The sequence below is a fragment of the Papio anubis genome, chromosome 18, assembly GCF_008728515.1.
Source record: "Papio anubis isolate 15944 chromosome 18, Panubis1.0, whole genome shotgun sequence".
Lineage (NCBI taxonomy): Eukaryota > Metazoa > Chordata > Mammalia > Primates > Cercopithecidae > Papio > Papio anubis.
Window position 1 is genome coordinate 52,358,146 of NC_044993.1, and position 71,508 is coordinate 52,429,653.

General features: G+C 46.6%; 1 protein-coding gene across 1 annotated transcript; it reads right to left on the reverse strand.

Annotated features, from left to right (window-relative positions):
* Positions 1–26,102: 26,102 nt before the first annotated feature.
* On the reverse strand, positions 26,103–57,631 carry SCNN1G (sodium channel epithelial 1 gamma subunit). The gene is made up of 12 exons (XM_031658398.1): positions 55,495–57,631; positions 52,046–52,346; positions 49,177–49,367; positions 47,787–47,890; positions 44,618–44,781; positions 33,349–33,447; positions 31,055–31,172; positions 30,439–30,517; positions 30,301–30,358; positions 30,031–30,092; positions 28,405–28,480; positions 26,103–27,955 (listed from the first exon to the last, which is right to left on the reverse strand). Exons 1-12 carry the CDS (start codon positions 55,809–55,811, stop codon positions 27,575–27,577), a joined length of 1,950 nt encoding a protein of 649 aa, XP_031514258.1. The 5' UTR covers positions 55,812–57,631; the 3' UTR covers positions 26,103–27,574.
* Positions 57,632–71,508: the final 13,877 nt, after the last annotated feature.

Below are 71,508 nucleotides of genomic sequence, written 5' to 3' on the forward strand. Positions count from 1 at the left end.
CTCCTTCCAGGAATCTATTGGACAGATATACCTACACAGGCATAGAAGGAGGTTCGCACAAGGATATTCTCTACAGCATTATTTGTTGTAGCAAAGGGTTGGAAAGAATTTAAATGTCTGTCAATAGTGGACTTGCCAAACAAGTTACGGTAAGGAAGGAGACCACTACTACTCCTGCTGCCCTCCTCCCCACACCTTGCCTAGTTCACAAGACAAAAGAGAAAAAGCAAAAAATTAAAAAGAAACAAAAGTAAGATAAATAGCCAGACAACCTTGGCACCACCACCCAGTCCTAGGAGTCAAAAAAAGTAATAATAATAACTTCAACCCCTGACCTAAACTACTTGTGTTATCTGTAAATTCCAGACACTGTGTGAAAAAAGCATTGTAAAATGTTTGTTCTGTTAGCTGATGCATGTAACCCCCAGTCACGTTTCCCACGCTTGCTTGATTTATCACGACCCTTTCACGTGGACCCCTTAAAGTTGTAAGCCTTTAAAAAGGCCAAGCATTTCTTTTTCAGAGAGCTTGGCTCTTAAGACGCGAGTCTGCCGACGCTCCCGGTCGAATAAAGAACCTCTTCCTTCTTTAATCCGGTGTCTGAGGAGTTTTGTCTGCGGCTAGTCCTGCTACATTTATTGGTTCCCTGACCGGGAAGCGAGGTAATTAACAGATGGTTGAGGGAGCCCCTTAGGCAGCTTTTGCCTGCCCTGTAGAGCATCCCTGCGGGGGACTCTGGCCAGCTTGAGCGATGCAGATCCTGAGAGCGCTCCTGGGTAGACATTTGACCCGGTGGAACGCCTCATCAGAGCAGTGCACAGCAGGCCCCTGTGGAGGATCAATACAGTGGCTGAACACTGGGAAGGAACTGGCACATCAGTCTGGACATCTGAAACTTGGTAAGACTGGTCTTTGGAACTTTCCCACTCCATTTGAGTGGAAGCGTGGCCTGATCACCCACGGCGTGCCTGTACCAGCATTTTGGTTTTTGTTTTTGACTTGACTTGAATTAATTGCTTGATACTTTGGTTTAGTTTTGTTTTTGACTTGAATTGCTTGATAAACAGGCGTGCCTTTATTGGCACTTTGGTTTTGGTTCTGATTTTGACTTGGCTTAAATTGCTTGATGAACAGGTGTGCCTTTAACAACGCTTTGGTTTTAGTTTTGATTTTGATTTAGTGTAAATTAGATGAGTGAGTGACCTTTTACCCTTTCCGTCTTATAGTGTGAATGTTGTTTTGTCTCGAGAGAAGAATAGGTCAGACACAAAGTAAGCCCACTCTGCTAGGAACTGTCAAAAAGAAAAATAAAAGAAAAAAGGAAAGTCATCAAATCATCAAAACTTACTCTATCAAAATGCATGTTACAGAACCTAATAAAGGTTTTGCAGGAGATTATAGAGTTAAGTTAACCTCTTGGAGGTTAAGATCTCTGTGTGATTTAGAACTACCCTCTTTTGGTGTTGGATGGCCCACCGAAGGAATTATAGACAAGGAACAATTGGCCGTGTATTTCAGGTGGTGACAGGGGTCGGAGGACAGCCAGTATACCTAGATCAAGTTCCCTCATATTGACTCATGGTTAAATATAATATAGACAAAATCAGCATAAATTTAGCCCTGTTTAACAGCTTATTGCAAGAAAAGCCAAAAGTAAAAGTAAGAGCAGCTTCGCCAGCAGACACAGAATTCAAAAAGGGAGTCCCAGAAACAGCAAGAGAAGCCAGTTTCGCAGGAGCTACCAGAGATAATAGAAATTCTTTCTCCATATGTCCCAGCCTTCCCCGCTTTACCGAGGCCAACAGCCCCCTCAGAAACTAGATTCAGGAGCTAACACGCCCCAGGTCTCACCTCAAAGGGGAGGATGGGAGTCTCGAGAGACCAAGGAAGGAAGTCAAGATAGTCAAGTGGGCCGTCTCAGACCTGGTCTTGCTCGAGCTATGCAAATGCCTCTCAGGGAGACGGGAGGACCTGTCTATTATAATGACCAGGTCCACATCCATGGGGGCAACAGACTTTCATCTATCAGCCCTTTTCAACCATTGATCTACTAAACTGGAAACACCCTGAACCCGCCACCTTGCTCTCGGCAGCTAGAGCCCTGTCGAGCATGACTGTGTAGAGGTGTTGGACTCAAGTTTACTCTAGCAGACCTGACCTCTGGGACCAGCCTTGGGCACCAGTAGACTAGGAGCTATACGTGGACAGGAGCAGCTTCATCAACCCACAAGGAAAGAGATGTGCAGAATATGCAGTGGTAACCCTGGACACTGTCGTTAAGCTGAGCTCATTGCTTTAATTCGGGCCTTAGAACTCAGTGAAGGTAAGACGGTAAACATTTACACTGACTGTCAGTACGCCTGTTTAACCCTCCAAGTGCATGGAGAATTAGATATAAAAAAGAGCCTGTTAAACTCTAAAAAATAAAGGGAAAAAAAGACCCAGAGAATGCAACTCAGCTTCAGCGTTTGCAGAGGTACTGAGAAGCACTTCTGCAGAGGCTAAGAGTTGGTAGAAAAAAACAAGTAATATTAAAAAAATTTCAGAAATGCTTCAAGGAGCTGACAAAAGCCTAAGTCAGTTTTATAAGAGACTCTATAAAGCATTCTGGCTTTACACCCCATTTAACCCTGAGGCTGCTGAAAATCAGTGTATAGTGAATACTTCATTTGTAAAGCAAGCCCAGAGTAACATCAAGCAGAAGCTGCAGGCGTGAATACCACCTAGTCTACAAAAGTGGCCACCAAGGTGTATGTTAACTGTAACCAAGGCACAAAACTGGGAAAGAGCAAAAGAAAAAGAAAGACTAAGAGTAAGTGTAAAAAAAGAAAAATTAGCAATGTGAGAGGACGTGGACGTGGATGTAAATGTGAAAGAAGTCAAGTTAGGCAAGGATTCAAGAGCTGGACAAGGCTAGAGAGAGATTAATGTGCGAGATGCAAAGAGAAAGGACACTAGAAGGATAAATGTTCAAAAGGCAATAAAGGAAATCGCCAAGGCCACAAGACAAAGAGGCCATCGGCCAAGGGCTGCCGCACCTTGGAGGAACCAAATACTGATCTAATCAGACTGACAGGAGCTGAAGGATGTAAAGACTAGGGCAGACTACGCACCTTCTCATTAGGCTCCCAGGAGCCCATGGTCACGTTAGAAGTTAAAAGCAGCAAGATTCTGCCGTATCTGGATTCCAATTTCTCACTGAAGGCTAAGCCACTAAATAGAGTTACAAAGCGGCAGGGCGCGGGGGGTGGGGAGAAAAACTCCTCCTCTAAGAAACTTAAACAGGAAAAAGAGCCATACCTTGTGAAAACTTGCTTATAGACCTTACAGAACTGCCCCGTGCTGGAGACTATCGGTACATGCTAGTGCTTGTTTGCTCATTTAAGATAAAATCAGGTTTTTGCCTATGGTCCTCCTCCGAGTCAGGTGCACCCCTACCAAACAAACTAGGTATTTGCCCTATAAGATTTTGTTCCGTCGGCCATCCCCAAATCATAAGTTAAATTAAAGATGACCTCCAGAAACTAAAGGAATTAACCTTAAAAAAGCAAATGCAGGCTTTAAAAATAGCCATGCAAAGTGTCCATAATTAAATAAATGAAAATGCCTATAAGCCTGACACCCCTTTAAATCTAGGACTCTGTTTAAAGTAAAATCTAATTTTTCTAGGACCCATATAGGATGGGCTCTATACTGTTAAAGTTGCAGGTGTTGTGTCTTGGATCCACCACAGTCAGCTAACACTGGCAGCTCAGGACAAGTGGACCAGCCAGCAGGACACAGATCATCCAACCTGGCTGATCCTGAGACGAGACCAAGCTGCTGCTGAGGACGAAGCCCTGCTCTGGTCACTCCGGAGGCTGACCAGTCTATGCACGGCTAAAGCTTGAGGAGACAACAAGCCCTGTTCTAGTCACACACCGGCAGCTGACTAGTCTACACACGGCCGAAGCTTAAGGACTTGTCAAGCAAGTAAATGTAGTTAAAAATCTTAAGACTAATAGTTTTCCTGTGATACTATTTTCCTATCGTTCTGTAGCTGTATTCAACCTTTTTCCCAGGTAAGGACCTCTTTTGCCCTTGCTGGATATGAATATGCTGTACATTGTTTTGTTGTTGTTACCTCCCATAACCATGTTAGAGGAAACACCTATGTAAGGTGTCCCCACTGTACACATACTACTTAGGAAACCCGGACCTGTCCAGCCCAGCAACAATTCCGAGTCCTGCAGTCATTCTTTAAACATACAAACCAGAAGTTACCAGAACCTCCTCCTTTAGCAAAAACAGAAAAAACCTATTTGCTCAGTTGGCTGAACACATTGCTGGTAGTCTGGATGTTTCTTCATGTTATGTTTATAAAAAGGCTAACATAAGAGACCAATGGCCTTGAGAAGCAAAAGAGTTAATGCCTCAGGATAACTTTAACTAACTTTTTCCCCAAACAGATGCACAAGTTCAAGCATCTGACTCTTAAAAACTTCTCTTATTAAAAAATACTGTGTTACTCGCTAGGAAAAAGGTTTTAAGACCAAGTAAAAAAAACTCACCTGCTTAGGACATGACAAAGTTGATACATGTGCCTGTACAGGTTTAACACAGGTTTGATCCTAGGTCTTCATTTAGAAAATAGTTTGCAGCTATAAAAAGTTAAAACCCTCATTATAAATGTGTTACTGGTAATAGAAAGTTGCTTGCTGCTCCCCTGTGTATTACACTTGTTCCTTCAAATGATAAAAGGTTTTGTAGCTACCGTGGTTCATCAGAAAACTTCGGCGCAAGTGTATTGCATAAAACACTATCGCTCTGTCTCACAAAGAGACTCAGAAAGTAAAAATAAAAGTGAGAACTCCCACTAATTAGTGAAAATTCTCAAAGGAGGGGATAAGGAAGGAGACCACTACTATTCCTGCTGCCCTCCTCCCCCCACCTTGCCTAGTTCACAAGACAAAAGGGAAAAAGCAAAAAGTTAGAAAGAAACAAAAGTAAGATAAAGAGCCAGACAACCTTGGCACCACCACCCGGCCCTAGGAGTCAAAAAAAGTAATAATAATAATGTGAACCCCTGACCTAAACTACTTGTGCTATCTGTAAATTCCAGACACTGTATGAAAAAAGCATTGTAAAACTTTTTGTTCTGTTGGCTGATGCATGTAACCCCCAGTCACGTTTCCCACGCTTGCTTGATTTATCACGATCCTTTCACGTGAACCCCTTAAAGTTGTAAGCCTTTAAAAAGGCCAAGCATTTCTTTTTCAGAGAGCTCAGTTCTTAAGATGCGAGTCTGCTGATGCTCCTGGCCGAATAAAAAACCTCTTCCTTCTTTAATCTAGTGTCTGAGGAGTTTTGTCTGTGGCTCGTCCTGCTACAATGGCACATCATTTCAGTGGCTGTCATATGGGGTTGTCAAAACAAATAAGCTCAATCAATAAGAACTGATATGGAACAATACCTAAGATTTTTGTTGTTGTTGCTGTTGTTGTTGTTGAGATAGAGTCTTACTCTGTCGCCCAGGCTGGAGTGCAGTGGTGCAATATCAGCTCATTGCAGCCTCAACCTCCCGGGTTCAAGCCATCCTCCCATTTCCACCTCCCTAGTAGCTGTGATTACAGGTGTGTGGCATCACGCCTGGCTAATATTTTTGTATTTGTAGAGATGAGGTCTTGCTATGTTTGCTGGTCTCAAATTCCTGAGCTCAAGTGATCCCTCTACCTCAGCCTTCCAAAGTGCTGAGATTATAGCCACTGCCAGGCCAATGCCTAAGACATTTGAAGTGAAAAAGTCAGTAACAGGATGGAACATGGTGTACTACCATTTATGTAAAAGTAGATAAGGGTCTTACCCATTTTTTGAAGCCAGACTGCCTTGGCTTAAATCGCAGCTCCACCGCTTTCTAGCTATGTAACCTGGGAAAAGTTGCCTGTGCCTCAGTTTCCTCAGCTGTCACCCTCATAGGGTTATCAAGGAAAGGAAGGAGTTTACTTCTCCCTCTTGTATTTTTGAACCATGGGACTATGTTAACCTATTCTTTTCTTTTTTTCTTTTTCTTTTTTTTTTTGAGACAAGGTCTCTGTCACCCAGGCTGGAGCGCGGTGGCATGAAGATAGCTCACTGCAGCTTCCATCTCCTGGTCTCAAGCAATCCTCCCACCTCCTGAGTAGCTGGGACTACAGGCACCTGTCGTCATGCCTGGCTAATTTTTAATTTCTTGTAGAGACGGGGTTTTGCTATGTCACCCAGGCTGGTCACAAACTCCTGGGCTCAAGCAAATCCTCCTGCCTTGGCCTCCCAAAGTGCTGGGATTACACGCGTGAGCCACAGCCCCCAGCCTACCTAATTTTTTTTAGTTGAGATGAGATTTTGCTACATTGCCCAGGCTGGTCACAAAATCCTGGCCTCAAGCAATCCTCCCACCTCGGCCTCCTAAAGTGCTGGGATTATAGGTATAATGCACTGCACCTGGCCTACCTCTTTTAATTAAAAATTCTAATCAAAGAAGATACACAAGTAGCAAATAAACATGTGGAAAAGACGCTCAACATCATCATTAGGGAAATGCACATTCAGGCCACAATGAGATACCACCTCATACTTATTCATGTGGCTGAAATGATAAAGGCTGACAATAGCAAGTGCTGGTGAAGATGTGGGCAGCTGGAATTTTCACGTGCTGCTGGTGGAAATGCAAAATGGTACAGCCACTCTGGAAAACAAGATGGCAGTTTCTTATTAAGTGAAACATGCACCCACTGTACCTTCACAGTGACCTGCAATTTCAGTCCTAGGAATTGACCCAAGTGGAATAAAAACCTATGTACGTGAATGTTCTTGACAGCTTCCTTCAAAATAGCCCAAAACTTGAAACCACCCCAAAGTTCATCAACCTGGAAATGGATAACCAAACTGGTATATCCACACAATGGTATAAAAAGAAATGAACTACTGATACTTGGAACAACATTGGTGAATGACGCTAAATGAAAACAACATTATACTAAGTGAAAGAATCCAGAAACAAAAACCTTGGCTGGGCACGGTGGCTCACTCCTGTAATCTCAGCACTTTGGGAGGCCTAGGTGGGTGGATCACTTGAGGTCAGGTGTTCGAGAGCAGTCTGGCTAACATGGCAAAACCCTGTCTCTACTAAAAAGACAAAAAATTAGCCAGGCGTGATGGCATGCACCTGTAATCTCAGCTACTTGGAAGGCTGAAGTAGGAGAATCGCTTGAACCCGGGAGGTGGAGGTTGCAGTGTCCTGCCACTGCACTCCAGCCTGGGCAACAGAGTGAGACCCTGTCTCAAAAAACAAAACAAACAAAATAAAACAAAACAAAAAACCCCACAACACCTAAATACTGTATGGTTCTGTTAAGAGTAGGTAGGCAGACACGAGCAGGGCAGGAGAGGGCTCCCCCTGATCCACAGACCGTGACTGTCAGGCGACCATCAGGTGACGGTCAGGCAGCTGTTAAGCTGTTCTCTAAAATAATAATTGGTCACAGTCAGTGCCAGGGAAACAGTCTACCAATAGATAGAAAAACCTGAAACTAGTGAAGAGCAGCTTCCCAATAAGCTCTTGGGAGTTGAGTGAGTGGGCTCAAGCATGCTCATTAACAGGCAAAATGGCAGAGTTTAACTGATATATGGCCTTCCAGGAATATTCAGCTGGTAAGGGAAGAATGCCTCAAGTAGGCATGCGTACAACTCCAGTAGACACAGTATGCATGCAGCCCCTCCCAAGCGCTGGCAGGTCACTGTGCATGCAGACAGCTCACCCCAAGAGAAGAATTAAGGAACAGATACAAGACCCTGGAAGTATGCCAACATATAAAACCCTAAGTCAAAAGGTCCAACCATGCACTGGACCTCTCTCAAGTCACCTGCTTGGCCCTCTTCCAAGTGTACCTTCCTTCCTCTTGTTCCTGCTCTAAAGCTTGGTCATAAACTTTCCCTCCTGCTCTAAAACTTGCCCTGGTCTCTCACTCTGCCTGATGTCCCTTGGATGAATTATTTCTTCTGAGGAGGCAAGAATTGAGGTTGTTGTAGACTCGTACAGATTAGCGACCGCTACAGTTCCATTTATAGAAAATTCTAGAAAAGGCAAAATCCATAGTAATAAGAAGTAGATTAGTGGTTGCCAAGGAGTAGGAGTAGGGAGGGCTTGAGAGCAAAGAGGTGCAAGGGAACTTTAGGGAACTGAAATATTCTATATCATGGTAATGGTGGTGGTTCCATGACTGTATATTGTCAAAATTCAAATTGGATTAAAGAAATTGTGAATTTGGGCCACACACAGTGGTGCATGCCTGTAATCCTAGCACTCTGGGAGGCCTAGGCGGGTGGATCACCTGAGGTCAGGAGTTCGAGACCAGCCTGGCCAACATGGTGAAACCCTGACTCTACTATGAATACAAAAATTAGCCTGGTGTGGTGCCACGCGCCTGTAATCCCAGCTACTTGGGAGGCTGAGGCAGGAGAATCGCTTGAATCTAGGAGGTGGAGGTTGCAGTGAGCTGAGATCACACCACTGCACACCAGCCTGGGTGACAGAGTGAGACTCCATCTCAAAACAAAACAAAACAAAACAGCAGGCTTCATCTAACAACTATACTTTTTTTTTTAGAAGGATGACCTGGCCTAAAAGGCTCAGGGGCAGAGGGATGGCCTGGTCTCTAATGTTTGGTGGCAGGGAAATTAAACAGGATGAGGCTGGGAAGGGCCCATTTGGTTGGATGCTTTTGTGGCCCTTTTGCTGGGGCATCTTGGTTGGGGAGGGACAGAGTGGATCCCAAACTGTAAGGAGTAAAAGAGTCAATGTGGGGTGAATAAGGGGAGGTAGCCATCTGAGATCAACTTCCAGGAAATTCGTCTGTTCATAGACAATGGAATAAACATGACCCAACCTCTCTGGTTACAAAAGAAATGCAGATTAAAAGGACAACATTGCGACTTATCTGCTTGGTGCAGTCTGATGGCCTGGGCAGTCCTGGGTGTAGGAAAGTGGTGTATAATCTTTGTACAAAGCAATTTGAAATAAAAGGACTCTCTCTTCTCAAAGTGTAAGCTCTAGGCCGGGCGCGGTGGCTCACGCCTGTAATCCCGGTACTTTGGGAGGCCAAGGTGGGAGGATCATTTGAGGCCAGGAGTTCGAGACCAGCCTGGACAACATGGTGAAACCCCATCTCTACTAAAAATGCAAAAATTAGCTGGGTGTGGTGTCACATGTCTGTAATCCCAGCTACTCGGGAGGCTGAGGCACGAGAATCACTTGAACCCGGGAGGCAGAGTTTGCAGTGAGCCGAGATCGCCCCACTGCACTCCAGCCTGGGCAGCAGAGTGAGACCCTGTCTCCAAAAGAAAAAAAAAAAAGTGTAAAAGTGTAAACTCTTTGACCTGGCTGCTCCAGTAGGAATTTATCCTAAGGAAATAGTTTGGCAAAGGCAGCGGTGAATCAAAGTGTTGTTTATAATGTAAACCTATAGAAACAACCTATATATCCAGTAATAGAGGATTGGCTGAGTGAAATAATGGTTTATTCATCCCAGAATTTGCTGTCAGCTTTAACCTGTTTTGATCCACACAATCATGTGGTGGAGGAAAGGATTGGGTGAGTGGGAAATGGGGATGGGAGGGAGATTTTTGCTAAATATTCTTTTCTACCTTTTGTATGTTGAACCATGTGAGTCTATTACCTATCAAAAAGTTAAAATAAAAACGTTAATGTGATAAAAATGATGATCTTGAGCTATAATTGCCAACATGAAAGGCCATTTATGATACACAATTTAGTGGAAAAAGCAGATTGTAGGAGCAGGTGAGCATATTTTTGTGAAAAAAATATATATATTATATATATATATTTACTTGGGTAAACACTACAAGAGAAAAGCAAAATGTCACCTATAGTTGTGTCTGGATCGTGGTTTTTGGTGACTGTGGGATTTTTTTCTCTTTTTATATTTGTATTTTCTAATTTTTAAAAGAATGATGAATGAAGGTATTGTATAATTTAAAACACACACTTTTTGGACGTTAGTGGGAAAACTGGTGAAACTGAATAAAGTCTGTAATTCAGTTCAAAGTTTTGTACCAGCATTCATTTCTTAGTTTTGACAAACATCCCATGACTCTTTAAGCCACAATAACATTAGGAGAAACTGGGTAAAGGGTGTACGGAAACTGTCCATACTATTTTTGCGAGTCATCCATAGAGCTAAACTGATTTAAAGCAAAAAGCCTTTTTTGTTTGTTTGTTTTAAGGAAATTGGGTCTTGTTCTGTCTTCCAGGCTGGAGTGCAGTAACACAATCACCGCTGATTGCAGCTTCAACCTCCCAGATCAAGTGATCCTCCCACTTCAGCCTCCCAAGTAGGTGGGACTACAGGTACATGTTACCACGTCCAGCTAATTTCCGTATTTTTTTGTAGAGACCGGGTCTTGCTACACTGCCAGGGCTGGCCTTGAGCTCCTGGGCACAAGCCATCCTCCTGATTCGGTCTCCCATAGTGTTGAGATTACAAGTGTGAGCCACTGAGCCTGGCCCAAAAAGTCTTTTTTAAGAAAAGTTTTTAGCTGGGCACAGTGGCTCACACCTGTGATCCCAGCACTTTGGGAGGCTGAGGCAGACTTGAGGTTAGGAGTTTGAGACCAGCCTGGCCAACATGGTGAAACCCTGTCTCTACTAATAAAAATACAAAATTAGCCGGGCATGGTGGTGCACATGTGTAATCCCAGCTATTCAGGAGGCCAAGGCAGGAGAATGGCTTGAACCCGGGAGACGGAGGTTGCATTGAGCTGAGATCACACCATAGCACTCCAGCTTGGGTGACGAGAGCGAAACTCCATCTCCCCTCCCTGCAAAAAGAAGTTGTTTTTAAAATAAGTTTACTGGTGTGGTGGCACACACTTGTAGTGCCAACTACTCTGGAGGCTGAGGTGGGAGGATCGCTTCAGCCCGGGAGTTCAAGACTGCAGTTAGCCAAGGTCACACCACTGCATTCCAGCCTGGGCGACAGAACAAGATCCCATCTCTTAAAAAAATAAAAAAATAAAAATAAATAAAAAGTTTATGACAAAAAAATGTCTCACAGGCAGGCTGGGTGTGGTGGCTCATGCCTGTAATCTCAGCACTTTGGGAGGGTGAGGCGGGTGGATCACCTGAGTTCAGGAGATCTGAGACTAGCCTGGCCAACATGGTGAAAGCCAGTCTCTACTAAAAATACAAAAATTAGCTGGGTGTGGTGGTACACACCTGTAATCCCAGCTACTCGGAAGGCTGAGGTGGGAGAATCGCTTGAACCGGGGAGGTGGAGGTTGCAGTTAGCCGAGGTTATGCCACTGCGCTCCAACCTGGGCAACAAGAGTGAGACTCCCTCTAAAAACAAAAACAAAAACAAAAACAAAAAAACAAAGAATAGGAGGGGAATTGTGGGAGAACAAGGGGGATGAACGGCGGAGGGGAATGGGCTAGGGTAGAAGAGGCACCTCCTTCTCCAACCTTGGAGGGAAAAGAACAAAGATAAGAGGGGACATAAGTGAAGTTTCATTCATGCCAACACACCTTAGTTGTCTCTGGAAGGTCAGGGCCAGCTCACCTGCTGAGGCTTATGGGGATGAGTAAAGGGTGGGGATTGTGAATGGCAGAGAAGGTCTGGAATCCAAAATGAGATATGCAAATCAAATTACATGAAAGAACACTGTTTTCCAATTATCCCAGGAGATAAGTCACTTCAAAATTGTTAAAATTAAGGAGACCTTTTGGCCTCCAACCCCTACATATTGAGTGGGAAATTCCATGGAAGAGACCTGATATCTTCATATTTAACAAGCACCCCAGGTTCTTGAGGAATGTCTGAGGGACACTAAGGTAAAGGAATGCTGAACCCTGACCACTGAAAGTGTGCTCTGAGGACCAGTAGCTTCTTTTTTTATTTTGTTTTGATTTGCTTGAGATGGAGTTTCGCCCTTGTCACCCAGGCTGGAGTGCAATGTTGGGATCTCGACTCACTGCAACTTCTGTCTCCAGGGTTCAAGCAATTCTCCTGCCTCAACCTCCCGAGTAGCTGGGATTACAGGTGCCCACCATCACGCCCAGCTAATTTTTGTATTGTAGTGGAGAAGGGGCTTCGCCATGTTGGCCAGGCTGGTCTCGAACTCCTGACCTCAGGTGATTCGCCTCCCTCGGCCTCCCGAAGTGCTGGGATTACAGGTGTGAGCCACCGCACCCAGCCGATGACCAGTAGCTTCTGCCTCACCTGGGAGCCAGTTAGAACTGTACACCTCATTCCAGACCTAACAGATCAGAGTCTGCATTTTAAATTGGATCCCTAATGGTTCATATGAAGATCAAAGTTTGAGAAGCATTATGCTAAGTAACTGCCCTGACCATAAATGTGTAACTGATCAATTGATATAATTACACAATTTTCCCCAGCTGGGCTAATGAGCCCACTAGCCGAAAGAGAGAAACTCTCATTTGCACTGTTCCAGGGTTGCAAGAGTGAAAAGGTAGGGAGGTGTTGAATGCGTGGCTAAAGTGTTTGACTATGAGGTCTCCTACAGAAAGATGAAGGAGAGGACGGATGAGTTGGGAGTTTAGCTCCTCAAAGTTGAACACTTGAGGCCAGGAGTTCAAGACCAGCCTGGCAACACGGTGAGAACCCATTTCCACAAAAAATTTAGCAAATCTGGAGATTCCAATTGGGTCAAGAAATAGGGTAGAGAACAAGAGTAGGAAAAGTGGAGGGGGCCGGGCACGGTGGCTCACGCCTGTAATCCCAGCACTTTGGGAGGCCGAGGCGGGTGGATCACTTGAGGTCAGGAGTTCGAGACCAGCCTGACCAATATGGTGAACCCCGTCTCTACTAAAAATACAAAAAAATCAGTCGGGCGTGGTAGAGGGAGCCTGTAATCCCAGCTACTCGGGAGGCTGAGGCAGGAGAATCCCTTGAACCCCGGAGGTGGAGGTTGTGGTGAGCCGAGATCACGCCACTGCACTCCAGTCTGGGCGACAGGGTGAATTCCCTCTCAAAAAGAAAAAAAAAAAAGTGGAGGAATGGGAAGTATTTCATACCAAATGTGTAGCTTTGGGAATGTGTGGCTACCAAAGACTGAAGAGGAAAGTTATTGGAGTTGCGGAACTCAAAGAATTGTGAGGTCTCCTGATTGAGTGGGTCATTCAGAGTTCAAGTACAATCTGCTCAAGCTGAGGACTTAGACTTGTTTGCTTGGTCACTGTTCTTTGGGAAATCCACGTGGTGTGGGTGGCACTCACCTTTATCCAGGATGGAAACATGACTCAGATATGGCCAATGAGAGTGTCATCCTCTGACCACTGTGATTGGTTCAGAGCTGGGCATGTGACCCAAACAGGACCAATCAGAATCCCTTGCTGGATTTGATCTATGAATGCAGGCCGAAGGAGGAGCTCGTTTTCTTTGACATGAATGAGCTGGAAAAGCAGTAGAGGCTTAGCGGGGTGAGTGGTTGTCAGAGGCCATCTTCACACACTGTGGAGAGAAGTGATCTCAAAGAAAGTCAAGGAGATCAGGGGAATGGAGGAGGGCAATAGATGGGGCCCTAATGACTGAACATTGGGTCCATCTGCCCTTAAAGCTAGATGCATCTAGACAGTTCATTTAAGTGAGTCACAATAACCCCCTCCCCCACTGTTTACCAAAGCCAGTGTGAGCTGGGGTGTCTGCCATACCTGAAAAAGCACAAATAAGACTGGGTGCCGTGGCTAAGGTCCATAATCCCAGAGCTTTGGGAGGCCAAGGCGGCAGGATCACTTGAGGCCAGGAGTTGAAGACCAGCCTGGCAACACGGTGAGAACCCATTTCCACAAAAAATTTAAAAAAAAAATTTTTTTTTTTCTTTTAAGGAGCCGGGCATGGCGGTCCATGCCTGTAGTCCCAGCTACTCAGAAGGCTGAGGCAGGAGAATGGCTTGAGCCCAAGGAGTAGGGGCTGCAGTGAGGTATGATGGTGCCACTGCACTCCAGCCTGTGTCACAGAGCAAGACTCCATCTCTTCAATTAAAAAAAAAAAAATGCGTAAATGCAAGAGGAGCAAACAGGGCAGCAGGGGCTGAAGTCTTCAGGGGATGTAAACGGTCCTGGATGATGGTGGGTGGTGTTGGCAAGGGTGAGAGAGGTGGTATGTTGGTGCCAGGGTCTTCAAAGGAGGAAGGCTGTAAATAGTGCAGTGGAAGGGAAGTGGCAGAGACAGCCTGGGAAAATGTCAAGGTCACCTTGAGGAGGCCTGTGGACAAGGAAGCAGCCCGTAGCCTCCACCCAAAGCCTGACAGTGAGGCAGGACCATCTGGACCAGAGACCTGTACATGAACTGAGCCTGGCCCTTGTTCGGGTTTAACCCTGACCTGACCACTGATTGACCCCTGATTCTGACTGCACTGGGCCCTCCTCTGGCCATTGGCTCATCCTCGACTCAGGCCGCATGCCAAGCTCTGATCCTGTCCTTTTTCTCTCCCTCCTTTCGTACTCAGTGAAAAGCCCCTGGTGTATGCTGGCTGGCCCATGGCCATCACAGTCTCTCCTTATTTCATGAGGGGCATCCGTTACTCGCCAAGGCCAAGAACATTATTCTAAGATCTCAAGCCATGGCCCAGAAAGCCGTATCCAGTTTTCCACCTAAAGAAGCAGCTAGTGACCTCCTAAATCCTCCTTTCTTTTTCAACGTCTCTGCCCCAAGGGAGGATGTGATGAGGACACCCCCTTGACTCCCAAGATATTCTGTAAGGCCATCAATTTCCATAAACTGTCCATTGAGGGTGGGCTGGCATTTGCCTGCCCCACTCCCCAGATCTGCATGAATGTGGGGGCTCCGTAGATGTCCAGTTTGGTCATTTTTCAGGTGCCCAGCCTTAAGCCAGAAAGTTTAAGTCAATAATTGCAGACCCCAGACAACTCCCTTGAGGATCTTCAGGAGCTGCAAAGCCCGAGTTGCATTTATCATTATTATTATTTTAAAGTTCAAGATATAGCAGATTTAAAAACCAGAAGCTCCCAGAGGACAATTCCCTGTGGTCCTAAAAGTTCTTTACAGCATCTGCCTCTAGGACAGCAGAGGAAAAAAATTGTAGTTGGCAGTGCTTACCCAACCTGAGCCCATTCAGTTCCCTGTAGGTGGCGTTACTAATGTCTGATGCATGGTAAATACCTAATGTTATAACAACAACAACAAAAATCCAACACTAGAAAATTCTGCTGTGGATCTTTCATGTCCTCTGCCAAGCGCTCAGAATCAACCTTATCTCATTTTACTCTCAAAATAAGCTTAGGCAGTAAAAACTGTCATTACCTGCCCCCGCCTCCACCTGCGTTTACAGATGAGAAAACTAGGGCAGAGACTGGTTAAGAAACTAGCCCAGAGTCATACAGCTAGTAAGTGTTGGGACTTGGATTTGAACAGGTAGTCTGACTTCAGGGCTTAGAAAAGAATTATGGATCACTTCTTGGCCTTTTGGCTAAGATCAAGTGTAAAAAATAATTATAGGATAGGTGTGTAGTAGAATGGATGGATGGATATGTGAATGGATGGATAGATGAATGGATGGATGAACTGATATGTGAAAGGATGGATGGGTGAATGAATGGATATGTGAATGGATGGATGGATGGATGGATGAATGGATGGATGGGTATGTGAATGGATGAGTGAGTGGATGAATGAATGGATGGATGAGTGGATGGATGGACAGATATGTGAATGGATGAGTGACTAGATGAATGGATGGATGGATGGATATGTGAATGGATGGATGGATGAATGATGCACTGATATGTGAATGGATGGATGGATGAGTGGATGGATGAACTGATATGGGAATCGAAGAGTGAGTGGATGAATGGATGAATGGATGGATATGTGAATGGATGGATAATGGATGAACAAGTTAATGTCAGATGATTCAGAGGCTGGAGGTATTCAGGAGGCAGAAGTGTGTTCTGAGGCTGGCAGGGATCTGGGGACTGACTGGCTGCAGAAGGTTGGCAGGCAACCACAGATAGCCAGCCTCACTATCTTGCCAAAACTCCCGTTGCTTTTCTTCTTTTTCTCATGTTTGTACTTGAATCTATTTCATGTTGCTGGGTTGGAAAATCCTCTGAGCTGGCTTGAGTTCCCTCATGTAAGAAAAGAGAGCCCAGATGGTATCTCTTGGAAGCCTGTCATTGTGGAGTAATGGCTGGTCTTTATTTTCTTCTTTGTGCTTTTCTGAAAATGCCCAATTTTCTATAGTGTGGAATGGAGTATCTATTGTTGCACTAAACCCTGGTGGCTCTTGGGCAATCATTCCTTACCCTCCTCTTTTAATGTGACTTTTAGGGGGAGGGCTGCTATCCCAATTCAGAAGTACACACAAAATCCAGGTCTGGCAAACCACAATGTTTTCATTCATTTGGCCACAGCGGTTGGTTCAAGAAAAGCCCCATGACCTAAGGATGTCCAATGCAAGCGCATTCAATAATTTGGGGGTTTGAAATAGTTATAAGACAGAAGTTCTCTTTCTTTGGATGAGGAGAGTGCTAAGAGATGGTACACATGTCTAGGGTTTCTAGCACCCATCTTAACACTGTATGGCGAATATGTCTGAGAATGGAGCTAACACAAGGGAAGACAAATGAGAGAGAGAACTTAGAGTTCAGATTTCATCTTCTGAATTCCTGGATCCAGCCATACCTGAAGCAGAGACCCATGGATGTTTCAATTATGTGAGCCTATATGTATTTACTTTTTCTTAATCAAATGTAATTTAGGCTTTTACCACTGACAGACAAGATTGCAAACACAATACTTACTACTTTCCTATGACTACAAATAAAAATGCATTTTTAATAATGTTATTACCAGTCATGGAGGCTCATGCCTGTAATTCCAGCACTTTGGGAGGCTGAGGCAGGTGAAGCCCAGGAGTTCAAGACCAGCCTGGACAACATGGTAAGACTCCATCTTTGCAAAATATACAAATATTAGCCAGGTGTGGCTACTGACTGTATACTTGGGAGGCTGAGGTGGAAGGATTGAGCCTGGGAGGTTGGGGCTGCAGTAAACTATGATGGTGACATTTCACTCCAGCCTGGGTGACAGAGTGAGACCCTGTCTCAAATAATAATAATAATAATAATATTGTTCTTAAAAAAGAACAAAAGACAACTGTCAGATCCCTGAGTACATGCAATCATTTAACAAAGAGAGCTGTTGAACAACAGAGTTTGTCAAACAACACCTGCCCATCTGGCCAGAGGTATGAGCAGACGAGGCTGGGAAGATTCCACTGGGAATGTTCCTGGAGGAGGGCGAAGGAGCGTTTTGACAATCAGTTCTGTTTCACCTCCTCCTGCTGCTCCTTCCAGCTTCCAGCTGGGCACAATGGGGCCCCTTCAGTCTGCAACCCGCAATTAGAGCACACATCTCAGGAATCCTGCTGATCCAGACCCCTTCTCCACCCTGGGCCGGTCCTGCCTTGGGAGAGAAGGAGCTAGAATAGTTTATCCATTTCCTAGGAGGTAGCGGTGGCTGCATGAGCCAGAGGTGGGTCTGGAGGGGACATTCCCAAGGCAGCCACCCTGGGGAATGTGTGGCCAATCATTTCTTGGGGATGCCCCTGTGGAGGGGACAGAGCCAGAAAGATATTTGCACCTTGGGGACATTGCTTTGAATGCTAGTTTGCTTTTAGGATGTGTTATGAACATCCATGCAACACCTGTGTTAACACCCACTCATCATTTTCTTGCTTTTCTAAGATTTTTTTTTTCTAAGACAAAGTTTTGCTTTGTTGCCCAAGCTGGAGTGCAGTGGCATGACAATACTCACTGTAGCCACAAACTTCTGGGCTCAAGTGATCCTCCCCCACTCAGCCTCCCCAGTATCTACTACTACAGGCCACCATGTCTAGCTGTTGTTCATTTGTAGAGATGAGGTCTTGCTATGTTGCCCAGGTTGACCTCAAACTCTTGGGCTCAAGTGATCCTCTTGTCTGAGTCTCCCAAAGTGTTGGGACTACAGTCATGAGTCACTGAGTCTGGCCTGAGATTTTCAAAAAATGTTGCAAAATCATGCACTATAGAAGAATGCATGAAAGACATATGGGGTTTTAAAAAATAGGAAAGCTGGCCAGGCACAATGGCTTACGCCTGTAATCCCAGCACTTTGGGAGGCCAAGATAGGCAGATCACTTGATCCCTGGAGTTCAAGACCATCCAGGTAACATGATGAAAACCTATCTCTACCAAAAATTAGCAGGGCATAGCGATGCATGCCTGTCATCCTAGCTACTTGGGAGGCTGAGATGGGAGGATCACCTGAGTCTGGGAAGTCAAGGCTGCAGGGAGCCATGATCATGTCACTGCACTCACTCTACCCTGGGTGTTGGAGTAAGACCCCGTCAAAAGAAAAAAAAAAAAAAAGCAAAGCAAACACTTGGGTTTCTACTGCCACTTAAAGTGAGAAATAGGTCCTTGCTACCCAGTTTTCCAAATGCCCTGTGTACCGCTAGTCACTTCTACTTTCTCCTCCACTAGTCCAGCCCCAGGCCAGAAGTTTCTGCTCTTCTGACTTCTATGCTCAGTGCATCTTGCTTTTCTTTATAATTTCACTTATTATTTTTCATTAGGTCAACTCGCTCTCTTTTCATTTAAATAAATTTAGTTTTTGGATTTTTTATTTTTTATCACATAACTCTTTTTTTTTTTTTAGACGGAGTTTCACTCTTGCTACCCAGGCTGGAGGGCAGTGACATGATCTCGTCTCATTGCAACCTCCGCCTCCTGGGTTCAAGCCATTCTCCTGCCTCAGTCTCCTGAGTAGCTGAAATTACAGGCGTCTACCACCACGCCCGGCTAATTTTTTGCATTTTTAGTAGAGATGCGGTTTCACCTTGTTGACCAGGCTGGTCTCAAACTCCCGACCTCAGGTGATCCACCCGCCTGGGACTCCCAAAGTGCTGGGATTACAGAGGTGAACCACCGCGCCCAGCCACATAACTCTTTTAAAGTGCACAGTTCAGCAGCATTTATTATGTCCTCCATGCCATGTAACTACCACCTCTATCTAGTTCCAAGGTTTTTTCGTTATCCACAAAGGAGACTCCGTATCCATTAAGCAATCCCTCTCCATTCCTCCTCCCTGCAATCTGCTTTCTGTCTGTGAATTTATCCATTCTGAGTATTTCGTATAAATGGAATGGGACCATATATGACCTTTTGCATCTGCTGGCTTTGTTCACTTTGCATGAGGTTTTCAGGATTCATTCATACGTCAGTAGTTCACTCTTTTTTAATTTTTTGTTTTATTTTTATGGATTTAGGGATACAAGTACAGTTGTGTTACATGGATATATTGCATTAGTAGTGAAGTGTGTGCTTTTAGTGTAGCCATCACCTGAACAGTGTGCATTGTCTCCAATAGGTAGTGTTTCATTCCTCATCCCCCTCCCACCTTCCTACCTTTTGGAGTTCATTTCTTTTAATGGGTGAATAATATTCCACTGGGAATAAATTATTTATTTATTTATTTATTTATTTATTTATTTATTTATTTTTGAGACAGAGTCTTGCTCTGTTTCCCAAGCTGGAGTGCGGTGGCGCGATCTTGGCTCACTGCAACCTCCGCCTCCTGGGTTCAAGCGATTCTCCTGTCTCAGTCTCCCAAGTAGCTGGGATTACGGGTGCACACAACCACCCCTGGTTAATTTTTGTATTTTTAGTAGAGACGGAGTTTCACCGTGTTGGCCAGGCTGGTCTCGAACTCCTGACCTCAAGTGATCCACCTACCTCGACCTCCCAAAGTGCTGGGATTACAGGTGTAAGCCACCACAGCTGGCCCAGAATAAACTTATTTTATTTTATTTTATTTTTATTTATTTTTTTTTTTTGAGACGGAGTCTCGCTGTGTCGCCCAGGCTGGAGTGCAGTGGCGCGATCTCGGCTCACTGCAAACTCCGCCTCCTGGGTTCACGCCATTCTCCCGCCTCAGCCTCCGAGTAGCTGGGACTACAGGCGCCCGCCACCTCGCCCGGCTATTTTTTTTTTGTATTTTTAGTAGAGACGGGGTTTCACCATGTTAGCCAGGATGGTCTCGATCTCCTGACCTCGTGATCCACCCGCCTCGGCCTCCCAAAGTGCTGGGATTACAGGCTTGAGCCACCGCGCCCGGCCAATAAACTTATTTTAAAAGGAAATGTTTCTGTTACCACTGGCTTCTCCTTCTTCCTAGAACATTCTTCCTCCAGACATATCTGCATGAGTGATTCTCTCCAGTTGCTCAGATCATATCCTCTCAAGGTCTCCCCTGACCAAATAGTATCGTTCCCAGCTCCCTCTGCCTGTCCTTGCCCTCTCAGCGCCCCTGACTGTTCCGTGTTTTCTTTTTTCCATAACACTGATTGCCTACATATGTATTTTATACATTCTATCGTGCATGATTTTGTACAATTTTTTGAAAATCTCGGTTAAACAATTGACTTTTTTCTTCCATTGATCATTTTCGTGGTTTCTCATCCCCCAGTAGCCAAGTGAGTTCCATAAGGGTGGGGAGTTTTTTCTGCCTGACTGACAGATGCATCCCTAACTCCTACCATGTGCTGAGCACGTAGTAAACACTTTTGAAGGTAACGAAGAGACCCCCTCGCCCAAATACCCACATCCTAATGCCTGAGACCTGCGAACATTACCTTCTATGGCACAGAAAGAGACTTCACAGATGTGATTAAGGATCTTTCGGCCGGGCGCGGTGGCTCAAGCCTGTAATCCCAGCACTTTGGGAGGCCGAGACGGGTGGATCACGAGGTCAGGAGATCGAGACCATCCTGGCTAACACGGTGAAACCCCGTCTTTACTAAAAAAATACAAAAAAATAGCCGGGCGCGGTGGCAGGCGCCTGTAGTCCCAACTACTCGGGAGGCTGAGGCAGGAGAATGGCGTGAACCCGGGAGGCGGAGCTTGCAGTGAGCTGAGATCAGGCCACTGCACTCCAGCCTGGGCGGCAGAGCGAGACTCCGTCTCAAAAAAAAAAAAAAAAAAAGATTTTTTTTTTTTTTTTTCTGAGACAGGATCTCACTCTGTTGCCCAGGCCGGAGTGCACTGGCTTGATCTCAGCTCACTGCAACTTCTGCCTCCCAGGCTCAAGCGATCCTCCTGCCTCAGCCTCCCAAGTCGCTGGGACTACAGACACGCACCACCAGACTCAGCTAAGTTTGCATCTTTTGTAGAGGCGGGGTTTCATCATGTTGCTCAGGCTGGTCTCGAACTCCTAAGCTCAAGTGATCCTCCTACCTTGGCCTCCCAAAGTGCTGGGATTATAGGTGTGAGCCACTGTGCCCAGCCAAGTTAAGGATCTTTAAATGTGGAAAATATCCTGAATCATCTGGGTGGACCCTAAATGTAATCACAAGTGTTTTTGTTAAAAGGAGGCAGAAGGAGATTTGGCAACAACAGAAGTCAATGTGATGACTGAAATAAGAGGCTTCTCTGCAGGCTTTGAAGATGGAGGAAGGGGCCACGAACCAAGGGATGCAGTTCTAAAAGTTGGAAAAGGCAGAAAAACAAAAACAAAAAACAAAAAAACAACACAAACAGACAAACAAAAACCAGATTTTCCCATAGAGTCTCTGGAGGGAGCACAGCCCTGCTGATAGCTTGATTTTAGCTCCATAAGATTCATTTCAGAGCTCTGGCCTCCAGAACTGTAAGAGAATAAATTTCTGTGGTTTTAAGCTACTAAGTTTGTGGTAGTTAGTTACAGCATCCACAGGAAATGAATACAGTGCTCAATAAACATTTGTTGCATGAATAAGTGATTGTTAAACTAGTGACCGAAGGAGATGCGTTCTTTTATAATGCATGATCTTGCACTTTATTTTGCAAATTTCAGTCAATCAATTGACTTTTTTCTTCTATTGATTACATTAAGCATTGGTTACATTAAGCAGAAGACCACTGAGAAAACAGATGCAGTGAAGAAATGATGCTGTTAAGTTCAAATTAGATAGCAAGAGAGCTAGAGAGCTACAGGCTCTGAGGCAGCTCTCTCTTTGTCAGAAAAGGGAGACGAACAGTGTTAGAAAGTGTTGAAGACCCATGAGCATCAAACTGAGATTTTGTTTTTTGTTTTTTGGGGATTTATTTTTGCAATGGGGTCTTGCTCTGTTGCCCAGGCTGGAGTGCAGTGGTTCAATCGCAGCTCACTGTGACCTTGACCTCCTGGGCTCAAGCCATCCTCCCACCTCAGCCTCCTGAGTAGCTGGGACTACAGGCGCACACCACACCACTCAGCTAATTTTTGTATATTTTTTTGTAGAGACAGGGTCTACCTGTGTTGTGGCTGGTCTTGAACTCCTAGGCTCAAGCAATCCTCCTGCCTCGGCCTCCCAAAGTGCTGGGATTATAGGCATGAGCCACCACACCTGGCTGGAACTTTGTTCTTGCACATTGGAAAATGGACTAGCTTTCGTATTCTGTTAGTCAATGATATTTGATGCTCCAACTTGCTGGGGCAAGGGAAGACCATATAGAGAGAGTGACATTTGCATCTGGTCTTGAAGGATGCATGAATGAGTGGAGGGTGAGTGGAGGAAGACAGAGGGAACCATTCAGAGTTGCAGATAAGTCTGTGTGCTGCCTAAAATTATCACCATAGGGTGAGTCCTGCAACTTGAGAAACATGGCCAAGGTGTGATGGGGCGGATGGGGCACTGCCAAGAAGTGTCTAAGCAGGAGGTGTTGTGGTCCAGTCTGCACTACGGAGACATTCTCCTGGCATAGCCTGGAGTAGGGAAGGAGGAAGGACAGCTGGGAGAAGGGAGATTCATGAAAAGGAGGGAGTTTCCTGTCACTTCACCTTTTGTCCTTATTAAGGATCCTTCTTAAACGTCAGAGTCTTGGAGTCTCCATCTTTGACTCTTTCCTCTGCTTTATTTTTTTCAAGATGAGGATCTTGCTGTGTTGCCCAGGCTGGAGTACAGTGACAGACTCATGGGTCACTGCAGCCCCTAACTCCTGGGCTCAAGCAATCTTCCTGCCTTGGCCTCCCAAAGTGCTGGGATTACAGGTGTGTGCCACCGCACCAAACCCTTTGCTCCTCTTCTGATCTGCTTCCCTCCATGGTGACCTAAACCACACCCCTGGCTTTGTCCTGCCTGGATGACGCCCATGTCTCCATCTAGCCCAGACCTCTCTCCTGAGTTTTTAACCCCAGAAGAGATTGGCATGTTTATCTAATATTTTCCCTTGTGCAGGTTCGCAAGACATGGGCTGAGTCTGCAGTGCCTCTGTTCATCAGGGAGGTGGTCCATGGGTGGCAGGACACTAGGGTCTGGGATTCAGTGACCCTCCGAGAAGCAGTGAGGGTGGTGGCTCCATTTGAGAAGACCAGGGGTACATTAAGAACAGGCATTCCTGTGACTTACAAATGGAGTCGTTGTCCCTTGGAATCAGTAACTCCTGGCCATGGCAGTTGCTTATGAAAGGGTCTTGGAATGAAGTTGTTCTACTCCGTCCTCACCTTTGTCCTGGGAAGAGAAGGCCCCTCAGCTGAGCAGGCTGGATCTGAAGCTAAAGAGGGCTGGAGAAAACTTCAGGGGAAGACACACTTAGCCTCTGGGGAAAAGCTTCTATCTGAAAGGCAGTTTGCACAGTGCTTAAGCGCATTGGCTCTGCCTGCTAGCCTGGGCACATCAGTTATTAGCAGTGTGGCCATGAGAACTCTTTGTGACTCCTTTTCTTTTCTTTTCTTTTCTTTTCTTTTCTTTTCTTTTCTTTTCTTTTCTTTTCTTTTCTGTTCTGTTCTTTTCTTTTCTTTTCTTCTCTTCTCTTCTCTTTTCCTTTCTTTTCTTTTCTTTATTTGTTTTATTTTATTTATTTTTTAGATAGGATCTCTCTCTGTTCCCGAGGCTGCAGTGCGGTGGCACAGTCTCAGTTCATTGCAGCCTCAACCTCCTGGGCTCGAGAGATCCTCCTGCCTCAGCGTCCTGAGTAGCTGCTGGGACTACAGGCGTGTACTACCATCATGCCCAGATATTTTTTGTATTTTTTGTAGAGATGGGGTTTTGCCATGTTGCCCAGGCTGGTCTCAAATTCCTGAGCTCAAGCAATCTGCCCACCTTGGCCTCCCAAAGTGCTGGGATTATAGTTGTAAGCCACCACATTCGGCCTCCATTTCTTTATTTATGAGTTCCTGAGCTGTTAGAATTACACAAACTGATGTGTGTGAAGTGCTTAGCAGAATCCCTGGCAAACTGTAAGAGCTAAATGCATGTTAGCCATTGTTAGTATTGTTGCTGTTTTTGTAAGTGCCACAAACTTTTCCTAAATGCCAACACTGTACTCTGTCCTGTCCCCATCTAGGGACAAAGAGATAAGACACAATTCCTGCCCCTGCAGAGCTCATAGTCTAATGATAGAGACAGATGTAGGAAAAAATTTATACAGGGCCAGGCACCATGGCTCATCCTGTAATCCCAGTACTTTGGGAGGCTTACATGGGAGGATAGCTTGAGGCCAGGAGTTTGAAACTAGCCTGGGCAACATAATAGGAACCCATCTCTACAAAAAATTTAAAAAAATTAGCCAGGCATAATGATGTGCTTCTGTAGTTATAGCTACCTGGGAAGCTGAGGCAGGAGGATTGCTTTAGCCTAGGAGGCTGAGGCTGCAGTGAGCGATGATTGTTTCAAGTCCAGGAGTTCAAGACCAGCCTGGACAACATAGTCAGATCTTGTCTCTATAAAAAATTTAAATACCAGCCATGGGTCGTGACATGCGCTTGTAATCCCAGCTACTCAGGAGGCTGAGGCAGGAGGTCAAGGCTGCAGTGAGCTATGATCATGCCACTGTGCTCCAGCCTGGGAGACAGAGGCAAGACCTTGCCTGTTTCATATATATATATATATACACACACATATGTATGAAAGCTGTATAATGGTGGAAGCTCCAACTTCTTGGGGCAAGGGAAGAGGATCAGGGAAAACTTTACAGAGGCGCTGACATTTGCAGTTGGCCTGGAAGGGTGAAGTGGGAAAGGAGGCAAGGAAATGCTGGACACTGTAAGAGCCAAACAAGAATGGAGACAGCTAGAGCTTGCTGGGTGTGCACGCCTGTGTGCTTGGGGAGAGTCGAGCAGCTGTTGGCTTTGGATTCTCGTGGCCTTGCCTTTGGCAAGCCTCACTAGAAGTGTTCCTCCATCAGGCAGAGGCTGGCCAGTTCCATGAATCTGAGGGCACCTCCTGCCCCCACCATGGAGGAGGACGAGGAAGCTCCTGTCTGCGTTGTGCCCAGGTAGGCATCCGCTGCAAGTTCCCTGTCGGCACCGGCTATAGCCACCAGAGCCCAGCGTGGATGAGAGCCAGGCTCACGGCCTCTGTAACCCAATCCCCACCTGCATGGGCCTGGCTCCTGAGCCCACTGCATGGGGGAGCTCCCTCCAGTCTGGGGTCACCATGACCTCCTCCTTGCTGACTGGCATACCTGCTGGCAATGCCCTGCCCCATGAGGTCTAGTGGAAACACCACGTAGGGCAGAGGCTTACTCTAGTCACAGGCCTGGGGTTGGGTTGAGTTGAACCAGGGGTGCCCAGGTCCAGACAGGGTCCCTACAGTCCTCTCTTTTACCAAGACTCTTGCCCTTACTAGCAGCCATTCTCATGAAGGGAATTAGTCCTGAATTGTGGACCTTCGCCAATCATAGATGAAGGACTTCCTTCAGCCCTAGAGCCAGGGTATTTAGCCTCTCCCCCTTCCCACCCAAAATAAAGGATGAAGCCTCATCCTTCAAAGGTACAGACCAGATTGGCTGCAAAATAATGGAGCGATAAAAGGCACCAGCTCTGGAGTCAGACTGTCTGGGGTCAAATCCCAGCTCAGCAACCTCCTAGCTGTGTCACCTTAGGCAAGTAACCTAATCTTTTATGCGTCAGTTCCTTCATCCACAAAATGGGATAATCATATCCATCGAATGTGCTCATCCAAGGGTCAGCACAGTTTTCTGTAAAGGGCCAAAGGGAAAATATTTTAGGGTTTGGGTTGTAGCTACTCAGCTCTGCCACTGTAGTGCAATGAATGGCCGTAAACAAAACTTGAACAAATGGATGTGGCTGTGTACCAACAAAACTTTATTTATAGACACTCAAAGTCGAATCTCATATCATTTTCATGAGTTACAGAATCTTCTTCTTTTGCTATTTAAAAGCAAAAATAAAAATTCTTGGCTGGGCACGGTGGCTTGTGCCTGTAATCCCCGCACTTTGAGAGGCTGAGGTGGGAAGATCATTTGAGGCCAGGAGTTCAAGAACAGCCTGGGCAACATAGTGAGATCCTATTTCTACAAAAAATAAAAAATAAAATAAAATAAAATAAAATAAAATAAAAATTTTAGTTCATGGTCAAAAACAGAATTTCGTTTGCAGAACACCATTTGCAGTCCCCTATGCTAACCTATCTAGGTGCTTAAAACAGTACCTAACACCTTTTCTTGGGTTGGCTTTAAACACCAACCAAGGATTTAATACCTGTTAGCCATTTTCGGGTGGGAAGATGTGAATGTGATATGAAGTGGGTCATCTGTCGCAGTTGGCTTGTTGGTGAGGGACAGGCCATTGGTGTTGGGGGGGTCAGCTCTGTCTTGGAATAGCTGCCCAGAGCATGGCCCACCATGCTCCCCGTCTTCCCACCCAAAGTGACATGGGCCTCACCCTTTAAAAGGTACAGACACAAATTGGATGCAAAATCGTGGAGTCAGATTGTCTGGGTTCAAATCCTAGCTCTGCCACCTCCTCACTGTGTCACCTTGGGCCAGTAACTTAATCTTTCTGTGCCTCAGTTTCTTCATCTACAAAATGGGATAATCAGATCCATCTCCTGGGCCCACCCCTGCCCCAAAGTGAGGACACTCTGACATAGTCCCAGACCTCCACCACAGCACTCTGATCTCCACCAACACCCCAAGGGCCCTGGGCCAGTTCTCTGCTGCCTGAGGGCATGGAGGACACCTTTCCCCAGTGTCAGTGACGAAGAAGAACAGTTTATTCACAAACGGCTCCGGCTTCAGGGCTGGCACTTTCTCCTATCTTTGGCATCCGGCAGTAGCTGTCCAGCCTTGATACTCAAGGTCACATCCTTGGGCCCCGACCCAGGCTGGCAGTGCGGGTGAAACCCTCGGCTTTGGGGCTTTGGAAGAGTCCTTCCCTCTCAAGACCTGCAAAGAGCTGCATCAGCCCTCACTCGCCTTCGCTTGGGCCGGCACCACTGCCTCGGCCCCCAGTCTCTACTGACGTGCTAATAGTTCAGGTCCCAGGATATATCTCAGCCTGGATAGTTGTGAGTGTTGCTGCGTAGTACCCGATGGGTCTTCCTGCACATGTCCAGGCCCCATCTTGCGGTTTAAAGCAGGCTTTTTGGTTGGAGTCTCTGAAAAGCCCAGAATGGGGCAGAGGGTCCCCTGTGCGCACATCTGGGGGCACACGGTCCATGTCCTTAGACCGTGGCTGGTGGTCCTTAGACCGTGGCTGGTGGTCCTTAGACCATGGCTGGTGGTCCTGACTAGATCTGTCTTCTCATCCCTGACTCAGAGCTCATCTAGTATCTGGGTATCTGTGAGCTGGTTGGAAAAGGCCCTCTCCAAGCGCAAGGTATTGTATTTGGGGGGCGGTGTGCCGGGCACTTGGGTTCCTAGGGCTGGAGGCAGGTGCAAAGCAGAGTTGAAAGTGGGTAGGTCATTGTCTATATCCAGGGCTGGGTTGTCCTGGCCCTGTGGGCTGCGGGGAGCTTCTGGACAGGGGGGAGCCTGCTTCCGAGCCCACCACTCCTTGGCTTTCTGCCACTGGCGGCGGGCAATGATAGAGAAGAAGTCGATGAAGAAGACCTCAATGATCTCAATGACACAGACAACAGAGCAGCTCATCCACAGGCCCAGCTGGCCACCGAAGTTGGACAGAAGCATCTCAATCTGCAAGAGAGGCCAAGCCACATAAGTCTCATCAAGAGGGACCTCCCCACAAGTTGGTCTCACACAGGAACCCTGATTCCCAAGGGAGCCACGGGTCAGCCCTGACCCTGCACAGACTGGGAGGAAGAAGCAGGCAGGCTTCCTGTCTCCTTTTACTCTGTGTGTTCTGACCTGAGACCCTAGCCTACAGCAGCCTTCCTAGAGCAGGCTGGAACCCCTTTCCCTGATTCTGCTCCCCAAGGCCAGGCAGATGCTCACATCTGCCCCCAAAGTGAGGACACTCTGACATAGTCCCAGACCTCCACCACGGCACTCTGATCTCCACCAACACTCCAAGGGCCCTGGGTCAGTTCTCTGCTGCCTAAGGGCATGCAGGACACCTTTCCCCAGTGTCAATGACAAGAGACATAGGCCCAGGACAGGTCCTGGAAGGAAGCCACTCTACTCACACTGTTGGCTGGGCTCTCCATGATGGATCTCTGGTTCAGGTCTTTGTAGAATATCAAGAGTTTTGCCAAGTCTGTCCTGCAAAATTCCAACAGGTGAGTCAAGAGCCTTGGCGTCCTACCAGATCACCAGTCCTCAGCATGGCTGTCTCCCTCCTACCCAAGCTGGCAGCACAGTCAAGGCACTGAGCTCCTTGGAGGTATCAGAACCTGGCCCATAAGGGCTCCGTCTACACCCCAGAGCATATCTCCAGCCTGGAACTGGTCCTCAGGTCATTCATTCACTCAATAACTGCTCCCCAGCTTCCAGATTAAGTCAGTCGACCCAGCCATACTGCCATTATACCCTGTTCTTCATTAAACGTCGACATTTGTAATTGTTTGATAGCAATCTCAAGTATGTACAAGTAATGTACATGAGCAGGGTAGTTGACGTAATATGATAATAGGCACAATGGCAATGAGCATTTATGGGGCACTTCCTATGTTGCCAAGCACTGTCGTAAGAACTTTATGTGAATTAACTCACTGAATTCTCCCAACAGCCCTGTGAGGCAGGTATGTATAGTTTCATCATCCTCATTTCACAGATGTGGAAACGGAGATGCAGATTGGTTAAGGAACTTGTCCAAGACTACACTGTCGATAATCGGCTGAGCCAGTACTCCAACTCATTTAGATTTGGCTTCAAAGTCCATGCTCTTAACCATCGCACTAAACTGCCTCTCGATAGGACGATGGCAAACTGGACCATGACTCATTCCAAAGGAGCAGGTATTACTCAGCTCTTCGGTGCTACAAAACAGTGGAGGGTCGTTCTTGCCAGAACTTTTGAACTTTCAGGAAAAGCTGGAAATAATGGGTTGCGTTCATGAGGCTAGATTTGTGCCAAGGATCAGTCATCAGTTTGCAACACTTGGTTTAATGGTTTGCAATTGCTTGGTCAAAGTCTATTTTATCATTAGAGTGTAAGTACCTTGGGGGGCAGAGACCATGTCTGCTTGATTGTCCTGGTTTCTCCAGCACCTCACACAGCACCTGGCACCTAGGGGGTGCTCTATGAATGTTGGAAGCCAGAGTGGCCAGATTGGCTCTCACAGTGGGCAGGCCCAGCAGTGGGCATGAGGGAGATAGTGATGGCTTAGAGAAATGTGAGTTCACACGGCATGATTCACAGATGCGAGTTCACTGTCTCCTAGCTTTGAGGAAATGAATGAGTGAGTGAATGAAAAGAAGAGGGGGGCAGGCTCAGTGGCTCCTGCCTGTAATCCCAGCACTTTGGAAGGCTGAGGGAGATGGATCACTTGAGGTCAGGAGTTCAAGACCAGCCTGGCCAATATGGTGAAATCCCATCTCTGCTAAAAATATATAATTAGCCGGGTGTGATGTTGCACACCTATAATCCCAGGTACTTGGGAGGCTGAGGCAGGAGGATTGCTGAAACCCAGGAGGCGGAAGTTACAGTGAGCTGAGATCACACCACTGCACTCCAGCCTGGGTGACAGAGTAAGACTCTGTCTCAAAAAAAAAAAAAAAGAGATTTGGCCATACCCATACGCATATGGAAGCAGGTGAGAAGACTGGGGGCTGTGGCGGCCAGAGCAGAGGAACAGGGTAGAGGAAACTTACTTGTTGAGCTTTTTGTTTATTTGCCGGCCTTGGTCCCAAGTGAGAACAGGCAGCAACCACTTCTACAATGGAGAGAGAAAGAGTGGGTCTGAGGATGCCCAAGAGGCCAGGGCCAGCCTCCCGCCCTCAGGCTCCCCAACTTGTTCCCCAGCCTCCGCAAGGTAGCTCTCTTCCCCTTGGACCATGTCCCAGGCCAGAGGACACAGCAAAAATGTCAGTGGGGCTCCAGGCTGGGGGCTTGAGTGGGGAAGGGTGGGCAGAAGAACTTACCTCCGAAACCACAGATGGCCATTGTGCCAGGCTCGTGGTTAGTGTCCACTCCTTAAAGCTAAGGGAGGAGGGGACAGTATGAGTGTAGGTAGCCCAACCCAACCCAGCTGCCCATCTCACCCCTTGGGGTCCACATACCTGCAGGCTTCCTTGCACACAGACTGGCAGCCCAGCTCTTCCTGGACAAAGGCTCGATGCAGTTGGTAGTAACAATACACTGAGGGACAAGGGAGAGGGCAGCGTGAGCTTTGAAAAAGCCACAGGACCCTTCCTGGGCATCCCCGGGTCACCAAGGACAGCCCCGCAGTCTCATTTTAATGATTTCTCCTCCCACTTTCTACCAACACTGGCTCTCTGGAAACACACACTGCCTTGTGATGTTGGGAAACAGAAAGCAGTGGTGGTTAAGGGTGTGAGTTGAAGGTCAGATCGCCCTTGGTTTGGATCCAGCTCTGTTCCTTTCTGGCTGTGTGACCTTGGGCAAGCCGTCTAGCCTTTCTGGGTCTTGGTTATCTATTCTGTGAAAAGGTAATATCGACCCATTCCTACCTTCTGGAGTTGACTAAGGTGGTCAGTTGCAAAGTATAATTCAAGGCAGGCTTGACAACAGAAGTAAAACTCTAGTTAAATGGCTCTCAACCAATACCTCCCTCATGCAAAAGGAAAGAGGGTTGGAGTCCCATGAGTGCCTATTGCCAGGGCTAGGCTGACCCTGGTCCTGGGGCATGCAAGGCTGGGGCTGGGTCTCACTCACTCCAGTTGGGGTGTTGCTGGTAGTTGCAGTAGTTGGCTGCGGGAGGTAGAGGCTGGCTGTACTGGGCACACCCACATTTCTCCACCATCTTCGTCTGGAAGCATGAATGAAGGCAGATCTGAAAGAGGAGACCCAGGGATGACATTCATGTCTTTGCACAGGGATGTCAGGGAGTTCCCTGCACACCCTTCAGCCCAGGGGGTCAGCCTCCCTCAGCCTTGGTCAACCACATGAACCTGCCCCTTATGCCAACTGGGCTGGGCATGGTCCCGGAACTGCAAAGGGCCCAAGCTGGAAGATATATTAAAAATTTATTTATTATTTTTATTTATTTACCTATTTTGAGACAGTATTGCTCTGTTGCCCAGGCTGGAGTGCAGTGGCACGATCTCAGCTCACTGCAACCTCTGCTTCCCGGGCTTAAGCGATCTTCCCACCTCAGCCTCCCAAGTAGCTGTGATTACAGATGTGCACCACCATGCCCAGCTAAGTTTTTGTATTTTTGGTAGAGACGGGGTTTCACCATGTTGGCCAGGCTGGTCTTGAACTCCTGACCTCAAGTGATTCTCCCACTTTGGCCTTCCAAAGTGCTGGGATTATAGGCATGAGCCGCCACACCTGGCCAATGTATTAAGAATTTAGACTAACTGAGACATGGAGATTGGGCTGAGCTGGGGCTGGAGTGGTCATTTTCCATCATGTGGGTGCCAACACAAAGTTAAATGGGAAAATTGGAGGAGTCCTCCAGAAACAGAGAGAAATGAACACAGTCCCAGTGTTCCTATTCTCAAGCCCAAGCCCTCCACGTTGGGTCTTCATGGATCATAAGCTACCACAATATCCATGGAGCTTATAGCATAAAAGCTAATAGCAGAGTTCCTGAAGGCAGGCTATTCAGGTCAAATCCCAGCTTTGCTACTTATCTACTGTTTGGCATCAGGCAAGTTACTTAACCTCTCAGATGCTTTGCTTTCTTTATAATAATATCAACTTCATGAAGTTGTGAGCATGAAATGAATTGATACATGTAAGGTGTGTGTGTGCATGGTAGCTCTCACTAAATACCATCCAGAAGTATCTTTCTGATGAGCTCACTTTTTTTATTTTTAGAGACAGGGTCTTGCTCTCTTACTCAGGCTGAAGTACAGTGGTGTGATCATGGCTTACTGTAGCCTTGAACCCTTAGGCTCACGGGATCCTCTCTCCTCAGCCTGCCTTATAGCTGAGATTACAGGTGTGCACCAGTATGCCCAGCTAATTAAAAACTTTTTTTTTTCAGAGGCAAGGTCTTGCTATGTTGCCCAGGCTGGTCTCAAACTCCTGGGCTCAAGTGATCTTCCTACCTTTGCCCCCCAAAGTGCTGGGATTACAGGCATGAGCCACCGCGCCTGGCCCAAAAGTCCTCTTTTACTCATTGTCTACATCACCTCTCAACTCAGCTCTTATCTAGGTTGGCAGACTCAGTGCTGAAGGTTTCTGGTCCTTTTGTTCTGCTGGACTGATTTTCATGGACTCTCTGGGGTATCCTGGTAGGAGGTGAACTATAAATTCCCAGAATGTGAGAGGAGGCAGAACAGATCGTCTCACTTAAGTGTTAAAAAGTCAAATGTCTACAGGAGACAGTGATGTAAGTGACATACGGAGGGGTGGTGAAAACTGTGGGAGCCAGAGAACACCTGCTTCATTTATTGGGGTGGCTACACCCACTGTTTATCCTGCAGGAAATATGGGCTCAATGCTGCCGTATCGTTTCATTTTTTCGAGAGACTGGAAATCTGGATTTTCTTGTGAAATTCTCTGACTTTTAAACACCAACCAGGCTCTTGAAAAACTGGGTATGCCACCTGGAAGGCGACTGGGAGCTGCAAATTAGCAGCCGCTGATCCAATCCCACCTCCCCTTGTGGTTGCTGAGGGGAACCCAGCTGGTCCAAGGCCATCATCAAGTGAGGGACACCAGCAGGCCTGGAAGCCATGCTCTTGACCCTTCGGCCAGTGTCTCTCTCAGACAGCTTCTCTCCTGTTCCTCCCTTGCCAAGGCCTATTTAGGAGGTGTATCTGTCTCAGCTGTACATTGAGTTCCACAGAAACCTCGGTGAATCAATTAAGCTCTGGTTACAGATGAACTGCAGAGGACTGGAACCAGCTGGCATCATTTGTTCTTGAGGTCTCTGGATGAACCCCAGGGATCCTCACCAGAGTTCCTGGTGCAAGCCACACCCCAGCCTAGATATAACTTTGTCTCCTGGGTCCAGGCCATAAACCCAGGGCTGAGTGCCCCCAGCAATCTGTTACCTGGAGCGAGTAGGCAGCGTTGTAGATGTTCCTGATTGGCACGTCACTCCCATCCTCCGTGCACTGACTGTAGGGCTCACTCAGCTTGAAGGACTCTGTCTGCAATCACAGCAGCACACATTCAGCCCTGTCGTCCCCCAGGACCCAGGTGGAGGGTTTTGCAGGGGGCACCAGACAGAGGACTTTGCAAGCAACCCTTGGGAGCTGAGAAGCTATTTGGTCATTCATTTAACGAAAAGTTAGTGAGCACCTATTAGGTGCCTGGTACTATGGTGGACACTGAAATCAGCAATGATCAAGACAGATAAGTTCCTGCTGTCCTGGAACATACCTTCCAGTGGGACAAATAGATGGTCAGCAAGCAATTAAATAAACAAGATGATTTTGGATAAATCTGGATGGTGTTTAATGAAATGGGGTAGGGAAACTGGAGGGGTTAAGAGAAGATGGGCAGTTTTGCCCATAGAGTGATTGGGGAAGGTATTTCTGAAAAAGGGACCTGTTGGGCTCAACATGGAACTGCAAGAAAGAGCTGGTCTTGTCAAGAAGTGAACAGGAAGCCAGGCATGGTGACACACACCTGTAGTCACAGCTACTGGGGAGGCTGAAGTGGAAGGATCACTTGAGCCCAGGAGGTCAAGGCTGCAGGGGGCCATCATCGTACCACTGCACTCCAGCCTAGGCAACAGAGTGAGACTCTATCTTTAAAAAAGAAGATGAAGAAGTGGACAGAGGATGACTGGGTAGAGCAAACAGGAAAGGCTTGAGGCAAGAGGGGCTGGTGTGGCTGAAAATGGCAAAATAGAGAAATTGCTGGAGATGAAGTCAGACAGGGAGGTTGAGGTCAAATCATGCCCAGCTGAGAAATTTGGATTTGATTGTCTGAATGAAATGGATTTGTAGTTGGCGAATCCGCTGGGAGGTGAGAGAAGGGATTAGAAAGATAAGCAGGGGCCAGGCACAGTTGCTCATGCATGTAATCCCAGCACTTTGGGAGACTGAGGAGGGAGGATTGCTTCAGTCCGGGGTTTGAGGCTGCAGTGAGCTATGATTCTGCAATCCAGCCTGGGTGACAGAGCAAGACCCCATTTTGAAAACAAAGAGAGAGAGAGGAGGGAAGGGGGAAAGGAGGGAAGGAAGGAAGGAAGGAGAAAAGAAGAGAGAGAAAGAAAGAAAGAAAAGAAAGGAAGAAAGAAAGAAAGAAAAAGAAAGAAAGAAAGAAAGAAAGAAAGAAAGAAAGAGAAAGAAAGAAAGAAAGAAAGAAAGAAAGAAAGAAAGAAAGAAAGAAAGAAAGAAGAAAGAAAGAGAGAAAGAAAGAGAGAGAGAAAGAAAGAAAGAAAGAGAAAGAAAGAGAGAGAGAAAGGAAGGGCAGCAGGGACTATGAGTCGCTTGGGATTCCTGCTCAGGTGAAGGACCCATTGCCTTGTTTTCTGGTCCCAGAAGCTGACTTGAAAGATGTTGACTTTCTTAGAAAAAAGCCAAGGAAAGTTCAACAGAGTAGAATGCTACCCTGATCATCAGAGGAGGTAAACAGCATTGTCACTCAAAGTTCAAAATCCTTATTCAATAATTTTTTATTTTTATTTTTTTTAGAGATGAGGGTCTCACTCTGTCACCCAGGGTGGAGTGCAGTGGTGCAATCAAGGCTCACTGCAGCCTCCACCTCCCAGGCTCAAGGGACCCTCCTGCCTCAGCCTCCCCGAGTAGCTGGGACCACAGGCTCCTGCCACTGCACCTGGCTTCAATGATGTTTTACTGCGGATGACTAAATTTTGCTCTAGCTTAATATTTGTCACTGCAAATAAATAATCCACCCAAGCCAAACAAGCATAAATGGGGGTGGGGGGAGGATAACATCTTCTAAGGGCAGCAACTCAATGGAAGATAAATCGTGACCAGTTTATCACAACTGTGTGTTTGTATGCTGTGTGCATCCACGTGCCCATGTACAGTCGTTTTTATTTTTTTGGTTGGGGAGATGGGGGTAAAGAGAAAATGAATGGCAGATTTGTGGGAGGGAAGAAAATTATTTTCACTTTGAAGAAAGAATGAAAAGCGGGGGCGGGGGAAGGAATGAAGAGGTTTGAGGCGGGTGGAAACTGTAGCCATCTCAATTGGCTATAATCCCTTTCTGTTTGTATTGCATTTCATCTGCTGACCCATTAGTCTCCCTCAATTCACTGCAAGTACCTCCTGGGCAATTGACGATTCCCATTTAAAACCGTTTAAACAACAGCAGCAAACAAAGGGGAAAGTGGCTGTCTGGCATCCCCTCTTTCCCAGAGTGCCTGCACTAACAGATGAGATCCTGCATCTCAGACAGACAGACATGGACTCACACATTCACTTTGCCCTGCAACGTGCCCTTCTCACTAACAAGGGTGAGTGTCTTTCTATGTCAGTACAGAATAAATAGACTTAATAGCTGGGTAGAAAATGCATGCAGGGCCTCTAGTACACGCCAGGGCTGGGCTGGGCACAGAGGTGCAAAGATGTCAAGCAGTGGCCTTCCTGGAGGTCACAATTCCTTGCCATCCTCTAAGCTTCTTCAAGCAGCAGGATCCCTGGGCAGACGTGTTCCTTTGGGTGCCCCGCCGTCCTGCTGAACTGTTCCTGGAGTCTAGAGTGTCAGCTACAGGCTCTACCTGCCTGGGGTAGGAAAGCACAATACCCTGGCATCCAGATGAGGGGTCTGTCCACTTAGGCAAGCCGTGTGCAGCCAGCAGGGGTGGCTGGGGCTCCCTCTACCTTGAAAACCAGCCCATGGGCTGCTTCCAGGAAACCAATTATGAGAAACCATTTGGATTTCAACGCTTTCTGGGTACTCAATGGCCCTTCATTCTGCAACGATGCTTATCAAACTCACAGCTCTTAGAAGGTTCCGGTTGTTTTCTGAAGCAACCAGAAGTAGAGCAAATGGAGCGAAATTCCTGTTCTGAGTGGAGTAGGTCTTGAGATTCTCAAAACCTCGAATGCAGTAACTTTGACAGAATGCTCTTCCCTCCGACCCAGCTTTCAGTTTTCCAGAACTGCTGGCTTGTGGAGGCTAGGAAGACATTTTGACTTCTAAGCTGACCCCTGGGGACGCACAAAAAAAGAGTGTGTATATGTGTGCATATGTGTGAGTTTGTATGTGTATCTATGCATACACTTATGCATGTAAAAGTGTGTATGTGTGTGCACGCATAGGTATGTGTGCATGTATGTGTATGTATAGAGGTATATGTGTGGGACATGGAGCCCATTTATATCAAACCAGGTTCTATCTGCTTCTTTCTGAAGATCTTGGGGGAAGGAGACAATTGCATAGGAGTCCTTAGGTCACCACCCTCTCTCTCTCTCTCTCAGACAGGGTCTCGATCTGTCACCCAGGCTGGAGTGCAATGGTGCTATCATGGCTCATGGCAGCCTTGACCTCCTGGGCTCAGGTAATCCTCCCACCTCAGACTCCCAAAGTGCTAGGATAACAGGTATGGGCCACTGCACCCAGCAAGCTCATTCTTTAAGGTATAAACAGTGCTAAGGGGAAAAGTCCAGATGGCAACAGAGCCTAAGGGGCAGGCAGGTGACAAGAGGAGGGCCTTTATCAAAGCCCCCACGGCTTCTGGGGTTAGAGAGCCAGCTCCCACCTTCTTGCAACCTTGAGAACTTCCAACCAGTATAATCATGTCTCATCTGTGAGATGGTCAGTCCAGCCAAGCTATTCTCAGACAAGGTGGCTATTGTTCTCACATTTCAGTGGTAACTCTTGTCCCAGCCAGTAATCCCAAGTCACCTTCTCAGAAAGATTGCCTGCCTTGCCACAGCTTAGCGGTTTGCAAATTCTGTTCTGTCTGCACCCTGTTTTAGGGCCCATCACAGAAGGGTGGGTGGTAACCAGGCTGGTCTGTCTCGCAGGCTCAACTACATTCATCCCGCATTTCTATTTCCATTGTGTACATTTCTGGGTAAAACTTTGTTTGAGTGAGAGATTCTCCCAGTAGTAAAAAGGACTTCCTCCCCCAGCCACTGAGGGCATGGTAGAGGTGTCTACCAGCCCCAGTCAACAGGCCAAAGTGGCAGCTGGGCTCTGGGGGTGGGTGCGGAGCCTTTCTTTCCCTTGGTTTCCATGCTCTGCCCCTGTTTCTCAGAATGGACTGCTGCTTCTGCCAGGCAGGGGACAGCAGGGATGGCCAGGCTGGGGATGAAACAGGTGGATGGTTTTCTTCTTGAACTATGCAGACCTGGGAGGGACTTTTTTTTTTTTTTTCTTGGAGATGGAGCCTCACTCTGTCGCCCAGGCTGGAGTGCAGTGGCATGATCTTGGCTCACTGCAACTTCCACCTCCTGGGTTTAAGCCATTCTCATGCCTTAGCCTCTCAAGTAGCTGGGATTATAGGCGTGTGCCACCACGCCCGGCTAATTTCTTTGTATTTTTAGTAGAGATGGGGTTTCACCATGTTGGCCAGGCTGGTCTTGAACTCCTGACCTTAAGTGATCTGCCCTCCTTGGCCTCCCAAAGATTACAGGCATGAGCTGCTGTGCCCAGCTTGGACTCATTATTGAGGAAGTTTTGTTTGCTTTGAGTCTCTAGGCTGTCTCAGGGCCCCTCCCATGACCCTATCCTGATGGTCTCCTCTGACCACGGGCATAAGGGGATTGAATTCTGGGCCCTTCTAGAAGGCTTTTTCTCTAGGAACCGTGTTATGGTCAATGGTCATTCACTCCTAAACAACCGGTAGCACCAGGCGGGCTAGCTAAGGGGTCAGGAATGTGGGCTTGGGTCCGAATAAATCTGAAATCAGATTCCCACTGTGCTACCTAGTGGCTATTGGATTTTAATTAAACAATAACAACAATAGACGGGGCGTAGTGGCTCATGTTTGTAATTCCAGCACTTAGGGAGGCTGAGGAGGGTGGGTCACTTGAGGTCAGGAGTTCGAGACCTGTCTAACATGGTGAAACCCCATCTCCACTAAAAATACAATAATCAGCTAGGTGTGGTGGTTCACACCTGTAATCCCAGCTACCCGGGAGGCTGAGGTGGGAGGATTGCTTGAACCCACAAGGTCAGAGCGGCAGTAAACTCCCATTTTGGCCTCCCAAAGCACTAGGCTTGTAGGTGTGAGCCACTGTACCCAGTGAAAACAATTCTGATGGCTTAAAATATTACATGAAATAATAAAATAACTGGAAGCAAACTCAATTTAGTATCTGGTCTCAGAGAGGAAGAACTCTCATTAACATAATGACTAAAGAAGAAAACAAAGACTTTGACTATGTAAACATTCACTATTTTGCATGTGAAAAAGTACCCTAAAGAAAACCACAAACTGGGAAAGATACTTGCAACACATATGGCAAATAATCACTATCCTTTATGTATGTACAATTATTAATAGTATCTTTTATATATAATGTACTAGTAGTGTGTAATATAAATATACATGTGTATACATATATGTGTGTGTGTATATATATAATTCATAAAGGAGAGAGGTGTCAAAAAAGACAATAGAAACCTTCCCTAACCCCTCTTTTTCCTTTTTCACTCAGTTATTTTTCCTTCTCTTCACCTCTTTTCTTAAAAAATATATAGTAACAGTCTCTCTCTCTATATATATATATATACATACACACACACACATCCTGTTTTTTGTGTGTGTGTGTGTGATGGAGTATCACTCTGCCACCCAGCCTGCAGTGCAGTGGCACAGCCACAGCTTACTGCAATCTCTGCCTCTTGGGTTCAAGCGATCCTCCCGCATCAACCTCCCAAGTAGCTAGGACTACAGGTGTGTGCCACCACAGCTGGCTAATTTTTATATTTTTTGTAGAGATGGGGTGTCACCATATTGCCCAGGCCGGTCTCAAATCTCCTAGGCACAAGTGATCCACCCGTCTCAACCTCCCAAAGTGCTGGGATTACAGGTGTAAGCCACTGTGCCCAGCCAAGCCAATATACTTTAAGCACTTACTATATGCCAAGCACATTTCCAAGCGTTTCACATGTACCAACTCATTAAAATCTCACCAGCCATGAAGTAACATCATTATTATCATCCCTATTTTACAGATGAGATCACTGAGTCAGAGATTACACAACCAACGTGCAAAACTGGGGTTTGAATCTCAGCCATTAGAGCTCTTAATCCCTGTTTGGCATAGATTGAACTTGTGAAATGAAGTCTGGGTATGTGCTTTAGAATCAAAAGGTACAACAGGATTTGTAATGACATGGAGTCTCCCCAGTCTCCAGGGCCTGGTCCCCAACTCCACTGGGTGAGTGGTCCACCCATGTCCACTTCCTCATTTTCCATTCACCATTTAACCCATTGTACTTTGGTTTCTGTTCCACTCCTTCCACTGAAAACGTCTCTGGCACAGAACACTGGTGACCTCTTGGCTGCCAAAACCAGAGAATGCTTTTGCCCTCTACCTTGCCTGACCTCTCGACTGTACTTGCTACTTTTGGTCACACCTTCTGTAAAATTATCTTCCTTGATTTATCTGATGCCAACTCTTTCTGGCTTCTGATCCTACCTCTCTGCCTCTCTTTCTCCTTTAACTTTCCACTCAGCCCTTAAACATTTGCATGTTTAGGGTTCTGTCCCAGGTCTTGGGTGATGGCATTTATTTCCATGTCTACAATTACCCCCCAAGATTCTCTCCTGAGCTCTAGGTCCATAGCATCTAATGAATGCTTTCTTTTCACCTTGACTTCTCAAAGGCATAACAAATTGGGTCTGTCCCAAATTGAAGTGGTCTTCTCCCCCAAACATACCCTGCCCTTGGATTCTCTAATTCTGAGCCTGGCATTCCTCCATCTCTCTGCCCAAGCCACTACCTAAATATCAATCTAACTTCCCCCTGGCCCTTCTCGCTAACATTGGCCGTCAAGCCCTGTTGCTTCTGTGCTGTAATATCCCTGAAATCTATTCCCTCTGCTCATCCCCACAGCCATTGCCTCAGCTGAGGTCCACATCATTTCTTTCTAGAATTACTACAAATGTACTGTCTCCAGTATACTGATAATACTTCCATTAAAATGATTTCTTTGAAAAGTTTCACTACACAGCTTAAATAAACTCATTTTGTGACTCCTTTGTAATTGTTACGTTCTTTGTCTGGACTGGCTCTTCTTGACTATTTGCCTGCACTTGTCCTTTTAAATCCATCATTTATAAAGCCTTCTCCAATAGCTTCTGTCTGGGCATCCATCCATCAACCCACCTACCCACCCACTCACCTATCTATCCATCCATCCAGCCAGCCAACCATCTACCTACCCATCTACCCACTCACCTATCCATCCATCCATCCATCCATCCATCCATCCATCCATCCATCCATCCAACCATCCATCCATCCATCCAACCATCCATCCACCCACTCACTTATCCATCTACCCATCCACCCATCCATCTGTCATCTATCAGTATTTACTGAGGATCTGTTATGTTCTAAGAAGCAAGCTTCGGAACCAGGCAGAAAAGGTCTGTTTCCACAGAGATGGAAACTGTATTGTAAAGTTGTGCTTACTTTTGTCTTTGGTCAGGCATGGTGGCTCACGCCTATAATCCCAGCATTTTGGGAAGCCAAGATGGGAGGACTGTTTGAGGCCAGGAGTTTGAGACCAGCCTCAGCAACATAGTGAGACCCCCATCTCTACAAAAATTTAAAAATTAGCCAGACACAGTGGCATGTGCCTGTGGTCCCAGCTACTTGGAAGGCTGAGGCAGGAGAATCACATGACCCCAGGTGGTCGAGGTTGCTGTGATCTGTGAGCTGTGATCACACCGCTACATTCCAGCCTAGATGACAGAGCAATACCTTGTCTTTAAAAAAGCAAACAAACTTTCGTCTTCCCCTCTTCAAGTTAAGAACTTTGAAGGTAGGAGCTCTGTTGGGTTCACCTTTTAATATTCAGTACTTTGGACATGCAATCTCTCAGTGAATAAAGGAAGTTTTGTTTACCAACTGCCGGCCAGCCTGACTGAGCCTACCAGCTACACACACCTATTAATCAATCAATACATAAATAAAATCAGAAAGGAAGGAAGTCTAGTTTGGTTGGACTTTTTCTTAGTGACTCTCTGCTGACCTCTTCATAATCCCTGGTTTTTTTTTTTCTGTTGTAGTTCTAAATGCTCATAAATCAGACCTAAAGCTGACTGACCCTGCTCTGTGGCTTTGATTTTCTACATCTCAAATTAAGTGTAGCAGCAAACTCACTCATGTCTGTGTTTACCCACCACTGGTAAAGAGAACATTTGCTTAACAATGTGGTGGGTATTTCCAAGCTCAGAGCAAGAAAACAAGAGAGCAGAATTCCTTAGTTCTTGTACTTTTGCAAGCTCCAGTAACTCACACCAGTTTGAAAAGAGGGAAGAGGGCGAAAGGATAAGGGAAGGATGCGCTGCAAATCCTGGATCCTACTTCGGGGTGCAGATAAAACTGTGTGGGACATGTCTGACCAAAATGCTCACTACTGTGCTCTGAGGTTTTGCCATCCGCCAGTGAACAAAAGAATGAGTTGCCCAGCTACTTAAGTGGCTGTCTCTTAAAAAAGTCTTTTCAAGTCACAGTTTGAGCAGATTGGGTGTTCGAGATAGTTTTTCTTTTTTCATTCACACAGCTCAAGCTAATACACATTACTTCCCTCCCATGCTGGAACAAAGCCCCTAAGTAACATGCCTCCTGAGAGCATCTGGGGGCCCAGAAAGACCATTTTGATGGTTTCCCTTGTCCAGGGTTGTCCTTTCTATGGGGCACCATGAGGCAGTGAAGCCACAGACTTCGTCTGTCATACTTCCATTCTAGTTCATCATCTTACTGTCTCAGCTTAAATAGCACCTCCTCAGGAAAGCCTTCCTTGAACCTCATCTTCCCCACTGAAAATGAGCCCCAGGTCAGTCATGTCATAATATACACTCAGATGGTCTTGTATTTCTTCTTCAGAGCACTTGCGGCAATTATAATGAATCATTTGTGCCGTTTCTGGTTTATCAGTCAATCCTCTCTGCTGGGCTCTAGACTCTCTCAGGACAGGGACGGTGTCCTCCAGACTGAGGTACCCCATGTCTAGCACAAAGAAGGTGCTCAGAAAATATCAGTTGAATGGATAAATGACAGATGGATATCCAAGCCCTAAATGCCCACCATCTCTTTGTCTAACCCAATGCAAAGCTACAGCTAGATCTTTGTGTCATTCTAGCTTCACTTTCACTTGGGAAGACACAATATTTTTTCCTCTAATTCTGCATTGCTCAAGTTTCTAAAGCCGAGGCCCTCAGGAGTTCAAGGCTGCAGTGAGCTATGATTGTGTCACTGCACTCCAGCCTGGGTGACAGAGCAAGACCCCGACTCTAAAAATTTTTTAAATTTAAACATTAAAAAAAAGGTCGAGCCAAGGCTCCCAAGTGTGCTGCCTCTTAGAATAACCACTGCAACTTGGTAAAAATATAGATCCTTAGGCTCATCTTCTACAGATTCTGATTCAGTGACTTTGAGTCTGATAATCAACCAGGGTTGGAAGCCACTGCTCTGGAGGATATGTTTGTGAGGGATAAAGGCTAGGAAGTTTAATTGGGGATATTAAGGTTGGATTTAAATAAAGGCGTGAACAGATGTATAGTCCACAAGGGGATTTTGTTTCTTTCTCCCCACCCCCAAACAGGTAAAGAAAAGTGTCATTATGGGCCAGGCACAGGGGCTCACACCTGTAATCCCAGCACTTTGGGAGGCCGAATTGGGTGGATCACGAGGTCAGGAAATCAAGACCACCCTGGCTAACACGGTGAAACCCCATCTCTACTAAAAACACAAAAAATTAGCCAGCAGTGGTGGCAGGCGCCTGTAGTCCCAGCTACTCGGGAGGCTGAGGCAGGATAGTGGCGTGAACCAGGGAGGCAGAGGTTGCAAAGAGCCGAGATCGCGCCACTGCACTCCAGTCTTGGTGACAGAGTCTCACTCAGGCTGGAGTGCAGTGGTACAATCATCGCTCACTGAAGCCTCGACCTCCCTGGGGTCAGGTGATTCTCCTACTTCAGCCTCCCGAGTAGCTGGAACTAGAGGCATGTGCCACCATGCCTGGTGAATTTTTGTATTTTGTTTTTGGTAGAGATGGGGTTTTGCTATGTTGCCCAGGCTGATCTCAAACTTCTGGGCTCAAGTAATCCATCCACCTCGGCCTCCCAAAGTGTTGGGATTACAGGCATGAGCCACTGTGCCTGGTCTAAATAAGTTCTTAACAGTCATTCTATGAAAGAGAGAAAGGAGAGGCAGACAGATCCTGGAATAAAAAGACCCCAGGCCTGCAAACAAGAAAACTGCAAACAAGAAAACTCCATAAGCAGTGGAGTGACCAGGGCCATCAGAGTCCGCTCTTTACCTTGCCATTCAGCTCCCACTGGGCAAGGCTGACTCAGGGGTTGGAGTCTGCAGCTTACTTGTGTTTCTGTTGATAGGTTTGTGTGTTCTCAGTGCCCAGAGAGGTCCACAAAGGTCAAATTTGGAGGGAGAAGGGGTTCTTGGTAAATGAGGTAAAATTGATGGAAACGTGATAGGCTAAATAGACCTTGGAGAGCTGAGTGACTTTCCACTAGGCTTTAATACAGTTACTGACATGCCTCATAGGCCTTTTAGCAACCCAGAAAGATAGCTGGTAATCTTATCTATTTGTATTCCCTACAAATATATAGTTAGTGTCCTAATGCCTTGCTTCCAGCATAGGTTCCACAAATGCTGGTGTCTTGCTTTTTAAATTCTTTCCACAAATGGCATCCTGTCCTATTAATCCACACAAATACAACCTTTTTTTTTTTTTTTTTGAATTGGAGTGTTGCTCTGTTGCTTAGGCTGGAGTGCAGTGGCATGATTCATGATTTTGGCTCATTGCAACCTCCTCCTCCTGGGTTTAAGCTATTCTCTTGCCTCAGCCTCCCAAGTAACTGGGATTACAGGCATGTGCTACCACACCCAGCTAATTTTTTGTATTTTTAGTAGAGACAGGTTTCACCAAGTTGGCCAGGCTGGTCTTGAAGTCTTGACCTCACCTCGGTCTCCCAAAGTGCTGGGATTACAGGTGTGAGCCACTGCAGTCGGCCAGAAGATACAAACACAACCTTTAATGTAACTCCTGAAATGAATGGGGTAACCATGGGAAAATCTGGGACCATGTTCCCTTTTGAAACAAACACCCTTTTCCACAGGCTGCACCTCATTGGTTATCCTTGAAAAAAAAAAATCTGTTCTCTCCAAACCTATGGAAATGAGAATATTCTCTTACCAGGTGCATTCCTATAGAGGTGACCATTGCCGTCTCAATCTCTGTTCCCACATCTTCGACGAAGGGATACTCGTCCTGCCGATGGATGATCACCTTAGCTCCAGTGGAGGAAACGAGGAATGGGTTGTATTCCTCTTCATTTATGTACAAAATGACTTGCAGCCCTGGGGGGATAAGGCAACCTGCTGTGATCCAAGGCTAGAAAAACATTTCCTGGGGGGTAACCCACCTCTCCCACTGCTTCAGAAGCTTCAAATCCAAGACCAGGTATTTCCAACAAGTGACAGGTCGACAAGGGCTAGACTGGAAGCTCCATGAGATTGGAATGTGTGCCTGACTTGCTTTCTGCTGTGCCCCCACAGCTTAGCCCAAAACAGGGGCTCAAACAGTATCACTGTCACAGTTCTTGCTAAGCGTACGTTTTTGCCAAGTGTAAGGAAATTGCCACTCTGCCCGAGACATGCATCTCCATGTGGTCCTCTGAGATGGGGAGCTCAGAATATTCAAAAGAACATGCATTGCTCTGGCTGCTTAACCCCTCAGGGCGGGCACTCAGAGAAGAGATGAATCACTAATGGTGTTTCTGATCACTGGCACAACTTTTTCTCCCACTCCTGCTCTTGTCCCCTGCAGTCTATGCTGACCCAGTACCAGAGTAAACACAGTACCAGTGCACATGGGAACTGAGAGTGAAAAGTTGCAGGGCCCTGGCTCTTCTACAGATGGGCTGTGACCTCCAGCAATTCCCTTCCCCTCTCTGGGCTTATTTACAAATTGCTTGCAATTGTTTACAAATCATTTGCAATTGTTTACCGATTGCCCTTGTTTACAAATTGAATGTCAGGATAACTCAAAATTCTCTTCTTTCCATCCATAGAGACCCTGCTCATTCATGTATGGGCTGAGGTCCTTTGAAAATTGGACTTTAGACCAGGTCACTCCTTGAAACCTGAAACTCTTCAGTGGCATCTCACTGGATATATGGGAATGCCACAGGATAAACCTGGCTGCATCTGTCCAGGTGATGATGATACAGCCCCTGCCTACTTCTCCCTCCTCATCTCCTCCCCTCAGTAAGCTCCAAGCACACTGGTCTTACTTCTGTTTCTAGAACACATCTGATTCATGTCCTTCCCAGGGCCTTTGCCCTTGCTAGTCCCTGGAATGTTCTTATGTAGATCTTAACATGAATCTTTTCCTCCTTAAATAGCCCCCTCTTAGAGATCTTATCCAAACTAACCACCCCCCCATCCTGACCCCAGCCACTGTCTTCCCACTCTGCCTCTTTCTTCCCTGAATAGCAGTCATTAGGATTTGTAACTAGATCATGTCTGTGTAGTTGTGTACTCATTTTTTATCTGTCTCTCCCCAGGAAAATTTAAGTTCCCTAACAGCAGAGAAGACATCTGTCTTTTCACTGCTGTGTCCCCAGTGTGTAGAAGAGGGCCTGGCAAACAGGAGAAACTCCATGCTTGGTAAGTGGATGAGTGAATCAGCGGGGTCTATATGGATGGAAAGAAGATACTTTTGAGAGTCATTCTGACATTCAATTTGTAAACAAGGGTAATTTGTAAACAATTGCAAAGAATTGGTAAACAATTGCAAATGATTTGTAAACAACTTGTAAACAATTGCAAACAATTTGCAAACAACTTGTAAACAATTGCAAACAATTCGTAAACAACTTGTAAATAATTGCAAACAATTTGTAAACAACTTGTAAACAATTACAAACAAAGCCCAGAGAGGGGAAGTGAATTGCTTGAGGTCACACAGCCCCTCCATAGCAGAGCCAGGACTCTGCAACTTTTCACTCTGTTTCCAGATTACTTCTTCCCCATGAAGTATGTGTACTGAATTATGATTCCTTGCAGACTTAGTAAGAGCAGAGACTACACAGTGACAAAGGCCAGGATTCCAAATGTGGATTTCCTTTATGACAGGCCCTTGCTTGTCCTGGTGGGAGTATATCTGCATATCACATCATGTTCTATTTGCATGGGACCTTTCAAGCATTCTTTTTGGGCATAAGCCAGGCCAATCTGTTCAGTTTCTACCTTCTCTACCAATGTAATCATAGTGGAATAGTAGTAATAGTAGTGCTGGAAGTTGCAATGGTATTATTTTGGGGGTAGTAGCAGCAGTAGCAATGGTGGTAGGCTGGTAACAATGCTAGTAACGGTAATAATAGTAGTAATAACAATAGCAACTAGCACTTATTGTGTGCTTAGTATGTGTTATGGCTGAATTGTTTACCGCCTCAAATTCATATGTTGAAGCCCTAACCCTCAAAGGGATATTATTTGGAGATAGGGCCTTAATGAAGGTGAAAGGAAGTCATAAGCAGAGGACTCTAATCTGATAGGACTGATGTCCTGATCAGAAGAGAGAGAGACATCACAGGCCTCTCTCTGTGGACACACCACAGAGGAAAGACCATGTGAGGACATGGAAGGAAGACAGTCAGACTTCTGAACCCAAAGAGAGAAGCCTCACCAGAACCGAGTCTGCCTGTGCCTTGATTTTGGACTTTCTAGTCTCCAAAACTGTGATATATAAATGTCTGTTGTCGAAGGCACCCAGTCTCTTGTATTTTGTTACACAAGCAGACTAAGAGAGTGCAGACCAGGTCTTATTCTAAGTCTGTATCTTAAGTCCTCTCAGTAATCTCATATGGGAGATACTGTTATTAGTCCCACTTTAAAGATGAAGTGCAGTAACTTCCCCAAGGTCACACAGTGAGTGGCTAAGCTGGGTTTCGGCTCCGTCCAGAATCTGTCACCTGAACTAAGATAAATGGGCATCTACCTCCCTAATCTGTTCAGCATCTTTGGGCTCAACTCCATTTGGAAACCACCTGTCCTGCATTACTCACCCTAGCTATGAGTCTAAACCAGAGTAGTTCCCTAGCAGAAGGAGCCCCAGCGATGTCCCTGTCACTCTCTCAAAGGTGGAGGAGAAGTCAAAAAGGAAAACAGACACTGACATGGAAGGAAGGAACCAGCATGAACACCGATGGAAACGCTGATAGAAAAAAAGGGCATCCTTAGTTTCTGGCCAAGTGGGAGAGATCCTGCATTTCCAGAGGGCTCCCGCATCCCCACTGTCCTGCTGCCCCTATGTCCACTGTTGGAGGACCTTAAGATCTCCTTGGCACACGTTTCCTTACCATATTCGCTGCCCCCCATGGAGGTGCTGAGAATGGTCTCATTTTCTCTGTTGTTGAAAGTGTAGCAATTCCCATGCATTGGATGGTGGAAAAGTGTGAAATTCCTATGGAGGAAGAAAATGGGTCAGAAAGGGATCTCCCCCATGCGTCTTAGCTGAAGTTGGGCAGGGCAGTGCTAATGGAGTCAACTCTCTTTGGGGAGAATGCATGAGAGACGTGACTCATTTTCCACATCTTGCTCCTGATCAAATGACACACAAGGCCCCTCATCCTGGTTGACACACATGGACATAGAACTAGACTCTCTGCCTTCTGTTTTCTCTCGGAATCCTCTCACCTTCATCTCTATCCTGACTTGACATTCCTTGTGCCATGTCTGTGATCTTCCCACCTCAGCCTCCTGAGTAGCTGGGACGACAGGTGTGTGCAATTATGCCCAGATAAGTTTTTGATTTTTTTTCCTAGAAAGGAGGTTTTGCCACATTGCCCAGGCTGGTCTCAAACTCTTGAGCTCAAGCAATCATCCTCCTCAGCCTCCCAAAGTGCTGGGATTACAAGTGTGAGCCACTGTGCCCAGCCCAGGAACACTTTAGAATGTCTCATCCACTGCCCAGTCACCATGAGGGATCTGAGTGTTATCCTAAAGGTGAACAGTCTGACATCTCACATATTTGAACATGGGCCTTTCTGCCCCCATCCCTCTCTCCTTCTCTTCCTTCCTTCCTTCCTTCGAATGATGGTTCTTAATCATCAGTATGCATTTTGGTAATATGCAAGGTTAGGTTATATGCACACTATATGACAAAAACAGCAATCACTTTTGTGCCAATCTAATACCTTGTGGGTTAGTGTGTTTGTTTGTTTGTTTGTCCAGAGTCTTGCTCTGTAGCCCAGGCTGGAGCGCAGTAGTGCAATCTCGGCTTACTGCAACCTCCGCCTCCCAGGTTCAAGTGATTCTCCTGCCTCAGTCTCCTGAATAGCTGGGACTACAGGTGTGCACCACCACGCCTGGCTAAGTTTTGTATTTTTAGTAGAGATGGGGTCTCACTATGTTGTCCAGGCTGGTCTTGAACTCTTGACCTCAAGCGATCCACCTACCCCAGCCTCCCAAAGTGCTGGGATTTAGAGGCATGAACCACCATGACCGGCCAACTACCTTGTTTTTAATGAGTAGTTTAATGACTTTAAGGATATTTTGATTTTATGTCATGCACACCTTACTCACTGACTCTAGAACACAGCTCCCATGTAAGCAATTTCCAAAAGGCAGTGTCAGTGAGAAGAGCACCTTTTGCTCCCAAGACCTATCATCAAGGCTGTAGGTTCCTGCAAGGGGCCTGGTATTCAGAGCTGGTACTCAGAGGCTAAGAGAGCAGCATTCTCTCCTGACCTGGCATCACAGGACACTCCATCAAAGAAGCAGGTCACCAGCAACTCCTCAGCAGAATAGCTCATGTTGATTTTCTTCTCCAGAGGCACCTGTGCCATGATATTCATGTAGTGCAGCTTATACCACTCCTGAATGGCATTGATCCCCGAGCTGAAGGTGTAGGTGGCACAGTCGGAGGTGTCATTCGAGCACTGTGAATAAGAGGAGACACGAGGCTGAAGCCATCGATCCTATCGCTGCTCTTCAGAAGGACCGTAAGAATGAGGGACTGAGACTTCCAGGCCAGATACTCAGGGGAACAGGTTGGATATCTGGGGCAAGGATGAGTTTCCTCTGACTTCTAGGGGCTGGGAGTGATCATCCTCAAGCCTCAAAGACCAAAAAGGGGCTGAGTGAGAAAGGACACAGTCCTACTCCTACAACTCTGCACTATTTGCCCACCAAGCAAGAAGGAAAACCAGCTTCTTCAGGGTCCCCAGGTACCCTGGGGCTCACCTGATTGATGCTACTACGTTCCTAACAACCTTTCCCATTTCCTATCATATCAACAGTCAAGCTATCTGGATTCCAGCCCGGACTCTGCAGGAGAAGGAGAGACTACTTCTCTGCAGGATCTTAGGCAAGATATTCTGTACCCATTATCTCACCCACAAAATATTGGCTGAAACACCATCCTTCTCAACCACATCTGGTAGCTGGGAGGACCCATGTTTGAAATATACAATAATGAGAACGTCATAGGGAAGCCATTGTACATTCCAAATGTTCTCGTCACACAAAGCTGGGAAACTTTTCTAAATGGACAGATGTCAACTGATTTTGGCTGGTTGCAGTGGCTCATGCCTGTAATCCTAATGCTTTGGAAGGTTGTAGTGGGAAGACTGATTGAGGCCAGGAATTCGAGACCAGCGTGGGAAACATGGCTAGACCCCCATCTTCACAAAAAATAGAAAAATTATCCAGGTGTGGTGGTGCATTCCTGTAGTCCAAGCTACTTGGGAGGCTGAGGTGGGAAAATTGTTTGAGCCCAGGAGTTCTAGGCTGCAGTGAACTGTGATTGCACCACTCCCACCTGGATGACAGAGTGAGATCTTGTTTCTAAAACAAACAAACAAACAAACAAACATATATATAAAGAGTTGATTTTGGTATCAAGAAGAACCTTGCAGATATCCTATGAAAGGACCCAAGAAGACTTTGAAATCTCAATGGTTTAGAAGAAGGTCCATTTTTCAGGATTTGGGACTATAGCTACAAGGTCACACAATTGGCAACCAAGCCTATAAGGTATGGACATAGCCCCCGTCCTCCAGAGGTGACTGGGGCATGGAGAGGGAGGGTGGTGATAGAGTTTGCCCAGGAAGGTACTAGAATTCATTTTCAGTGAATGGCATTTTTCAAGAGCCCCTCAGGCCAGGTACAGTGGTTCACGCCTATAACCTCAGCACTTTGGGAGGCCGAGGTGGGGGGAGCACCTGAGGTCAAGAGTTCGAGACCAGCCTGACCAACATGGTGAAACCCAGTCTCTACTAAAAATACAAAAAATTAGCCAAGCATGGTGGTGCATGCCTGTAATCCCAGCTACTTGGGAGGCTGAGGCAGGAGAATCACTTGAACTCGGGAGGTAGAGGTTGCAGTGAGCTGAGATCGCACCACTGCACTCCAGCCTGGGTGACAGAGTGAGACTCTGTCTCAAAAAAATTTCCCTCAAATGGGACCAAAAGGGAAAATGAAGTCAGATGAGGCACCTCATGAAGGCAAGTACTGCAGGAACACTGATGTTTCTGCCGTTTATTGTCTGTCTTTTTCTTTCTGGTGCCTGCACGTCAATTTTGCTTTGGAAAAATTTCCTTTCCCCCTCTGGATACAGCCTGGTGTGATTGTCCATGAAGATACTCCACCATCCATTAGCCAAAGGGTGATTAGGTGACCCAAGCTTGACCAACCAGATAGTCCCAAGATGGAATCTGACTCTTAAGCATTAACAACACCAACAAAAACTGAACATATTTGACGCTTCTTTACTCCAGCAGCAATATCTGAAATGACTTTTCATTATGCCTTGCTACCTAGATCCCTGCATCTGTCCTAATTTCTGCCCCTTGAGAGGCCTCTATGAGTTACTGGTTGCCTTCTAACACATTTCCCCCTCCCTCTGCACCCCCCAACTTAAAATTACCTGAGTCGGTTTCAGTTGTTTGCAGCTGAATCACCCCAGCTGGGTGTCTTTCCTTTCTTTTCTTTCTTTTCTTTCTTTCTCTCTTTCTTTCTTTTTTTTTTTAAATAATTTTACTTTAAGTTCCGGGATACATGTGCAGAACATGCAGGTCTGTTACATAGGTATACATGTGCCATGGTGGTTTGCTGCACCTATCAACCCATCACCTAGGTTTTAAGCCCTGCATGCATTAGGTGTTTGTCCTAATTCTCTCCCTCTGCTTGCCCCCCAACTCTACCTCCCCCCCTTTTTTTTAACGGAGTCTCATTCTGTCACCCAGGCTGGAGTACAGTGACACCGTCTGGGCTCACTGCAACCTCCACCTCCTGGGTTCAAGCAATTCTCTTGCCTCAGCTTCCCAAGTAGCTGAGACTACAGGCATATGCCACCATGCCTGGCTAATTTTTGTATTTTAGTGGAGACGGGTTTCACCATGTTGGTCAGGCTGGTCTCGAACTCCTGACCTCAGGTGATCTGCCCGCCTTGGCCTCCCAAAGCGCTGGGATTACAGGCATGAGTCACTGTGCCTAACCCCAGCTGGGTGTATTTCTTCCAGTGGGACCACAGGGGCTAGTGGCTAAGGAGAAGAGTCCTGGACCCAGCCCATCCCATGCCCTTAAGCAGTGAAAGAATGAGAAGGTGAAATCTTACCAGTTGGAATCCCACCACCTGCTTGGACTCGATGTGCATGACATTTGAAGCCTTGTGAATGATTCTCCCATCAACTTTTCGCTTCCTCCCTGTGAAGAAGTCCCTGGCCTTGCCCTTCTCATACTGATCAAAGATCAGCAGCGGGATCCGGTGGGAGAATCTGGGCTGCATTCCCTCCAAGACGGAGCTCCAGGACTCCGCCTCTCGGCGCTTCCGGGACTCTGGAAAGCCGTACAGGGACTTCAGGGCCTCTCTGGTCTCCTGTTCCAAGTCAGCTAGAAGGTTGCGCACGGCGCTGTACCTGCCAAGGTGGGGAGGAAAAGTCAGGGAGAGGGGAGGCGGCACTGGCAGAACCCTGGTGCTCCTCCGGGTTGTTTTCCATCAACACGTGTCAGCCTCGTGCCCACCTTTCCCAGCACCTTGGCAGAGGAGACCACGCCTTTCATGACTTGATGCATCCAGAGTGACCCTGGCTCCCGCGAATGAGGAAAGGCTCATGCGTGACCTGTGTGTGACTTCCTGTGGCCTCACCTCTGCCGCCACTATCTGGTTGCTCTCGGGGTGTGTTGATGAATTTGTCCCGACCAGCATTTCTGGAGTGGTGACTGTCAGGTGCCTCCCATAAACCAGCCACAGTGAGGACAAGTAAATAACTGCCAACCAAGAGTCTACCTAGTGGGCAGGCTCCTTCTCCACCCAGCTCACTCTGCCTCTGCCCTCTGATTGTCCTCAAATCTGTGCTGGGGGGAAGGAGGGTATAACTGTTACCTCGACGACCCCCAGGAACACAAAATAGTTATAAAGGAGTTACCTTCATGAAGCACAATATACCATCTTTTAATTTTCACAAATCAAATGGTTCCAGCCTCCTCTTAACTCTCTCCTCTCTCCTTTCTCTCCCTTGCTCTAGGCATAGGCAGCAGAGCACAGCAATTGAGAGTAGAAACCCTAGAGCCAACCTACCTGGGTTTAGGTTCCCCATCTTGGTACCGGCTACCTTACCTTGGACAAATGTCTTAGCCTTTCTGTGTTTTAGCCTTCTCCTTTGTAAAGTGGGGTTGTTGGGAAGGTTCAATGAGTTTATTATATATAATAAACACACACAGATATACATATAGATAATTAAATGGCCTCTATTGTTGTTGTTATTTTAAAGACAGGGTCACTCTGCTGCCCAGGCTGGAGTGCAGTGGTGCAATCATGGCTCACTGCAGCCTAGAACTCCTGGGCTCAAGCAATCCTCCCACCTTGGCCTCCCAAGTTGCTAGGACTATGAATGTGTGCCACCACACCTGGCTAATTTAAAATAAAATGTTTTTAGAGACGGGGTCTTGCTCTGTTGCCCAGGCTGGTCTCGAATTCCTGGCCTCAAACAATCCTCATGCCTTGGCTTCTGAAAATGCTGAGATTTCAGGCATAAGCCACTGTGCTTCTATTGTTAACTATATTAGTGTTATTATATTGATTAAGACTTTATTCCTCCACTACATTATAAGCTCCACTAAGGCAAATACTGTGTTTGGATTGTTCAGTTCTCTATCCCAGAACCTAGTACAGTGCATGACAGTTTATAGATGCTGAGTAAATTATTATGGAACAAATAATGAATGGAAAGAAGGAAGGAGGACCAGAGAGAGAGAGAAGGAGGGAGGGAGAAAGAAAGAAGAGGAAGACATGGAGGGTGGAGAAAGAGTCTTAGACTTGATCTTTGCACCACCTCGGGGGTATATGAAAACTGTGTCCCCCTATGCCTTCTACAGTGACAGAGTCAAATTAGGACGTGTCCTAGGGTATACAGGGAGGTCCCCAGGACCAGAAAGGGCCTGTGTCTGTGACTTTGATGTGCCCCATCAAGATTTTTAGGCAGGATTCGGGTCTTGCAGAGTTATGGTTTTTTTTCCCACCCTGAACCCATGAAATATGGGCTAAAATTGGAAGCTGGGGCAAAGCTAGGAGGCTTCCAAGCTTATGATACTAGTGGGTTTGAGGTCTCTGATGCAAAGGAAATGGAGTGCTGGGCATGGAGGTGAGATGCCCAGAGCAGCCAAACTGCTCTGCACCACCTCGGTGATGACTCTGGACAAGTTAGTTTCCTTTGATAATCTTCCTCCCCTGCTCTTCTTCCCTTCTCCCCACCCCTGCTCTGACAAAGTCTGCCTGATTCTGACCTGCCTCACGGACCAGTTTTCCATAATCCTGAGAAGGACTCTGATGACCTATTTAGAACAGGTCCTGCTGAGGATGATAGGGCAGTCCCAAGGACTGATCACACCCAGAGCCTGATGATCTCAATTAATGGGGCTGGGTTTATTCAGATGAGGGTTTGGGGCAGCTGAGGTGCTCACAGAAGTCACCTGGGTGTCACTTCTGAGTCAGCCTTGAGCTCACTCGTGCTGCAGGGGGAGTGAGCATGTGAGCTTGGAGAACCAGGGGCACAGATGCGGATGGGGGTTGGCTAATTTGGGCTTAATATGGGGAGTGTGCAGAGGGGGTTAGTTCGTTCCAGGCCTCTTCTAAGTGAAAAAAGCCTGCAGCTTCCTCTTTCTGCTCTCCCCGGGCTAGCCCAGCCTCGGAAATCATTGATGGGGTGGGTGTGGTGGCTCACTCCTGTAATCTTAGCACTTTGAGAGACCAAAGTGGCAGCACCAGTTGAACTCAGGAGTTTGAGACCAGCCTGAGTAACACAGCGAGACCCCATCCCTTAAAAAACAAACAAAAAAATTAGCTGGATGTGGTAGCATGTGCCTATAGTCCCAGCTACTCAGGAGACTGCAGTGGGAGAATTGCCTGAGCCCAGGAAGTCGGGGCTGCAGTGAGCTATGATTGCACCACTGCACTCCAGCTTGGGTGACATGAGACCCTGTCTCCAAAAAAAAAAAAAAAAAAAGGGCCAGGTGCAGCAGTAGCTCACGCCTGTAACTCCAACACTTTGGGAGGCCAAGGCGGGTGGATCACCTGAGGTCAGGAGTTCAAGACCAGTCTGGCCAAACATGGTGAAATCCCGTCTCTACTAAAAACACAAAAAATTAGCCTGGCATGGTGGTGCCCCCCTATAGTCCCAGTTACTTGAAAGGATTGTTTGAACCTGGGAAGTGGAGGTTGCAGTGAGTCGAGATTGTGCCATTGCATCCCATCCTGGGCAACAAGAGTGAAACTCCATCTCAAAAAAAAAAAAAAAAGAGAAGAAAAGAAAAAAGAAAGAAAGAAAGAAAGAAAAAAGAAAAAAGAAAAAGAAAAAAGTCACTGATGGTTTGAAAACTTGGCACATACAGATTTAGAACCGGGGAGAGGGCTGTTTACCAGTGTTAGCGACAAATTCAAATTTCTAGAAAGCACGTTTGTAGGCTGGAATCGACCTCCAGGCTGCCAGTGTGTCACTTTCGGGAGGGGCTTTGGCCTCCCTAGGGGGCCTGGCTCCCTACTCGCATTTCCCTGCTCATGCCTCTTACTTGTAGGGGTTGATATTGCAGATGGTGACCGCAGGAAAATCCAGCTTCCGGAAGTGAACTTTGATGGAAACCGAGACAGTATAGAAGGAGAAGACAAGGAGGGCGCACTGCCAGAGGATGAGGGCGACGGCAGTCAGTGTGAACCCGATCCACAGGAGGCGGCGCAGGCGGCCGCGGGACACCACGATGCGGCGGCAGCCATGGGTGTTGGTGTTGAGGCAGTACCACCGCATCAGCTCTTTAATGGTCGGCGCCTGAGGGCCCGTCACAGGCAGATTCTTCTTGATCTTGGCTTTGATCTTCTCTCCGGGAGCCATGGCGAGGATGGGACTGTGAGGACAGGACTTTGAGGACCGGCGTGCTGGAGGGGCAGAGAAGAGAAGCAGGTGAGCTGTCAGGTCCCAGTGTGTCCCTGGAGGCCACAGCCTGAGAAACACCAGTCCACGCGCCCTTAGAGGCCTCCTTCCTCTGTTCCTTGTGGCTTAGACACTTTGCATTCCGAAGCCTTGGCCCCTTCTCCACGACGTTTGGTTTTGGCCACCACAGCTGCCAGAGAAGCTGCCTACTTCTCTTACGGCCCCCAGGCCTAGCCGCGCGGGGGCTGGGTGAGGTGCAACCTGCGAAGCACTGGCTGGACAGGCTACAGGACCTTTCCCCAGGTTCCTGGGGCAGGAGCTCTGGAAGCAGCCCCATCAACTTTCTTATCAGGCAGGAGTACCCGTGCCGTATCACCTCCAGTGGCCCGCCTTCCTCGAGGGCAGCATTCCTATCTCATTATGCCCCCTGGTGCCTAGCACAGTGTCTGGCACAGAGCAGTGCTCCTCAGATGGTAACTGACAGATGAAATCTGCCAAGAAAATTTCCCGGCAGCCACCTTAGATCATGTTCCTGGCTGTATTTTCCCCAGCTTTTTCTCTGAGGCTTTATTATAAGTGAAACGATTTCTCTTTCCTTTCTTCTCTTTATAGTCAAGCTCTTAATGTTTCCAGATCACCTGATGTAACAATAACCTACAACTGTTGGCCACCTAGTGTTTGCCAGGCACTGTGCCATATTTCCTTGATTCTAATATACCATTAATTTGGAGAATGCCCTTGATTTAATAACAGCTTTGGAGGAGAGTACCAGTATTGGAAAGCAAATTATCACATTCATCAATGTACACGAGGCATCTCAACTATACAAACTTTACAATGAGAAATAATTTTAGAAGTGAACTAATATACTACATAAAAACTTATTTCATGTTCATAATATATAGTCTCATTAGTCTCATAAGTAAATTAGTCTCTCTCTATAAATACACACATAGCCTATATATATTTCATTTTGTGTTTCAACAGTTTCATGAAGTAGGCATGCTATTATTATCTCCATGTTACAGAGGAGGAAAATGGGCTCAGAGAGGTTGAATATCTTGGGCAAGATGATGCAGCTGGTTAGTGGAGGAGCTGGATGGAACCTTGCAGCCTTTACCACTATGGCATTTGCCTTTGAGGGGCCTGGTAGTATGCTGGGTGCAGAGAGTTAATTAACAGTACCAAGAACTAAAGGTAGAGGAAAGAGAAGGAACCCTGAGCTATTTAATTTACAAACTCTGAACAGTGCACATGACCACTTCCCAAGACTTGTGAGCACTAGTATTGGGGATGGGGTGTATATGAAAACTGTGTCCCCCTATGCCTTCTACAGTGACAGAGGCAAATTAGGACATGTCCTAGGGTATACAGGGAGGTCCCCAGGACCAGAAAGGGCCTGTGTCTGTGACTTCGATGTGCCCCATCAAGATTTTTAGGCAGGATTCGGGTCCTGCAGAGTTATGGGTTTTTTTCCCACCCTGAACCCATGAAATATGGGCTAAAATTGGAAGCTGAGGCAAAGCTAGGAGGCTTCCAAGCTTATGATACTAGTGGGTTTGAGGTCTCTGATGCAAAGGAAATGGAGTGCTGGGCATGGAGGTGAGATGCCCAGAGCAGCCAAACTGCTCTAAACCCACCATGAATTGATATGATTTTACCGGGATAAAGAACACCATCAAAATGATGCTAGTAGCTTCTGGGCAACAGGAATATAATTTGTTTTGTTTTTATCACTTAAAATATTGTCTATCCTTACCTCCTTCCTCACTACAATCCAAAAAAAAAAAAAAAAAAGAAAGAAAGAAGAAAAGAAAGAAAAAAATAGCAAGAGTTTGTTTTTAAAATCTAGGTCCAGGTTCAATTGCTTGTCAAATAAATAAAACCGCAGCCCTTCTCTGTGAATGTTCAACAGAAGCTGTGATTCTGGAAGCTCCTATCCCCAACTCTCAGGGGTCTCTCTGCCCCATCAGCTCCTTCCCCAGAAATGACCTTGACCCCAATGGATAAGTCGACAATGTCAGAGGAGCCCCAAGTGAAGGAAGGGAACTGATCTTGCACTTTGCAAAACAGATAAAATATTCATATAAATAATATTTCAACTTCAAAGCAAAACAAGACTGTAGCTACCATTAGATTATGCAGCCCGATCCAATGTGATACCTTGGTGGAAGAATTACTGGCTGATATCCAGCACTTACTCTTCTAAGTACTTTGTAGGTGTCACCTCATTTAATTTTCACAAGAATCTTCTGAGGTAGGTGTCACAACCACCCCCATTATACAAATGAAACAGATGCTGACAGGTTAAGTAGCTTGCCCAAGGTCACACTAGAAAGTGGCTGAGCGGGGATTTGCACCTAGGAGTCCCTTTAACGACTAGCTAGGCTGCTCCTCAATCATTAATAATAATAACAGCAGCGGGGAAGGCAGCAATAATAGCAGCTATCACTTATTCATCCCTTTCTCTACTCCCAGGCATCCCACTCAGTCCTTTTCACACACTACCTGATTTAATCCTCACTACAGTTATATGAGGTGCTATTACCCGGCCCATTTCACAGAGAAGGAAACTGAGGCACAGAGGTTAGGTAATTTGCCCAAGACCACACAGATAGAAAGGATTTGAAGGATTCTTTAGAATTCCACGGTCCTGGCTCGCCGCAGCGACTCCGTGCACCCCCTCCTCGCCTACCACCGACTTTGCCTGTCCCCCATCCCACAGTGCAGGACCCCAAAGCTTGGGGAAGGATGAGAGATTTGCCCCAAGTCTAGCGTTGGGTTCGCTGGACCGGAGAGTTCCCGGCCAGTGCCCGTCCCGGGGGGCGACTCCTGTGCAGAAATCACTTGAACTCAGCCCTCAGCCTCAGGGCCGGGACCTGAGCTCCTACCGAGCGACCCCGCAGCCCCTGCCCTCCCGGCGCGGAGCAAGCGGGCGCTGTCCTGTGAGGAAGCCACGTCTGCCACGGGGAGCCCCGGCTGAAGACGCTGGAGCGAATCCAACCAGCCCACTTCAAGTGTTTGCTTTTTTCTGCACCAAGTCACCCCGGAGAAAGCATTCCAGAGGGTAGAAGGAACAGTAGCGGACAGGTCCATGCGACTCATCCCAGCAGGGAAGGGGGCTGAGCAGGCGCTGGGCAGAGAAAAAAGGCGAGGTGCGGCCCAGGACCCCCAGACCGCCGGACTCCGGATACGGTTCCTGAGTGGCTCTCGACTGGCTCCGTGCTCCGGGTCACGGTGTGGGTAGACCCCGGAGAGCTGGCCGCTACCGCCCGGGCAAGGTGTCCCAGCATCCCGGGCACCGGGAAGCCGCCACCGGCTGATGCTGGCTCGGCCACCTACCGCGCTGACGGCGTGCGACGCCCTGGCGCCCTGCAGTCGCTCTAGTGTCCAGAACCCCGGAGCTGGTCCGACCCAACCCGGCTGAACTCACCTCTCGGTTCCAAAGGGTCCAAGGCTCGTGAATGAGCGATCCGGGTGCGCTGCTCATCTGCTCGCTCTCGGGCTAGCATCCCCTGGCAGCGCCACCACGGGCTCTTGTGGGCCGGCCGGGCCCCGCCCCCTAGGGCCCCGCCTCCCCAGGCCCCGCCCCTACCTGCCCAGGTGCTTTCCCCAGTCCGCCAGGCACCTGCGGCAGCCCGAAGCGGGCCACGACTTCGCAGCGCCCCCTGGCGCCACGAGGCCGCCCTGCGCCCCAGCCCGGCCTGCGCTGCGCCTTCCTGGGCCACCGCGCAGTGCCTGCTGCCGCCCGGAGGCCGCCCTGCCACCCTGCATGCCCGCTGGGTCTCTGCGGCACTTACCCCAAGGCGCCTCGCAGCGCCTCCCGCCCCCTATTACTGCCCCGCGCCTTCCTTCCACTCTCGCGGATGGCAGGCGCCTGCCCTAGCACCAGCAGGAATCCCACGCAGCCGCGCTCCTCGGACTCACTTCAGACCCGCAGCGTGAGGCCGCTTCAGGGCCCACCTGCGTCCGGCTGTAGGCAGCAGGGGCTGTTCAGCCAGACCACTCATCCTTTGCCTTTTTCAGCTGCTTCTTTCTCTTTCTTTCGTTCTTTCCTCCTTCCTTTTTCTTTCTTTTTCTCTTTCCTTCTTCTTTTTTTTTTTTGAGACGGAGTCTCGCTCTGTCGCCCAGTCTGGAGTGCAATGACGTGATCTCAGCTCACTACAGCCTCCGCCTTCTGGGTTCAAGCAATTCTGGCTCAGCCTCCCAAGTAACTGGGGTTACAGGCACGCGCCGCCAAGCCCGGATTAATTTTTGTGTTTTTAATAGAGACGCGGTTTCACCATGTTGGCTAGGCTGATCTCAAACTACTGACCTCAGGTGATCCATGCGTCTTGGCCTCCCAAAATGCTGGGATTGCAGGCGTGAGCCACCGCGCCTGGCCTGGCTTTCCTTCTTTCTTTCTCTTTCTTTCTTTCCCTCCCTCCCTCCCTTCCTTCCTTCCCTCCCTCCCTTCCTTCCTTCCCTCCCTCCCTCCCTTCCCTCCCTCCCTCCCTCCCTTCCCTCCCTCCCTCCCTCCCTCCCTCCCTCCCTCCTTCCTTCCTTCCTTCCTTCCTTCCTTCCTTCCTTCCTTCCTTCCTTCCTTCTCTTTCTTTCTTCCTTTCTCTTTCTTTCTTGCTTGCCTTCCTTCCTTCCTTCCTCCCTCCCTCCCTCCTTCCTTCTTTCCTTTCTTCTTTCTCTTTCTCTCTTCCTTTCTCTTTCTTGCTTGCTTGCCTTCCTTCCTTCCTCCCTCTTTATTTCTTCTTTGTCTTTCTTTCTTCCTTCTTTCCTTCCTTCCTTCCTCCCTCCCTCCCTCTTCTTTCTTTCTTTCTCTTCCTTCCTTCCTTTCTCTTTCTTTCTTGCTTGCCTTCCTTCCTTCCTCCCTCCTTCCCTCTTTCTTTCTTCTTTCTTTCTTTTCTTTCTTTTCCTTCCTTCTTCCCTCCCTCCCTCTTCTTTCTTTCTTTCTCTCTTTCTTTTTTTCCTTCTTTCTTTCTTTTCTCTCTTTCTTTTTTTGACAAGGTCGCCCTCTGTCACCTTGGCTGGAGTGCAGTGGTGCAATCATAGCTCACTGTAGCCTCCAACTGCTGGGCTCAAGCGAGCCTCCCACTTCAGCCTCCCAAATAACTGGAATTACAGAGGTAAGCCACCTTGCCTGGCTTCAGCTGCCTTTTTATAGGGACTCAGATGACTACAAGAAACGAGATTAGAAAACTGCAATTGGGAAGGACCAGTTTCTCTTTGTGCAGGGGAGAAACTGAGACCCAGAGAGAGGTAAGGATCTGTTCTCACCTAGAGCTTCTCAGACTTGAATGCACTTACAATCACCTATGGATGTTGTTAAAATGCAGATTCTGACTCGATCAGGGTGGAGTGGGTCTTAAGAGTCTGAATTTCCAAATTCCTAGGAGACGCCTTGGTTGCTGGTCCAAGGGCTGCCTGCCCAGGTGGGTGGAAACAGGTCCAGCATTATTGGAGAGAAATTTAAAGAAAATCCTCTAAAAAATCTCAGCTCCTTCTTCTAACAATATATGCTCATTGTAAAGAATTAAAACAATAATCTGTGACCCCACCCCTTCCCAAATAAGCATGGCTAACAGTTTGGTGATTATTTGGCATGTGTATGTGTGTGTGTGCACATACACATATTTTATATATATGTGTGTGTGTATATATATATACACACACACATACCTATACAATGGGATTTTGAAACACACACTGTTCAAATTCTATATTTGTTTTGAATGACAATACACAGTTATATTCTCACTGTAAAATAAAGCCAGCTTTTTCTTCTTTTTGTCTTTTAAATTTATTTATTTATTTATTTAGAGATAGGGTCTTGCTCTGTCAGCTAGGCTGGAATGTAGTGGCATGATCACAGCTCACTGCAGCCTCAACTTCCTGTGGCTCCAAGGATCCTCCCACCTCAGCCTCCCAAGTAGCTGGGACCACAGGTGCATGCCACCACACGCAGCTAATTTTTGGGTTTTTTTTGGGTAGAAAAGGGGTTTCACCATGTTTCCAAGGCTAGTCTTGAACTCCTGAGTTCAAGGGATACACCCATCTCAGCCTCCCAAAGTGCTGGAATTATAGGCGTGGAATTAGGCTAGACTGGCTTTTTAAAAAATCAAGTTAAAATTTATATACAGTGAAATGCACAATTCTTTTTATTTGTTTGTTTTTGAGGCAAGGTCTTGCTCTGTCACCCAGGCTGGAATGCAGTAGTGTGATCATAGCTCACTGTGGCCTCCAACTCCTGGGCTCAAGAAATCCTCCTGCCTCAGATTACAAAATAGTAGCCAGGACTAGAGGTTTGTGCCACCACACCTGGCTAATTTCTTATTTTTGTGGAGATGGGGTTTCACTACGTTGCCCAGGCTGGTCTTGAACTCCTGGCCTCAAGTAATTTGCCTGCCTTGGCCTTTCAAAGTGGGATTGAAAGGTATGAGCCACCACACCTGGCCCAAAATGTACAAGTCAAGGAGTTTTGGTAAATGTGTACATTCCTATGACCATCACCATCTGATTCTTCAGTACAGAGTGGTATTGCCTCTAAACCACTCCTGTCATCATAAGACCATAGGCAACGTCCTCTCCCTGTTGAAGCATCAGTGTTCAGATTTATAAAACATACCTAGAATCTACATCTCCCCACCTCTGGGGCCACCACCATGCTCCAATTGATCATTGTCTCTCACCCGAATCATTGCCATAGACTCCTCACTAGTCTTGCTAATTCTGCCCTCCACGGCCTATTGTCAATAAGCCAGCCAAAGAGATTCTTATTGAATTAAGGTTAGACATGCCATTTCTCCATTTAAACCCATTCAATGTCTTCTTGCTTCATTTATAATGAAAGCCAAAGTCCTTATGATCATCTACAAGGCCCTCTGTCGTCTGACCCTGTTGTCCCTCTGCCCTCATCTCTTTCTACTCACACTCTGGCATATTCTGCTTCACCTTCGCTGGCCTCCGTGCCATCCTTGGATGTGACTATGACTGGACCTAGCCTTGGCAAAGTCATTTGGTTTCAGGCAACAGAAACAGACTCAAATTAGCTCAAGCAGAATCAATAAATTATTAAATGGATGCAGGCAGAGCTCTTTTATAGAATCCAAAGAAACACAGAGGGTCTCAGGAGAATGGGAACCAGGAAAGGTCTGGATCTCTCAGGAGGAGGATTTTGTGGTCTTTCTTTATTTTTATTTTTATTTTTACTTGAGACAGCGTCTGGCTTTGTCACCCAGGCTGGAGTGCAGTGGTGCGATCTTGGCTCACTGAAACCTCCACCTCCCAGGCCCAAGTGATCCTCCCACCTCAGCCTCCAGAGTAGCTGGAAACATAGGCATGCACTGCCACACCCAGATACATGTTGTGGTTTTGTAGAGATGAAGGTCTTTCTATATTGCCCAGGCCGGTCTCAAACTCCTGGGCTCAAGCAATCTGCCCGCGTTGGCCTCCCAAAGTGCTGGGATTACAGGTGTAAGTCACTGTGCCTGGCAGAGAATTTTGTGGGCTTTCTTGAGTTTTCAAAGGCTGTCTTATTCTCAGTGGGTCCCGAAGATGAATTTGATTGGCCACTGGCCTGCCAATGAGCTAGATTCTTTGAGTCTAGTGTATTCATTCCTGGTCCAATCAGCTAACACCATGAGGGTAGGAACGGGTAAAACAAATATGACGGAAGAGGTTCACCACTACCGGTAAATGTGAAATTCTCAGATCATGTGGCTGTAAGTGAGGAAGAAACCTTAAAACAAGTGAACCAAAATTTCCCTTTGTTTTCAAAAAAACACTTCTGGTCCACTTAGGAAAAAGCAGTATTAGATGAGACTTACATTGTCCCCTAGGTACTAAGATTTTAGACTTGCTTGTCAAGAGCAATGGTATAGAAGCCATTTGCTTGTTTTTCTACCGATATCCATTTCTTTTTATTTTAGAGATATCCCTGAATTTCCTGTGGAGAACCATTCAATCCTACCCACACCCCACCCAACCCCATTCACGTGGTTCAACCTAGGTTGACCCCCATCTCTGGCTCTAGCAAAGCAGCTTATCTTGTCCACTCAGGTTACAGTCTTTTTTTTTTTTTTTTTTTTTAAATGGAGTCTCACTCTGTCGTCCAGGCTGGAATGCAGTGGTGCTATCTCAGCTTACTGCTACCTCCGCCTCCTGGGTTCAAGCGATTCTCCTGCCTCAGCCTCCCAAGTAGCTGGGACTACATGTGCACATCACCATGCCTGGATAATTATAATTTTTTTTTTTAGTAGAGATGGGGTTTCACCATGTTGGCCAGGCTGGTCTCAAACTCCTAACTTCAGGCAATCTGCCCACTTTGGCCTCCCAAAGTGCTGGAATTACAGGCGTGAGCCACCGTGCCTGGACTTCAGGTTACAGTCTTTTGCTCAGGAGTGGGCACAGACCGAAATTCAATCCAGTGAGAATTACACCCACCCAAGACTTTCTCTGGAATATTGCAGAGGAGGATGTCTCTTTTTACAGGGATTTCTAGCAGAAAGCACTGTGCAATCCAAGGACTTTGGAGAGTATCACATAGGGCCTTAGAGTGATACCAACACAAAGAAAAGCAGAGTCCAGAGATGGAGAGGATTCCAGCAAGTCTCTGGACCCAGCACTACCTAAAGTTGGGTCTACCTCCTGGAATTCTTAGTCATATGAGCCAATAAACTTGAGATTGTGTTTAGGACACTTTGAGTTCAGTTTATCTCACTCAAAACCAAAAAAGTCCCAACTAACATAGAGAATAAAAATCCTATCTTCCCTCTTGGATGTGGTGATGCCTTCTTCTGTTTCTTAAAGTGAGTGTATTTGGTATCTGGTCCCAGATGAATATCTACAAATCTGAAGAACATTTTTCTATGCCAAATAACAACAGGGAGGACCCCGAGCTACTTAAAGGGATAGTAGGTAATTAGAACTCTGACAGGGAAATAGATTGCCCTTGATCCTAGATCTCTCTCTCTCTCTCTTTTTTTTTAGATGACGTCTCACTCTGTCACCCAGGCTGGAGTGCAGTGGCGTGATTTCAGCTCACTGCAACCTCTGCCTCCTGGGTTCAAGTAATTATCGCGCTTCAGCCTCCTGAGTAGCTGGGATTATAGGTGTGCTCCAACACGCCTGGCTATTTTTTTTTTTTTTTTTGTATTTTTAGTAGAGACGGGGTTTCACCATGTTGGCCAGGCTGGTCTCGAACTCCTGACCTCAAATGATCCACCTACCTCAGCCTCCCAAAGTGCTAGGATTACAGGTGTACATCACCACACCCGGCCAGCTATCTCAATAAGACCCAAAGTTTACCAAATTATCTTCATAGGACCTAAGGCTAATATGAGTCAGGTGTGGGGTGAATGGGACTCACATTTCCAGGATCACATTTATATTATGTAGTAGGATGGGAGGATTCTAAGAAGCAATCAACAAAGTCTTCCTTGTTGAAGACAAGGAAAGTTTCTTGCTGGGCTGATGAAGGGTAGTGGCATGCTAGAAGACCATTCTTATTTATTAATTGGACCCTAATTCAATGACCTGGATGCTATTTCTGTGTATAGTCTTAGCTTAAGCCAATAGCATCAGTTGTTGAAATAGAGAAATATAAAGTTGGTTACGTTAATTTTCTAGGACCCTTTTTCCCCAAAGGGTACACATATGTTTCTGGCAAAAGTTAGCATCATTTTTCTAGTGTAAGACACTTTTTTTTTTGTAGAGATGGGATTTCGTCATGTTGCCCAGACTGGTCTTGAACTCCTGAGTGCAAGTGATCCGCCTGCCTTGGCCTTTCAGAGTGAAGAAACATTCTTTTATTAATTAGACTCTTTTATGGGTCAAGAGAATGCACAGATTACTTATGGTGATGGGGGTTCATTGAATGCACAGCTTTCCAACTGTGTCAGAGGGGCTTTTATTGCCCTATACCCCACCTATTTCACCCTTGTCAGTTCCACATTTTATCATGCATCACTTGAAACATTCTGCATCCAGTGCTTATTTCTAATTCAGGTAAAACTGTGTATATTGCAAATATCAGAATCAAACAACCATGAACTAACTTAGGCTAAAGAACGAAACAAATTGGCTTATGTATAAGGGAGTCTGGCTTCAGGCTCAGCTTACACTTGAATTCAAAAGATGTCACCAGGTCCTGGTTTTTCTGCCTTTGAGTCTTAGTTCTAATTCATTAGTGTTCACACCATTCTCTGTCCAGTGTTGTTGCAAGATGGCTACTCTAGCTCTAGCCCCTACATATACATAATGCTGAGTCCAGATGGACTGATAGCTTAAGCACATATTGTAGGACAATCTTGATTGGGCTTTATTGCCTTGTTTGAGGCATGTTTCAACTCCTTTTTTTACTTATTAGAGACAGGGTCTCATTCTGTTGCCCAGACTGGAGGGCAGTGGTGTAATCATAGTTCACTGCAGCCTTGAATTTCTAAGCTTAAGCCTCCTGAGTAGCTGGGATTAAAGGTGCAAGCCACCGTGCCTGGCTGTTTCAACTTCTAGTTGAACACCATGATTAGAAGAATGGGATGCGTTGATTGGCTCAGGCTTGGATTATATGCTCCATCTCTGGGTAGATTCAGCTTCACGCAAAACACAAAGGCTGAGAATGGGGAAGAAGTGTTTCTTTCCAAGCAAAATCAGAATAAATTCTGGATTGCAAAAACATCTCATATTGCATAGTTTCTCTACTGTTGCCTTCTTTGGCACTTGCAAACGATCATTGTCTCAGTGAAACACACTCTTCTCTTGGCTTCTCCAATGCATCGCTTTCTCTGAAATTCTATTTATACTCCTTTGGAATGTTTGGGTTTTGTTTTTGTTTTTGTTTTGAGACAGAGTCTCACTCTGTCACCCAAGGCGGAGTGCAGTGGTGTGATCTCGGCTCACTGCAACCTCCACCTCCCAGGTTCAAGTGATTCTCCTGCCTCAGCCTCCTGAGTAGCTGGGATTATAAGCATGTGCCGCCACGCCTGGCTAATTTTTGTTTGTTTGTTTGTTTGTTTTTAGTAGAGACGGGGTTTTACCATGTTGGTCAGGCTGGTCTCAAACTCCTGGCCTTGTGATCCACCCGCTTCGGCCTCCCAAAGTGCTGCTCCCAAAGAGCTGCGTAAGCCACTGCACCCAGCCTTGGAACGTTTTTGCAATACCTCTGTCGAGTTTCTGGTCCTTAGAGGATCAGTGCTGGGGTCCAGGGTCTCAGCAGGCTAGTCACAAGAGATAGCAGGAGATCTTAAATCTTCCATAGAGTCAGAGGAGATATATAGATATATAAAGTGGCTTAGAAAACTTGATTAAGCTGCTACTAAGGCTTAGACATCTGTGGCACAGGGTTGGCTAAACGTGGGACCCAGAGGAGATAAGTAATCTTGCTCCCAAGTTTGACTGTTTCCAGGATTCCTACAAATCTAGAATGATGTCCCTCAGTTCTTGTGGATGTTATCTTGCTCCACCAAGATGGGATCAATGCTGTCTCTTCATGCATTCTTACTGACTTAGTCTTTTGGAGCAACCTACTGTCTTTGACCTTTGGGGAGTAGGAACCAGAGTTCTCAGATTCAGTTGTGTGGATTTCAATGATTTTTTTGATGTTGCTTCTCTTGAGAGAAGCTGGCTTTAGATATCAGCACTGCGGACAGCAGCCATAGTTTCTCCTTTTACGCAGGAGGTCTCCAGTGGAAGGCTCATCTCCCATGACATGCGATTCACAATTTTAGAATGAATAGATGAAGGAGTAAAAGGGACATTCTCCAACCAGCCTCTTCAGTTTGTGTGGATGAGAGATATCATGGTCAGATTACCTTTAGAACTGGACATGTACAATCAATTCTTGCTATTTGGGGTAGCTATGTTCTATAAAGCTGCCACAAACACTGAACTAGAGAATACTGAACCATTGCTTCTAGACGAAATATAGAGTTCGGTTCCTGAGAGCCTCTGGTCACAACATTTTCATCAACTGATCGACACGTAACTTTGTTTTATGTGTGTTCCTGTTTAAAGTCACCTTATTTAATATGTAGTTGATTCAATTACACTGAAATAATGGCCAACAGCACTATATAACTCATGCCTGAGTAAAGCTTATCTAACACATAAATTTTTTCAGTAAGGCACATACAGCCTTCCTGTGCTTAGGAATACTAGATAGCACTTCAGCACTAGGGAGCAAACTCACCAACAAAACGAAAATGTGAAAATTGTGGCACTAAATAGACTGCAAAAAAGGACATGTGTTTACAGTATAAGAGCTGAAACAAGAGGGTAGAGTGTTGCCTTATTTGACCTCAGCTGAGAACAAGCACAGTGGGTGATTAAATTTTCTGCTGCTTGGCACATGTCCCTAAAGGCATTGCAAGTATTGATTTTAGGGTTACAAATAAATTCTAGTAAGTAGGCAAATTTGCAAATATGAAATCCATGAATAATGAGAATTGACTTTTTTTTTTTTTTTTTTTTTAGTTTTCTTTAAACCCGTGGGTTGGTTCTTCATCTTTTGGATTTTTCTCCAGGTCTCAGAATACAAAAGATACTCAGAGGTTATGGAAGCTGATGTTCTTACAGTGCCCCATAAGGCCCTACATGATTTCATTCATTCTCCCTTTTCTTGAGTCTGAGGGTGTAGAGTTAGGTTATTGATTTGAGATCTTTCTTCTTTTTTAATGTAGGTGTCCACAGGTGTAAATTTCCCCCTAATAACTGCTTAAGCTACATCCCATAATTTTTATATGTTGTGTCATTTTTACTCATCTCAAAATATTTTCTAATTTCCCTGTTGGGTTTTTTTTATTTTTTGTTTTTTTATTTTTTTTGAGACGGAGTCTTGCACTGTCACCCAGGCTGGAATGCAATGATGCAATCTCTGTTCACTGCAACTTCCACCTCCCGGGTTCAAGCAATTCTGCCTCAGCCTCCCAAGTAGCTGGTATTACAGGCTCCTGCCACCACGTTCTACTATTTTTTGTATTTTTAGTAGAGACGAGATTTCACTATGTTGGCCAGGCTGGTCTTGAACTCCTAACCTCATGATCCACCCTCTTCAGCCTCCCAAAGTGCTGGGATTACAGACATGAGCCACCGTGCCCAGACGGTGGTTTCTTTTTTGATCCAATATTTATTCGGGAGTGTCTTAATTGTCACATATATGTGAATTTCCCAAATTTCTTTCTGTCACTGATTTACAATTCCACTCAATTGTGCTCAGAGTACAATGGCTCCCGAGTGTAGTGAGAAGTGCTACCTAGTATTCCTAAGCACAGGAAGGCTGTATGTGCCTTACTGAGAAAGGCGTGTGTTAGATAGACTTTATTAAGGCATGAATTATAGTGCTGTTGGCCATGATGTCAACGTTATTGCATCAACTACATATTAAATAAGGTGACCTTAAATGGAAACACACATAAAGCAAAGTTACATATTGATCAGTTGATGAAAATGTTGTGACCAGAGGCTCTCGGAAACCTAACTCTGTATTTTGTCTAGAAGCAATGGTTGACTTTCTCCCCATTTTAACCTGAGCTGCCTAATGCACAGTGGGGCTGGGGCGGGGCTGGGGAAGCAGGGCTGAATCTTGGATTCTGGGGAAAGTTAAAGATGCAGAAGTGGTGTCAGCTTTCTGTAGCGCAGTTCCCTTCCTGGTCCTTGCCACATAGCACCTTCTACAGAGACTAGCTCTGTGGGTGGCGGGGACCCCCACATGCCCCACTGCTTCCCCTCCCCGCTGCCCATGCTGCTTCTCCAAGCCTGCTGTTGGAGCTCTGATTGGGGGAGTAGATGGCTGCCTTGTGAGCTTGAGGGGCTGGGGCATCTGCCTGGGTCTCTTCGGAGAGCAGCTTATGGGTGTGGTCTGTCCAGACATGTTGTTTCAAAAGCGGTGGGTGCGAGCTAGCAAGCAAAGCATCCTCACAGTTTGAAGGGGTGGCCTGCCCCTCCACACCTGTGGGCGTTTCTCGTTAGGTGGAACGAGAGACTTGAGAAAAGAAATGAGACACAGAGACAAAGTATAGAGAAAGAAAAAGTGGGCCCAGGGGACCGGCGCTCAGCTTACAGAGGACCCACGCCGGCCACCGGTCTCTGAGTTCCCTTAGTATTTATTGATAATTATCTTTACCATCTTAAAGACAAGGGAGTGGCAGGACAACAGGATCACTTTAGGGAGAAAATTAGCAGTAAGACATATGGATAAAGATATCTGTGACATGGGTAAGTTCAAAGGAAAATGCTGTGCCTTGATACACATATGCAAACATCTCCAGAAACCTCTTAGCCGCATTGCTCCAGCAAGTCCCATCAGCAAGTCCCACCTTATGCCGTAAGGCAGTTTTCTCCTATCTCAGTAAACAGAGCATACAATCGGTTCTCACACAGAGATGTTCCATTGCCCAGGGACAGACAGGATTTTTAACCAGCAAGCTGCCTTCAGGCACTTGTTTAACAAAGACACATCCTGCACAGCCCAAAATCCATTAAACCTTGAGTCACCACAGCACATGTCTCTAGCAAGGACAAGGTTGGGGGTAGGGTCACAGATTAACAGCATCTCAAATACAGAACAAAATGGAGTCTCTTATGTTTACTTCTTTCTATTTGGACACAGTAAGAGGCTGATCTCTCTTTCTTTTCCCCACAACAGTTGATCAATAACTTTTCTTGGTTTTATACCGTTGCGTCTTCATTTCACATTGGAATAAAGCGAGTTTTTGAAACCTGGCCAAAAAAAAAAAAAAAAAGAAGAAGAAGAACAAGGAATGGTTCAGTATTCACTAAGTCAGTGTTTGTGGCAACTTTATAGAACATAGCTATCCATAACAGCAAGAATTGGCTGGGCGTGGTGGCTCATGCCAGTAATCCCAGCACTTTGAGAAGCTGAGACAGGCAGATCACCTGAGGTCAGGAGTTCGAGACCAGTTTGACCAATATGGTGAAACCCCACCTCTACTAAAACTACAAAAATTAACCTGGCGTGGTGGTGAGTGCCTGTAGTCTCAGCTACTTGCGAGGCTGAGGCAGGAGAATCACTTGAACCCAGGATGCAGAGGTTGCTGTGAGCCGACATGGTGCCACTGAACTCCAGCCTGGGTGACAGAGCTACACTCTATCTCAAAAAAAAAAGAAAAAAGAAAAACATTTTACATGTCCAGTTCTAAAGGTAATGTGACCATGATATCGCTCATCCATGCAGACTGAATAGGCTGGCTGGAGAATGTCCCTTTCACTCCTTCATCCTTCTTACCGTATTCACTCCAAAATTGTGAATGGCATTTCATGGGAGATGAGCATCCCATTACAGACCTCCAGCATTGCATGACTTCAGTCTTTTAAATGTACTTGGTTGGGCTTGTTTTGTGGCCTGTCATATGGTCTATCCTGGAGACTTGCATGATTTAGCAACGTTGCCAGAAGGCTCAGGAAGGTCTCCTGATGCCGGTGAGGCCTCAGTCCCAGCCACTGGCCAGATTCTTTACACTGTCAGAAGAAAAAATTCAGGGATGAGTCAAAATGAAGCAAGAAGCTTTTATTGCAAAGTGGGAACACACACAAGAGAGAAGGGCAGGCGTGCTTGGGAGAATGAATCTCACATGATGGAGTTTGGGTTTCTAATTCTATGCGTATCTCTTCAATTAGGGGCTGGAATAATCAGTAGGTATTCTGCAAAAGGAGG

Coding starts and splice junctions, on each gene's coding strand:
- SCNN1G (XM_031658398.1), bottom strand. CDS start 55,811: ATGGCTCCCGGAGAGAAGATCAAAGCCAAGATCAAGAAGAATCTGCCT. Junction 49,368..52,045: donor AGGTGGTGGGATTCCAACTG/GTAAGATTTCAC, acceptor TCTTATTCACAG/TGCTCGAATGACACCTCCGA. Junction 30,359..30,438: donor GTGTGCAAGGAAGCCTGCAG/GTATGTGGACCC, acceptor CTCCTCCCTTAG/CTTTAAGGAGTGGACACTAA.